Genomic DNA, 71,725 nt, shown 5'->3' with positions numbered 1-71,725 from the left:
GTCTGCATGATCACTTAGCAACTACCTGGATCTTCATTCATGAGAAATATCTCTGTGAGACAACCTGAGAGAGACATTAGAGAAGTGGAAGTTTCCAAACCAATAAATGTATGAAGAAGGCAGTAGAAAAAAGCCACGAGGCAGTAGAAACCACAAATGCTCAGAAGGTGCTGCAAGAGTATTGCATAGAGAGGTGCCATTCAGGAAGAGTGCAGGAGGAAGGAGCATGAGGACTGGGAGGCAGAGATGGAGAATGTGAGTCCTGGGGTGAATGGGTGGGAGGTGAAAATGAAGAGAGGTAGAGCAGGATCACTAGAAATAATGTTGAGCTACTAGAGCCACTGTCCTGTCCTGAATAGTGGGCCTTCCCAATGTAGACCTGAAGAGGGACTAAGAGCAAGACTAAGGGACTAAGAGCAGGCCATGAGCAGGCCACATATTTGTCTTCATGTTGAACTCTAGTGAGTCTGAGAGATGGTTTTTTTTTCTTCTTCTTCTCCTCTTATTCCTCTTTTCCCTCTTCCTCCTTCATCTTCTTTTTCAGATTGAATCTAGGGCTGTTTAACCACTGAGCCATATCCTCAGACCATTTTTCAATTTTGAGATAGGATCTTGCTATGTTGCTTAGGGTCTTGCTAAGTTGTTGAAGTTGTTCTCAAACTTACCATCTTCCTGCCTCAGCCTCCCTCCAAAATTGCTGGAATTATGGGCTTAAACCACTGCACCTGGCAACATGGTACTTCTTTGAGGTCAACAGTTCTTAAATACAGGCTCTTTTGCATACTTTGCAAGCCCCCTCCCACTGAGCCATGTCCCCAGCCCAAGAAGTTACTTCTTTTGAGGACAAGAGAGAAAAAAATGTGTGTGTGTGTGTGTGTGTGTATGGTCCACAAATACTCATTAAATTATTTTTATGCAACTCTGTATGGATGAAATAATGTGAATAATGTTTCAAGACATTATAGGAGTTCTGAAATTTTTTCTTCCAAACAAAGAGAGAGCATGTCACCCCAAAGACTAAGAGAGACAGATCTCTGAAGAAATATTTACTGTGGGATTTGGAAGAATTTTTCAGGAAGGTTTTCAGTGACATCACTAGGATTCTGCAAGTAAGAGCCAGAAAGAATGGCTGAGATGAAAAGCTGCTAGTAAACTAGCTGTGGTGGTGCATACTGTGTCCCACCTACTTGGGGGGCTGAGAGAGTAGGATCCCAATTGGAGTCCAGCCTGGACAATTTAGCAGACCTTGTCCCAAAATTAAACAAAAAGGGATGCGGGTGTGTGTAGCTCAATGGTGTGGTAGAGCACTGGCAGAACATGTGTGAGGCCCTGGGTTCAATAATCTCCAGTATTGAACATGAGTCAATAATGAAATTACCAAATAAAATGTGGTAACCATTAATTGAAATAATCCTTTACTTCTTTTACAATTGCCTATTCCACCCCTGGAGAGCACATCTACCTTGTTAACCACTGTATTTCCTGAGCAAGTTAGTAGCTCAGTACCTGTGACAAAAATAAGTGGGGAGTGAGGGCTCCAAACAGGGTCACAGAACACCAAGCTCAGAAGGCCCTCACACACTGCTGCTGTTTAGGGCATACTCTGAACAGGGAGGGTTGGGGTGGACTCCAAGCAGTTTATTCCAGGGAGGCAGGGAATGGGCCAGCCAGGTTTGGGTCCTGGAGCAAGCAGGAATGACCTGGCAGTAAGTGGAGGGAGGCTCAGTGAGCTGAGCCCTGCGGAAATGAGAAAGGGAGTGAGGATTTTGCCAGAAGCAAGCAGGTCGCTCAACAAGTCCACCTTATGCTGTGCCACCTCCTTTTTCCTCCAGTTGGCACAAATGAAACCAATAATGTAACCCAAAGATTGGTCTTTGTTTCCTATGCCAATTCATGCCAATTTAATAATGAGGACACAGTTTTGAGAAAAAGGAAAAGTCATTTTATTGTTTGCTAGGAAGGTGAAACACAGGGGATCCTGTCCCAGAGGCTGTGATTCTGCCCATCAGGGAAAACAGAGGACTTATAAAGAAGCTCTCCAAAATCTACTTTCCAGGTGTGCCTAAGAGGGGGTCTCAGGGCATCTGGATAGTGTGTTAGGATTCACTTGTTAATTTGGGAGTGGAAACTCTGGCAGACATCTCCCTCCTGTGGAGCACAGATAACTCAAGGCAATCTTTTTCCTTGTCTCCAGGTTAGGAGGGGGAGGACAAAGAGTGCCGCAGTCTGGCTGGGCACAATTCAGGAGCCACTTGTCAAAAGAAACGAACTTTATTTTTAGAACACACACACCACACCACACAGCTCCTCAGGAAAAACCCTCAGAGCCCAACTGCCACCACCAGCTTCCCACAAGCCTCTCCACCTCCCCCACTCCTCCTGCTCTTGAGGCCGATTGGCTGGGTCGCGTGGGGGGAGCCAAAAAAAGTCCCCCAATGAGCAGCTCCGTGGTCTGAAAGGGCAGGGAAACAGCCCAATGAGCATCACCACAGAGGAGCCAATCAGTTGGCAGCTAGAAGTTTGCTGGGACCTCTGTGAGCCAATCATCAGCTGGCAGCTGGAAGTTTGCTGGCTGCTGGAAGTTTGCTGGGGCCCCTTCGGCTGTGGCTCTCAACATCTCCCCCTCCCTGTTTAAACAACAAGCATGTGGCTTAGGGACCGTGCCTGCCTTAGGTTGTCCAATAGTACATATGGTTCTTACCCGTCATCGGTTGATCTGACCTCAAGGCATCAGCCTCCTGTCTTAGGTTGGTACCATTGCAATTGGATCTTACCCATCATTGACTACAGGTCCAGCATACAGCCACACCTGTGGATAGGTCTTTGTACCAACGGGGGGGGGTGAGTTTCTTTGCCTCACCTCTGTTGGCCCCCAAATTTTAGCTGAACGACCATGACAAGCAGAAGGGAGGAAGAAACACCAAGCCAATTGATGGCTCCTTTTGGAAAAATTGTACCACCGATGACACCATAATACCCCAACACTACCACAAGTCGCTGCACCAACAGATAGTTCATAATGCATACAAGTGAGTTCACAATGCATACAAGTGATACATAGTCCAGGCAAGTTCTGCAAGCAGTTCAGTGATGGCTATTGAGAAGTTGTAGATTGGTTTTATCTTTGTCTTCACCAGCACTGGGATAAAGTAGGAATTCTGGCAGTAATGGCTAAAGAAAAAAATTATGTAACATTCCAGAAGGCACTAAAAGAAAACAATTTTCTGAACAATTTACATTATCTTGAACAGAATTATTAAATATAATGAAAAGGAAAGGTGAAAGTAAACAAACAGATCTGATAACCTCCTTTTTTGTTCACATATTAAAACAATCCTCAACAGCTGTTTACCCAATTTAAATTAAACCATTTAAATCACGTGAATAAAAAAAAAATTTGGATCCATTTTTTTTCATGAGTGCTCATCATATATGATATATGGACATACGTACATACAAACATACAACATAAAACACAAGTGTGCACACATAATACATACAACACATAACATAATAGTAAAGGCCTTATAACTTTTTACAGGTGAAATCTCCATTGCAAAGTTTAAAAACTCTATAGTAAAAAAATAGAACTGATTAGCAAAACATTAACCTAGGTCTGTATGAGCTCAAAAAACAAAATAGAACTTCATGATGTGGGAAAGGGTAATAATAAAATAGATATTGAAAAAAGCATCCTGGTTCTGTAGCAGATGTAAGGATAGCCAAACTGGAATTTTGGATATTAGCTGTTATGGATTTGAGCCAAATCATCTTCTTTTTGGTCTGTAGAAATCGCTTTAGTTAATCTCTCTGGAGTCCAAATCGGCTGCTGTTCTCCCTGTGGAAACACACAAACAGACCCCTGACTCCAGACAATCACTGGGTCAGGACCTTTCCATTGTCCTGTTAGAATATCCTTCCAAAGTACCTTGGGCTTATGTACATTTATTGGACACATATGCCTTTCCGCAGCACTAAGTCCTGATGAATCCAAATTTAAAAGTTTGGAGTAAAAAGGGTTATTTTAAGTTTATCTTTGGGGGATATATACCCCTTCCCAATTCCCTCTTTTTGCTTTAATAAGTACATTTTAATAGTTTGATGAGCTCTTTTAACTATGCCTTGTCCCTGTAGATTGTATGGGATTCCTGTTATATGAGTAATGCCAAATGATGAGCAAAATTGTTTAAAAGAAGTAGAAGTATAACCAGGGGCATTATCTGTTTTTAACTGTTTTGGAACGCCCACAGTGGCAAAATTTTGTAAGCAATGAGCTATAATATCTTTAGTTTTTTCTCCGGCATGAAGGGAGCCCATCAAAAATCCAGAAGAAGTATCAACTGTAACATGCAAATATTTTAATTTTCCAAATTCTGGCAAGTGTGTGATGTCCATCTGCCAAATATGGTTAGGTATCAATCCTCTAGGATTGACTCCAAGATTAACTTGTGGTAAAAAGGTCACACAATTTTGACATTGTTTTATTATTTGTCTAGCTTGTTCCTTAGTTATTTTAAAATGCTTTTGTAAAGTATTAGCATCGACATGGAACTTTTTATGAAAATTTGTAGCTTCTTCTAGTGTAGAGAAAATATGTATGTCCTGTGTAGTTTTATCTGCTAAATCATTGCCCAAACTAAGGGCTCCAGGCAATCCTGTATGTGCCCTGATATGTCCTATAAAGAACGGATCTTTTCTGTCCCAGATTAGACTTTATATAGTGGAAAATAAAGAGAAAACAGTAGAGGAAGGGGAAATATTACCAGAATTAACTATATACTGACTATTGGAAAATAAATTAAATACAGAATCTTTAAATATCACAAAAGCTTGTAATACTGCATTAAGCTCTACCTTTTGAGCTGATTGTTTGGGTACTAAAAATGTAAAAGTTTGATCAGGTGTAATTATTGCTGCTGTACCATTATTTGACCCATCAGTGAATATATTTGGAGCATTCATGATAGGTGTTTTTTTTGTCATTTTTGGAAAAATTACAGGATGCCATGACCAAAAAGACAATAAAGGATTAGATGGTAAGTGGTTATCAAATGAAACATTAGATTTGCACATGATTATTGCCCAAGTATTTAACGCATTAGCTAACTCATCAATTTGATTCATAGTATATGGAGTAATAATTTTATTGGGAGAAATTCCAAACACTCCCTTTGCTGCTTTTATTCCTTTGAGTATTAATTGTCCCACAGCCTCAGGATACCTAGTAAGAATAGTGTTAGGAGAATAAGATAAATGTATCCATAATAATGGACCTTCTTGCCAAAATACTCCTGTAGGAATATTTTTTGTTGGTAGTACTATAAATAATAAAGGCAAACTTATATCAATTCTATCCAAATGCATATTTTCCATATATATTTCAATGATTTTTAATGCCTTTCTTGCTTCAGGCATTAACATTCGGGGTGAATTTGGATCTGATGGACCTTTTAGGATACCAAATAAAGGTCCCAACTCTCCTGTTGGTATACCTAGATAAGGCCTTATCCAATTTATGTCTCCTAATAACTTTTGAAAGTCATTAAGTGATTTGAGTTGATCTACTCGTATTTGAATTTTTGGTGGACAGACCATGGTTGAGGATAATAGAACTCCTAAATAATTAATTGGAAAATTTAATTGTACTTTATCTATTGCTATCTCTAGATTATAATTTTTAAATAAGTTTCTAAGTGTGGCATTACATTCTAGCAATGTGTTTTTATCTTTGTGTACTAATAATACATCATCCATATAGTGAAACATTTGTAGTTCAGGATTTTGATTTCTAACTGGCTGGATTACTTTGTTAACATAAATTTGACACATAATTGGGCTGTTAGCCATCCCTTGAGGGAGTACTTTCCATTCATACCTCTGATCAGGACCTTCATGATTCAGTGCAGGGATAGTAAATGCAAAACGTGGGCTATCCTCAGGATGAATTGGAATTGAAAAAAAACAATCTTTAATATCTATAACTAAAACATACCAGGTTTTTGGCAAAGCAGACAATTGAGGAATCCCCGATTGAGCAGGTCCCATAATAACCATCTCATTATTAATGGCTCTTAAATCTTGCAATAATCTCCATTTACCAGATTTTTTTTTTGATGACAAAAATGGGAGTATTATGGGGAGATACAGAAGGTTGTATATGTCCTTCCGCTAATTGTTGTTTGGCCAGGTCATGGGCTACTTGTATCTTTTCTTTAGTCAGGGGCCACTGAGGAACCCATACTGGTCTTTCTGATTTCCAAGTAATTTTTATTGTCTCAGTGGCCCTTTCTGAAAATCCAACCCATGTCTGTCCATTCCTTGATCTATTTGTATTGTTGCTGCTATACCTTGTTCTTGTTTTTCTAATCTTTTTCCTTTCCTAAAACCTTGTCTAGTCATAATAGTGGGTGTATTTTGGTTGATGTTATTTGTTAATGTCAAACCTAATTGATCTAGGACATCTCGTCCCCATAAATTTACGGGAAGATGATCCAATACATATGGCTGTATAGTTCCTTCACATCCTTCAGGATCCTTCCAATCTAATACCATTGCACTTCTATGGGGATTAGTCATCACTCCTAGGCCTCGAAGTATTTGAGTGGCTTGTTGTAATGGCCAATGTTTTGGCCATTCTTGATGAGAGATGATGCTAAGGTCTGCACCTGTATCCAGTAGCCCATTAAATTCATGTCCTTGAATATTTAGTTTTAGCATGGGGTGAGAATCTAAATTTAAAGAAAGCATAGCCCAATCTACACCTGTGGAGCCTAATCCCTTGGAACCTCTTTCTACAGTATGACTGGAAAATGTATCATGTAGGCTGGGTATTATTAGTAACTGTGCTATTCTATCTCCTGGTGAAATTACTGATATACCCTTTGGAGAACTGGCTATAATTTTTATTTCACCTTCATAATCGGGATCAATTACCCCAGGACTTATCATAAGTTCTTTTAGAGTAGAAGAGCTGCGCCCCAATAATAAGCCTACTGTTCCTTTGGGAAGAGGTCCTTTTACCCGTGGGAATGATTTGAACTCCCATCTCTGGAGTTAGTACTGCTCTGGCGGAGGCGCAGATGTCCAACCCTGCACTCCCTCTGGTTTGTCTGATGAGAGATCTAATGGACAATGTGTCCTGGGCACTACCCTGATGGGGTTGCTGGGTTCCTCCAGTGCTCCGTATATTTGTGGTCTTGGGCCCCGGAGCATTGGGCCCCCCTGTCCATTTTTTGGCAATGGAGCCCGATGCCTTTCTTCATGATATCGTGGATAAACACCTGGTCCTTGTCTGTTTTTTGATAATGGAGTACCCTCTATGGTGGTTTGAGAACGGCATTCATCAGCCCAATGTCTCCCTCTATGGCATCGTGGGCAAATACCCGGTATTCTACTCCTTTGATACCTAGTTTTGTTAAACCCTCCTCCTATGGGGCAATTCCTTTTAATATGTTCTGTTTGTTCACAATTGTAGCATGTTCTTGGCCTGGCATCTAAAACCTGTTGTACTGCAGCTGCCACGACTTGCCCTTGTTCATTAATGTCTCTACATAATTTAATATATATGATTAAATCTTCATGTTTCCATGGTCTAATGACTTTTCTGCACCAACAATTCGCTTGCTCTTAAGCCAGTTGTTTTATTAATGGCATTGCTTGTTCTGTATTCCCCAAAACTCTGGAAGCTGTTTGAATAAGCCTATCTACAAATTCAGCGTAAGGTTCATTAGCTCCTTGATTTACGTTAGATAATTGACCTTGTAAACCTCCATGTCCTTGTAAAGTCTTCCATCCCCTAACCGCATCTACAGCAATTCGTGCGTATACGCCAGGATCATATGCAATTTGTTGCTGCTGATGCTCATAAGGTCCCTTTCCTAACAACATATCTAGATTTCTCTGAGGATAACCAGCTGCTGCATTTCGCCTAACTGTCTCCTTGCAAAATTCCTCATTGGCAACCTTCCATAACAGGTATTGTCCTCCATTTAGCACAGCTTTGCACATATTAGCCCAATCTGCTGGCGTCATGTTCAAGTTGGTAATGGATTCGACCATGCTTACAGTGAAGGGTGCTTGAGGACCATAAGTTGTTACAGCCTCTTTTAGCTGCTTCACTGTTTTGAAATTTAAAGCATGGTGAATTCACTGCCCTCCTGCCTCAAATACAGGGCATGTTAATATTTGAGATCCTGTCTCAGGATCCCAACTATCAACTGCGGGGGTTGGGGGCCTGCCAGCATATGGAGGTGGCCTTGTTGGTTGGACACTTACGTCCTCTGGTGATAGAAAGGTGTTAGTAGCAGTCTCCTGTAGAGGTGGTGCTGTTGGTTGGACACTTACGCTCTCTGGTGGTAGAAAGGTGTTAGTAGCAATCTCCTGTTGTAACTTTCCCCCTGATGACTTTTTCTGCTCTAAACGTTCTTCCTCTTTCTGACTAGTTCGAGAGACCTTCTCTTTTACTTGAATTTTGTCCTCTGTCTGACTAGTTTGAGAGACCTTCTCTTTTACTTGAATATTTCTACTATAACTATAATACAATCCAACAAAATAACGCCAAACAAAACTGAAACAGAATGAAACAAAATTGGAACAACAGAAAATCATTAAAGCCTTTCTATCCTCCTGAAATGTTCATCTGTCCTTTCTCCCTATCTGTTCCTCAGATGTGAGCGGTTTTTCTTCCATCTCACTCATCTCCAGGGACAGGCAACTTAAAACAAAAGTGAAGCAAAACAAAAGAAGAATCTTAAAATGGCTACACATCCTCTCGCCCTGCCCTCAGGGGCGAGCAGTTTACCTTATCACTTACCCTCAGTCGTTCCCCGTGCGAGCCACCAAATGCCACAGTCTGGCTGGGCACAATTCAGGAGCCACTTGTCAAAAGAAACGAACTTTATTTTTAGAACACACACACCACACCACACAGCTCCTCAGGAAAAACCCTCAGAGCCCAACTGCCACCACCAGCTTCCCACAAGCCTCTCCACCTCCCCCACTCCTCCTGCTCTTGAGGCCGAATGGCTGGGTCTCGTGGGGGGAGCAAAAAAAAGTCCCCCAATGAGCAGCTCCGTGGTCTGAAAGGGCGGGGAAACAGCCCAATGAGCATCACCACAGAGGAGCCAATCAGTTGGCAGCTAGAAGTTTGCTCTGGCCGCTGTGAGCCAATCATCAGCTGGCAGCTGGAAGTTTGCTGGCAGCTGGAAGTTTGCTGGGGCCCCTTCCGCTGTAGCTCTCAACAAAAGAGAAAAAGAAAAACATGTCCCTTTTCAAAATAAGCCTCAGAGCAAGGAGGGCTATCATCTAATCCTGAAGTTCTCAAGCTTTAAATTAATAATGTTCACTAGGTGTACACCACACAGCACCATCTCCAGGCAGGAGGCAACGACCAGCAAGAAGAAGAGCGTCACATTCCAGGGAACCACTTTGAGTGGCTCCTTACACAAATTCCAGGAAGCATCATTCTTCAAATAAGCGCCTCTGTGGACAGGTAAGGTCCAGTGAGTGAAGGAGGTCAGGTGGTGCCCTACCCCCACCCACAGTCCCCTCCACTCACAGGATGAAAATTTCAAAGGTTAGTTAGACCTATGTGGAGGGAATTCTCCTGAGCTCAGTGACACCCAGGGTCCCGGTCCATGTGGGAAGAGCATGGGAGCCATGGGATGCAGAGAATGGGGGTCACTAATAGATGCTAAGCCTTACGCGGTTTCTTGGAAGTGATAGTCCCACTGGCCGTTTATGGAGCATTTGGGTCCAATTCTGAGGCCAACTCCTGACACAGAGAGGCAGTAGATGGCACCAAGCATTCCGAAGACTGAGCACCAGCAAGAACATGTAATCTGGACCAGGTGTGGAAGGTGGGCTGAATAGGGCTGCCCCCTCCCCATGGTGGCCCGACCACACCTAGCTCTGCTCCCCCACCCCCCAACATGGCCAAGTGACTCTGGAGCCAGGTTAAATAGAGATTCTCAGGGCTGGGGAAGCCCTCTGGAGACAGTGTGCTTGAAAATACATTTTCCTATAAACCCAGGGCTTAGACTACTTTAGGCAAAACTAAATTAGTCAGCGGGTTTCATGGCAGTTAGGTATTCTGTAGAGGCTTCTTTGGCTCTGGGAAAGACTAATTTAGAGACCGACTCCTCAATCTCAATATCTCTCTCTCTCTCTCTCTCTCTCTCTCTCTTTTTTTTTTTTTTTTGTGGAGTGGAGCCTCACTGGGGATTTAACCCCAGCAGTCTCTACCAGTGAGACTGATCCATAGCTACCTCTATTTAAAAAAATACATTTAGTAGTTGTTGATGGATCTGTATTTTATTTATTTATTTTCTTATTCATTTATTTGTGAAAACACACAGTCTCACACATGCCAGGCAAAGCCCTACCTGAACCACAGCCCCAGCCTCATCCACAGCCCTTTTGATTTCTTATTAATGAGAGAGGATCCTGCAAAATTGCTGAGGCTGGGTTTGAACTTGAGAAGCTCCTACCTCAACCTCTAGAGTCACTGGGATTGCAGGGGTATGCACTATGCCCTGCTGAATCTCTTTTTAATTTGGATCTCACCCAGTTGGGATGTTCAGTTGCTACCAGAACTGCTCCGATTCCTGGACACAGCACCTGTGAGACAAGAGTCGCTGTAATAGTGTGAATCTGGCACCAAACCCAGATTCTCAAGGTCTTTACCTCCTCTGAAAGTGGCCTATGATGTCCTCAGTCTTTTGGGCCTCTCCTGGAGCATGAATGGGCAATACCTTACTTTATCATTATTTATGTGCTTACCTTATCTCTGTCCATATTTTTAGCTTCCTTGAAGATTGGGTTCAATATTAAATATTGCCTATAAATTTTGGCTCATAGTATAGGTACCTTTCTGATTGGGAATCAGGAGAACTTGAGTTGAGGCCAGGGCCACATTACTTCACACTCAATGAATTAATTGGTTTCTCTGGGTCTCAGTTTGTCTTCGGTAAAATTGGTTTGTAAAACCTACCTCATACAGTTGTTCTTAGGATTTAATGGTAACTAGGGGGCCAGGTGTCAAGACTGCTTTTGAGTAAATGCTCCTTAGCTATAAATGCCTTCAGCAGTGGGAAGAGATAGTGGTGGTGGAAGGTCTGGTAAGCTAGGATATGGTTGAGTATGCTCACAAATGCTGTGATGTGGAGTATGGGATTTCCTAAGATCCAGCCCCTAATCGTTTTTTTTTTTACTGTGACTTTTCCCACAGGAATATCACTTCTCCCAGGAAATCAGCTATTCTACTGCCAATAGTTACCTGAACATGCCTAGAGAAACAAATCTAACTGCCTGAAGAAGATGTCCACTCAAAGTCTTGGTTTTAGCTCAGATTCAGCCTGTATCCAAAGTGACGTCATAATATTTTCCAAATTCATCTCCCTTTGATTTCCTCATCCTTTTAATTGAAAAATAGCATCCACCAGGTTACCTAGGCTAGAAAACTTTAATCCTTTTGCGCCTTGCCAAAGTCAAGTCTTCTTGACTTTTGCTTCAATGAATCTATCAGTACTTTTTCCTTCTTCTCTCATTCAATTCCTAATCATGTTCCATGAGGAAGATGTTCTTGGCTTCCTTACTAATTCCCGTTAGTTCTTACCCCATGCCACCCCACACTTCATTATACATGCCCCCACCAGATTAACCTTGGTGTTGCCAGGGTGGGATGGGGCACACCTGTGAGCCAGGAGATTGGGATGGGAGGATGCAAGTTCAAGGACAGCCTTGGCAACACATCTCAAAATAAAAAATAAAGGGCTAGAGCTGTAGCTCAGAGGGAAAATGTTGCTGGGTTCAATTGGGGGTGGGGGTGAGGGTGAGACAATTTTCTCTCTTTTTTTGCATTGCCTTGGTACTGGGTATTGAACCAAGAGTACTTAAACCCTGAGCCACATCTACAGCCCTTTTTTACATTTGTATTTAGACACAGGGTCTCAATGAGTTGCTTATGGCCTCCCTAAGTTGTTGAGGCTGGACTTGAACTTGTGATCCTTCTACCTAAGTCTCCGGAGCCACTGGCAATCCAGGTATGCCCCACAGAGCCTTCTGAAAGGAGGGTTTCCAAATCCCTTTGAGGCTCCTCACTCTGCCTCCAGCCTTGTCATTGTCTTCATAACCCAGGCCAGGTTCTTTGTTCATCTCCCATCCCTGGAATTCCACGGCCATTTTGATCTTTCCCTCCCTGTTGATCTTGTCTGGCTTATACTACACAAGGCAGGATTTTAGTCTTTTCTAGGGAAGGGGCTGAGAGTTCTAGTTCTGTTATATCATCCTCAACAACCGCAGAGAAACACCTGATGAGTGGAACCAAATTTGCACCAGCACTCTCCCTTTCCTCCTCCTGTGTCAGGGCAGATCGAGGGCCAGTGCTGACCCCATTACTTAGCTTGTCTGTTGAGGTCACTTACTGGGAGGATCCATGATCTATAGATATCTAGAATAGCCTTCTGGATTTACTAGTGTGTGTGTGTGTTGTGTTGGTGAAGATCTCATCCAGGGTCTTGCCATTCTAGGCAAGTGCTCTACCACTGAGTTACACCCCCAAACCACATTTACCAATTTCAAATGACCTGCTTCCTCAAGAATTTTACTTTTGGTCTAAGTATTACCTTCCTTCTGTGGTGAAAGCTTTTTGTCTTCTTTCCTACTATCTAATTGTCCTCATGAAAATAGAACTGTCATCTTAAATTCAGGAGACAATATTGTTTATATCTCAAATCTCCTCATTTTTCTCTATCACTATGGCCACTGGCTATTTCAAGATACTGTCTTCCCTTCATGACATTAATCTCATCTTTCTTCATTGATGGCTGACCTCCTACTATCCATTCTCCACACAAATGCTAGAGGATTCAATCCAGTGGGGTGAGGAGCATCTAGAACTCTCACACTGTGCTGATAGGAATGAATTGATACAAAAACTCCAGTAAACTATTTGCCAATATTAGCACTGAATATTTGCAAACCTGAAAAGTCAGCAGTGTTACTCCTCTCTAAGAGTAACAATGGAAATAATCACATATGTTCACCTAAGGCACCTACAGGAAGGATGATAGCAACATATTTTGCAATAAACCCAAACTGGGAACTATCCAAATGTCCACCAACAGTAGAATGTTTAAATTGAAGTATATTCACATGATGGAATGCATAAGAAATAAAAAAGTAGAGCTACACAAAGTAACATGGGTGGCTATCACAAATAGCCACACACACACACACACACACACACACAAATATTATGCTAAGGAAGTCAGACACAAAAGAACACATAGTGTATAATTTCAATTTATGTAGAATACTAAAGAGATCAAAGTAGGTTCTGGGGTTAGAAGATAGAATAATGGTAAACCTTGCTGTTTTGGGGTAGTACCTGGTGATGGGATGTCTGGGATTCTGGTAATATGATCTGTGTTTTTTTGTTCATTTGTTGTATGAATTGGGGTTTTGCTGTTTTATCCAGGTCAATTGGAACTCCTAGTGTCAGCCTCAAGATCCTCCTGCCTCTGCTTCCTGAGGAGCTGGGACTACAGGGGCACGAATGAATTGGTTTTGGAAGTGGGTGTTGGGTAGATGGGTATGTTCACTTTGTGAAACTACATTGAGCTGGGGCTAGGGATGTAGCTTAGTAGCAGGTCATGTGCTTAGCATTCACATGGCCCTGAGTTTAATCCCATGCAGACACACACACACACACACACACACACACACACACACACACACACAAAGCATAAAAGAAAAATCCCCAAGCTACTTGCCGTAGATGCTGTTCCTTCCTTCCTTCCTTCCTTCCTTCCTTCCTTCCTTCCTTCCTTCCTTCCTTTCTTTCTTTCTTTCTTTCTAGGGATTTAACAACCAACAGAGGGCACTCTGCCCCTGACTTACATCTTTAGCATGAACTCTCTTCCCCACCACCCCACATCTATAAATATGGTCTAATTTTCCCAGGTTGACCTCAATTAAACTCACAATTTTCTTATCTCTCTCTGTCTCTTTTGAAAGTACTGGCAATTGAACTCAGGGGTATTTTCTACCAAGCCATATCCTAGGCCTTTTAATTATTTATTGCCCAGGATTTTCTCAAATTTGTGATTCTCTTGTCTCAGCCTCCTGAATTCCTGGGATTACAGACATGCACTACCATGTCTGGCTGGCTTGTGCGCTCACTTTCTTTCTCTCTCTCTCTCTCTCTCTCTCTCTCTCTCTCTCTTGCTTGCAATAGTGCTGGGGATCAAACCCAACATCTCGCAAATTCTAGGTATGTGCCCTACCCATGAGCTCTTCCTCCAGCCCTATTTATTTTATTTTTGGTGATACCCACTCCTGTCTGAAATCATCCTTATTTATTTGGTGACTGTTAACCAACTTCCTGTTAGGTAAAGGCACTGGTCTAGGCACCAGGCACACCGCAACAAACAAAAACAGGCAGTCCTTGCTCTCATGGGGCTTCTAGTCTTGCTTCCTCATAATATTTACCTCCACAAAGGAACACAGGTTTCCAGGGGAGCAGGAACCTTGTTGTGTCTCTGTGGCTTAATGTGGCATTTTCTGAGAGTGACTCAAGTTGTGGAGGAGAAGGAAGATAGCTGTGAGTGAGAATATTGGGAGCATAGGCTTGGGGATCCCCAGTGAAGAAGACTAGTTAGACTGGGTGAAGGAGAGGGGCATAGTTTAAGCTGGAGAAGGGACATGATGTGACACTGGGGAGTGTGTTCGTGTGGGAGGAGTGTGACATCTCAGAGAGAGTTGAGATCAGAGAGATGGAGTAGAGTTCAACAGCCATGAATCTTTGTAAAAGATGGGAAGTAGAAGGCAAGAAGGAGTTGTTGTTAAAGGAGAGGTATCCCCATTTATCTAATAGAGATGTGACCTGGAAGAGGGACGTGTGAGACCTCTTCTAGAGAATATTTTGTCAGCTGTCCTGAAAAGAGGGGAACTCTGCTGGGTAGATCTCTCAACTTTGCCCCACAAAAATATTACACTAGTTGACCATCTAAAACTTCCCCTAAATGTGGAAAGAGAGGAGGAGATCAGGAAATCTGTGTCCCCTCTTTCTCCACTACTCCCAGCAGATCCTCATGTCCAGGAAACCTTGGGGGCAACTTCTCTGCCCTACTGACCTGCTTCTGAGTTTGTCCTTAGCACAAAGCACAGAGTGGGCATCCAGAATGTGGGCTGAGAGTGAGTAGATGTGGAGGAGAGAAGGGCAACTCTAAGCTGAGAGGTAGCGTGACTGATGGGTGACATCACTGCCTGGCTCCAGGCCTTTTTGATGCACCCCACCCGATGCTTATCATTCCTTTTTTCCTGATAACCACCCACACAACCAGGTTCTCCTTTTGCTTGAACCTTGTAGTGAGGGGTCCCCAACATCTGCTTAGCTGGGGAGGAACGGAGGGTCAGGTAGGACATATTTTGACCCACAATAAAAGCTCTTTAGAAACTTGAGCCTCCCTTCCCTGCCTTCCCCTTCCCTTCAAACATTCAGCTCAGGTCACTGGGGGCTCCTCCAGGGCTGTCTACAGAGTGTGTAGGGGGAGGATTGGCACATTCCTTGTCCCCACCAAGCACTTGCCGCCCTTCTTGAGCTCCATCTTTTTCCCTCTCCCCTCCCTTTACATCCAGAACCCCTGATGTTGTGTCCACACCCCTGGTCACTGGCCTGTGCTCTAGACTCCTCACCATCAATCCCCCGCCGATGAAGCCAGGCATGAGCAAGACAGGCACGCTGAGTTGGTCAATGCTCCAGGCCTTCCCATCAGGTACCAGTAGGAAGGCATTGGTCACGATGCAGACTAGGGAAAGGGTAATTAGGAAGAGTCCCACACAGCAGGCACGGTTCCATGGTTTCATGGTGAGGCAGTGAATGAAAGTGAGCCTGAGGTTCCTGGGTCCAGAGGAAAACAGGCTGGAGCATGAGTAAAGGTTGGAGAAAAGATGTGGCAGAAACTGGCAGAATCACGGTGATAAGGGAGAGAGGCCCTATCACCAGCTGCAGCTTGTGAGGAGTAGGGGTGGATGCTGATGGAGCAGTTGGTGGAGTTAGTCATACACTGCAAGCTGCCTGGTGTCCATGTCTTCTTTTTCTGAACCCAGGTGTTTATAGTCTTTCTTTGATTCCTTACCTATTTGAACATATCACCAAGCCATTATATGTCTCTAAGTCACAATTGCCTCATCTCTATAAAGGGTAGAGGGGTACCATTTGCCTCCTGAGCTGGTTGTAAGGATTCCTTAGTACAGGAGAATATTTGGTAATCTAGGCAGCTCAAAAATTGTGTACAGTGATCTCATAATTTCCTTTGTCACATGGAGAGCGTTCCTCCCAGAAAGAAATAAAAAAGATGATTGTAGGCTTCATATATATATGAATGGCTAGGTATTGAACCCAGGAGCACTTAACCACTGAATATCTCCAGTCTTTTTTGTATTTTATTTAACACAGGGTCTTACTGAGTTACTTAGGGCATCACTAAGTTGCTGAGGCTGGCTTTGAACTCATGATCCTCTTGCCTCAGACTCACAAGATCTGGGATTACAAGCATGTGCCACCATACCTGGCTTCATTTTATATTCTTAATATTTGTTTATTGATCTTCTTTCCTTTAGAGTATACTACTTGTTTCTCAGAGTAGACTGGAGACTGAGGCCTGATTTGTTAGAACATTGCATTATTTGGCCTCAACCTTTGATTTAGTGATGACTGTACAATCCAAGGCAGTTCCATGAAGAATTCATTTTTAAATTTATTTATTTGTGTTCTTTTTTTTTGTTCACCATCTGGAGATGAAAGAAATTCTTTTTTTTTTTTTTTTTTGAACCAGGGATTGAACTCAGGGGCACTCAACCACTGAGGCATATCCCAAGCCCCCCGCCGCCTTTTTTAAAAAAATAATTTTTAGTTGTAAATGGGTCTTTTTATTTTAATTAATTAATTAATTAATTAATATGGATTAATTAATTAATTAATTAATATGAGGTGCTGAGATTAAATCCTGGGCCTCACACATGCCAGGCAAGTGCTCTACTACCGAGGCACCACTCCAGCCCTTCCCCAGCCCTATTTTGTGTTTTAATTGGAGACAGGTTCTCACTGAATTGCTTAGCACCTCCATAAATTGCTGAGGCTGGCTTTAAATTCACAATCCTCCTGTCAGCCTCCTGAGCCCAGTTAACTAGCCTATCTTTATGGGGGGTAAAAGATAAAAGTTGCCAATCACAAGGAATGGGGCAATAGATACTATGAAATAAAATTATAACCTTGGGACAAAATAGTTTCCCCCTTTTAAAGATCTCACTGGATGCTCTATTTGGCCAGAGAACATTTATGGTTGCAGCTCTACCTATTGCCCCAAAATCTAAAATACATGAATTTAAGCACCTATGTCCTGGCTCTGCTGATTTCTGCAGAGAGAGGTCCCTAAGAATCTTTGTATGGGTAATGTGACCTTTTATTGGACAGAATGCCACAGGTACATACACATAAAATGACAGAATCTCTGGGTACAGTTCACAGTGAGGAACTCACTTAAAGTTGTTGACATTATGATGATGACAATAGAAACTGGTCAAATAACAATAACCTGTATTCCTATCCCTTGAGCTCAAACTGGAAGGGAAAAAGATTTAAGGCACAATTTTTTAAAAATATGCCAGACTGTCTGATTTCTCTCTTGGAATAAAATCAATGATCAATGTTATTTTAACCAAGATTTTTTTTTTTAGGAGGAAATAACTTGCCCCCAGGGGGAGAGGATAACCCCTTAACATAGAGACATTAATGGGGATTCTGGGAATCCATTCTCTTCTGGCCAGTTGTTTAAAATATGAACCGAGTAAGCTTTTCCAGATCTCCTACTCTGCCTATTCTGCCTGTTAAAAAAAATCTCACTCTGACGAATAAAAATTTGTGCAAGTCTTGAGAGTTATAAAAAACTGTGATGTCCATTACCTTTAAGTTTTTTTTATTGTTAGAGAAACAGATAACTTAAAATTTGACCAGGCTTGATTTTTCATGAATAACCTGAATATATGTGACAGAAATAAATACATCTGAAACTAAATATGTTTGTCTGAATCTTATTTAAATGTTCTGTAAAATTTTATAAAATGAAAGTTCATATAGGTTTGACCAATAAGTGCTCTCTTATATATTGCATCTGGCATAATAGGGCCATGCTGCCATTTGAGAAACTGGCTTGTATCTGTCTGCTTTAAACAGTTCTGATCATTAACACTGTTCCCTAAATATATAAGAGATTTAAGGCTATTCTTTTGATTTTTTTGCTAGTACTGCTAAACTCTGCAAACCTGTAATGATCCATGAATTCTGAATTTTACTGTGAAAAATTAAACCTAATTAATACAAAGGACATCTGTGTAATGGTGATGCTAACTATTAGTTCTTTATATATTAAGTATACTCATTTCTTCTAGTATAGAAATTTTAAAATATAAAGCTTGGAAAAGCACTTTACCAAGCTTATGTTCCCCAAACTAAAATTGTCTAAAATGGTAACTTACCTGAGATAAGGCTCTGCCTCCCACCTTATTCCACGTTAGAATGGCGCCAAAATAGGCTAGACTTCAGCTCATTTAAAATTGTGTTCAAAAGATTGATTTTTGTTGTAAAGATTACTGTGATCTCAAAGAGGGACTATATTATATAACTAAGTAAAGGTTCAAGATTATAAAAGTCATTTTTCATGGTTCATAGCTATTGCACAAACTGAATATGTTTTTGCTCTGTTAATTTCATTTTGTATTTTCCTTGTAAACTTCATAAAGGTTGCTCTTTAATGTTTTGCAGAGACACTGCTTCTAAAAGAAGAAGAAGAAAAAAACAACAATAAAAAATTTGGGTTATTTTGAGAGAATAAGCCATCACCTACAGGGCAAATAATATATAATGCTGACTTCCAATACAAATGTTAACCCAATAAAATGAAAGGGTAACTGTAAAATTGCAGATATTAAAGTTATAACCTGTTACTCTCTCTTTAAGACTGGTGAAACTGGCTTGCTGGGTGTTTAAAATCAGAAACTTGGAGACCAAAGTCAAGGAAGTGAAAGGGCCAGGAAAAAATCAGCCAATATTTGGCCCTTGCCCTCCAAGTTCAGCCAGCACCCAGAGAATGATGGAATCCCTCTGAAATTCTGGTGAGTCACCTGACCTGCCAATCAGAAAGATTGAAGGGACCCTAGAGAACAGAAAGCCAACTGGTGGTGCATATTGTGCAAAGAGGAGGGTCACTGGAGAGTGAAATGCCTAAAACTTCCAAAAGAAGTCACATGTGTGGTCATCAAGACCCTGATCTGACCCATCCTGGCACATGGCACCACTGATAGAGGAAACCTAAAGGAGCCAGGAGGCTTCACACATGTCCCCAAGAGTCATCTCTGAGGAGTCTCGGCTGACTCTTCAGACTAGATAGGAACAAGGTCAGTTTTGATCAACTTGGTCTTAAACACCTGGCAGGAGAGGACAGCCTGAGCACAGTCCTACATGGACATTTAAAAAGAAAACCATTTTTTTTTTTAATGTAACTTAAGATGTACACTTGTGTCAGCCCTAACTAAAGTAAGTAAAGCTGGAGGCTGTAAAGAAAGGGTACTTAATGAGAGTGCCTAATATTTAACTATCACAAAGGACTTCTAGAGACACAAGCTTGTCCTGCATTCCAGACACTGGCAAATAAATTGTTTTCATATTAATTGTTTACCAAAAAAGTAATGCTTTGCTCTCTTGTTTATTGTTGTCCTAGCATAAACCTTGTCTAGTCACTTGTCAACTGCTACCATGGACCTTTGGACTGCTGTAGTTCATGCCTCATCTGACAGAAAATAAGGATTTGAGGTCACTTCCCCCCAACATCATCCTCAGCATGAAGTACCTTGGAGATGTCACTGCCCACTTTTCCATAGAAATGGAAGGTAGAAATTGACAGTGGGAAATTTAACAGTGGTCCCTTCACCTTCTGAATGTAGCCCTTATTGCTCTAAGACATTATTATTATTAGTATTAGTAGTAGTAGTAGTAGTAGTAGTAGTAGTAGTAGTAGTAGCAGTAGTAGTAGTAGTCCTGGGATTGAACCCAGGGCCTTATGCATGCAAGGCAAGCACTCTACCAACTAAGCCATATCCCCAGCCCCCAAGGCTTATTTTTTAAATATTTTTTTCTCTCTTCTTCCCTCTCCCCCTCCCTAACAAAATTGGGGAGACAGTGTTACTTTTTCTTCCTCTAGTTAACTGCACTTGAACACATTCACTACAAGAGGGAGATGCCTGCTAAGCTTCTGGGAAGTGAATATCTCCCAAATTAGCAAAGGAATCCTAATATGCCATCCTTGGCCCTGGAATGTAATCCTTGAAGTTCCTTTAAAAGCCACCTGTTCCTCTCGATCAGGAGAGTCACAATCTTTGGGACAGGAGCTCCTGTGTTTCTCCTTTTCTAGCAAAGCAGTAAAACTTATTTTTCCTTTTTCTCAAAACTGTGTCCTCATTATTAAATTGGTATTAATTGATATTGGGGATAGGGACCAAACTTTCAGTTACAAGAGTGGCCAAACTGAGAAATGTATGAATGAAAGCAGTAAAAAAAAAAGTGCCACGAAGCAATAGAAATCACAAATAATCAGAAGGTGCAGCAAGAGATATGAGTAGAGAACAGTCATTCAGAAACTGGCACATGGCATCAGGAGGAAGGAGCCTGAGGACAGGGAAGCAGAGATGGAGAATCTGGGTCCTGAGGGGTGGGGGTGGGAGGTAAAAATGATGAGAGGTTGAGCAGAATCACTAGCAATAATGTTGAACTACTAGAGCAACCTGTCATGTCCTGATAGTAGGATTTCCCAATGTAGACCTGAAGAGGGGATTCAGCCCTTGGTCCTAGTGAACTATGAAGCAGGTCAAGAGCAGGTCACTTATGTCTTTAAGTTGATCACTATTGTGAAAGGGTAAAGTTTCTAAGCTGCAAAGCCTGAGTTAAAATGTAAAGGACCAAGCATTGTAAACCTGCTTCTAAACTGCAAAGCATGGGTTAAATTCCTGAGGCAGTTAGGACAAGGCCCTACTGGCCATTTAGTTGAATTATGGCCTGGGGTCCTGTGCAACTCCTCACGTAAGCATTTAAGACCCTGTGCAGCTTGTCACGTAGATATTCAGGGTCCAAACCAATCAGTTTAAATGTAACCTCCTCCTTAGGCAAGACCTATCACTCCAGCTAGCCCTGTTCCCACCAATGAATGTACTAATCAAGTCTAAGAATTATTGTTTGATTTTCCCGCGGTGTATGGTGATTTGTTAAAGGAGACTATGATGTATGCAAAGCCCCCGCCCTCCCCAAAAGGTGTACTTAAGCATTGTTCAACCCCTGCTCTGGGCTCTGGGCTGCTCTTGCTTCTTGAGTAGGCCTAGAGTCTCAGCGCGCTGAATCGGGATCCTCAATAAAATCCCCGTCTGCTTATTGCATGAAGCCAGTCTCTTGTGGTCTCTTCCTCCGACGTTTCGCCGGTCCCTTACAGTGAATGTGAAAGATGGTTCCCTCCTCCTCCTCCTCCTCCTCCTCTTCTTCTTCTTCTGAGCTGAGCATTGAACCTAGGGCTATTTAACCTCCGAGCCATATCCTCAGACCATTTTTTATGTGACAGGGTCTTGCTAAGTTGCTTAGCATCTCACCAAGTTGCCGAGGCTGGTTTCAAACTTGCAATCCTCCTGCCTCGGCCTCCCTCCCAAGTTGCAGGAATTATAGGCACACACCACTGCACCTGGCAACGTGGTACTTCTTTGAGGACAAAAGTCCTTAAATACAGGGTCTTTTGGCAAGCCCCCTCCCACTGAGCCATGTCCCCAGCCCAAGAAATTACTTCTTTTGAGAACAAGAGAGAAAAAATTGTGTATGGAGGTGGTCCACAAGTACTCATTAAATTATTTTTATGCAACTCTGTATGGATGAAATAATGTTAATAATGTTTGAAAACATTATAGGTGTTCTGAAATTTTTCTTCAAAGCAAGAGAAGAGCATGTCATCCCAAAGACTGAAAGAAAGAGAATCTCTGAAAAAATATTTACTGTAATATTTACTGTGGGATTTGGAAGAATTTTTCAGGAAGGTTTTCAGTGACATCACTAGGATTCTACAAGTAAGAGATGAAAAGGTGCTAGTAAAGTAGGCATGGTGGTGTACACTGCATACCAGTTACTTGGGAGGCTGTGGTAGGAAGATCATCAGTTGAATGCCAGTCTTGGCAATTTAGTGAGACTTTGCCTCAAAATTAAACAAAACTCGATGGGGGTGTAGTAGTTCAATGGTGCTGTAGAGCACTTACAGAGCCTTTGTGAAGCCCTGGCTTCAATAATTTCAAATATTGAGCATACAACAATAATTAATGAATACATTAAAATGTGTTAACCACCAATTGTAATAAGCCCTTGCTTCTTTTAAATTGCCTTTTCCACTCATGGAATGTTCAGTTTTTGAGAGCACATCTACCTTGTTAACCACTGTATTTCCTGGGCAAGTTAGTAGCTCAGTACCTGTGACAAAAATAACAAGTGGGGTGTGAGGGCTCCAAACAGAGACACAGAACACCAAGCTCAGTGCTAAGAGCCATAGTGGAGTAGGAATGATGCATGGCATTTTCGGTTGAAAGGTGATGCCAGCAAGCCATTGAGATGATAATGATTATGTTAAGATGTGCATTCAATTGGATATTAGACCCCTGCTGTCTGCCTTGGCCTGCTACTTTGGAACTCTTGAGGGGACTCCTGGAGAGTTCCCATTGGTTGGGGAAGTGCGGTAGGAGGGATTTCCTGTTGGTGTGGTGTGTCCCGGGAGAAGTCCGTGTGCGTGGCATTCGCGGGAGTTTTGGAAATAAAGTTTGTTCCTGCTTGAGTGGCTCGTGATTTTGTGCCCAGCCAGACTGCGGCAGCTCAGGAGGCCCTCACACACTGCTGCTGTTTAGAGTATCCTCCGCTCAGAGAAGGGTAGGGTGGACTCCAAGCTGTTTATTCCAGGGAGGCAGGGATTGGGCAGGCCAGGCTGGGGTCCTGGTCATTCCTTCAAATGACCTGGCAGTCAGTGAAGTCTCAGTGAGCTGAGCCCTGTGGAAATGAGAAAGGGAGTGAGGACTTCACCAAAAGCAAGCAGATCCCTCAACAAGTCCACCTTATGCTGTCACACTTCCTTTTTCTTCCAGTTGTCACTAATAATGTAACTCAAAGCTTGATCCATGTCCCCTATGTCAATTCATGCCAATTTAATAATAAGGACACTGTTTTGAGAAAAAAGGAAAACTAATTTTATTGTTTTGCCAGCAAAGGAGAAACATAGGGGAGTCCTGTCCCAGAGGCTGTGATTTTACCCATCAGGGCAAACGGGGCTTTTAAAGAATGTCTTCAAAATCTACATTCTAGGTGTGCCCTGAGAGGGGGGTCTCAGGGCATCTGGATAGTGTGTTTAGGATTCACTTGTTAATTTGGGAGATAGTCTCTTCCTGGAAACTCTGGCAGACATCTCCCTCCTGTGGAGCACAGATAACTCAAGGTAATCTTATTACTTGCCCCTAGGTTGGAAGGGGGAGGAAGGAGAGAAAGAGAAAATCATGTCTCTTTTCAAAAATAAGACTCAGAGCAAAGAGGGCCATATTCTAATCCTGGAGTTCTCAAGTTCTAAATTAATAGGTCTTTACCTCCTCTGGAAGTTGCCTAAGATGTCCTCAGTCTTTTGGATCTCTCCTGGATCATGAATGGGCTCTACCACCAGGTGTAAGCCACACAGCACTATCTCCAGGCAGGAGGCAACGACCAGCAAGAAGAAAAGCGTCACATTCCAGGGCACCACTTTGAGTGGCTCCTCACACAAATTCCAGGAAGTATCATTCTTCAAGTAAGCGCCTCTGTGGACAGGTAGGGTCCAGTGAGTGAAGGAGGTCACACGACACCCTACCCTCACCCCCAGTCCCCTCCACTCACAGAGTGGGATTTTTCAAAGGGTTAGTTAGACCCACATGGAGGGAATTCTCCTGAAGCTCAGTGGCACCCACGTGGGAAGAGCATGGCAGCCGTGGGATGCAGAGACTGGGCGGGGGGTGGGGGGTGGGGGGTGGGTCACTAACAGATGCTAAGCCTTACGCGGTTTCTTGGAAGTGATAGTCCCACTGGCCGTTTATGGAGCATTTGGGTCCAATTCTGAGGCCGACTCCTGACACAGATAGGCAGTAGATGGCACCAAGCATTCCGAAGACTGAGCACCAGCAGGAACATGGAATCTGGACCCGGTGAGCAAGGTGAGCTGAATAGGGCCGCCAGGTCCCCACTCATGGCCTGACCGCGCCTAGCTCTGAGCCCCCCACCACCCCCAGCCCCCTGCCACATGGCCAAGTGACTCTGGAGCCAGGTTAAATAGAGATTCTGGGGGCTAGGGAAGCCATCCTGAAATAGTGTGCTTGAAAATACATTTTCCTATAAACCCAGGGCTTAGAGTTAAGCAAAATTAGGGCCAATAGATACTCATTGCGGTGAGGAATTCTGTGGAGCCTGCTGTGGCTCAGGGAGAGACTAATTCAGAAGCCGAATCCTCAATCTCTCTCTCTCTCTCTGTTTGTGGAGTGTTAGGCTCACTGGGGATATAACCCAGGAGTGCTCTACCATTGAGATTGATCCACAGCACCCCCCCCACTTTAAAAAATATTTTTATTAGTTGTTATGGATCTGTATTTTATTTATTTATTTGTGAGAACCCACTGTCTCACACATGCCAGACAAGTGCGCTACCAGCTGAGCCCCAGCCCCAGCCCCAGCCCAAGCCACATATCCAGCCTCGTCCACACCTCCCTCCCTCCCCCCGCCTCTTTCTTTCTTTCTTTCAACATTACTTATAGATGAACACAATACCTTTATATAATTTATTTATTTCTATGTAGTGCTGGGGATTGAACCCAGTGCCTCACAATATGCTAGGTGAGTGCTCTATCACTGAACCCCAACCCCAGCCCTGCCTTTTTATTTCTTATTATTAATGAGAGAGGATCCTGCAAAATTGCCCTGGGCTGGCCTCAAACTTGAGAAGCTCCTGCCTCAACCTCCAGAGCCACTGGGATTACAGGGGTATGCACTATGCCCTGCTGAATCTCCTTTTAATTTGGATCTCACCCAGTTGGGATGTTCAACTGCTGCCAGAACCATTCTGAATCCTGGACACAGCACCTGTGAAACAACAGTCAGTGTAATAGTATGAATCTGGCACCAAACCCAGATTCTCAAGGTCTTTACCTCCTCTGGAGGTGGCCTAACATGTCCTCAGTCTTTTGGACCTCTCCTGGAGCATGAATGGTCTCTAACTTACTTTATCATTATTTATTTTCCTACTTATTTCTGTCCATATTTTAGCTTCCTTGAAGGTTGGGTTCAATATTAAACATTGCCCATACATTTTGGCACATGGAGGTGCCTTTCTGAATGGAAATCAGGAGGACCTGAATTGAAGGCAAGGGCCACACTACTTCACACTCAAATGAGTTGATTCATTTCTCTGGGTCTCAGTTTGTCCTATGTAAAATTGGTTTGTAAAATCTGTGTCATGAGTTGCTTTGGGGATTTAATGGTAACTGATGGGCCTGCTGTCAAGATTGCTTTAGAGTAAATGCTTCCTTAGCTATAAATGCTTTCAGTAGTGGGAAGAGGTAGTGGTATTGGGAGGTCTGGTGAGCTAGGATATGCTCGAGTATGCTCACAAATGCTGTGATGTGAATTGTGGGATTTCCAAAGATCCAGCCCCTGAACTTTTTTTCTTCCTGTGACTTTTCCCACAGGAAGATCACTCCTGCCAGGAAATCAGCTATTCCCCTGCCAGTAGTTACCTGTACATGCCTAGAGAACCAAATCTAACTGCCCGAAGGATGTGTTCACTCAAATGTCTTGGTTATAGCTCTAATTCAGCCTGTACCAGAAGTGACCTGATAATACTTCCCAAATTCATCTCCCTTTGATTTCTATATCCTTTTAGTTGAAAAATGTCATCCACAAGGTCACCTAGGCTGGAAAACTTTAATCCTTTTGCACCTTGCCAAACTCAAGTCTTCTTGACTTTTGCTTCAATGGCTCCTGAATCTATCAGTCCTTTCTCATTCTTCTCCCATTCAATTCCTAATCACGTTCCATGAGGAAGATGTTCTTAGCCTCCCTACTCAGTCTCCTTAGCTCTTGCCCCATGCCACCCCACACTTCACCATTCATGCCCCCACCAAATTAACCTTGATGTTGCCAGGGTGGGATGGGACACACCTGTGAACCCAGAGATCCAGGAGATTGAGGCAGGAGGATGCAAGTTCAAGAGCAGCCTTGGCAACACAAAGAGAGCTTATCTCAACATAAAAAAAATAAAGGGCTGGGGTTGTAGCTCAGTGGGAAAATGTGGCTGAGTTCAATTGGGGGTGGGGGGCAGGGGGGGAGGATTTTGTTTTCTTTTTTTCTTTTTTTGTATTGTTTTGGTACTGGGTATTGAACCCAAGAGCACTTAACCACTGAGCCATATCCATAGGACATTATTAATTTGTATTTAGATATAGGATCTCAATGAGTTGATGAGGGCCTTTTAAAGTTGCTGAGGCTGGATTTGAAATTATCATCCTCCTACCTAAGCCTCCTAAGCCACTGGGAATACAGATGTGAGCCACAGAGCCTTCTGCAAGGAGGGTTTCTTAATCCTTTGAGGCTCCTCACTCTGCCTCCAGCCTTGTCATTGTCTTCATAGCCCAGGCCAGGTTCTTTGTTCATCTCCCATCCCTGGAATTCCACAGCTGTTTTGATCCTTCCTTCCCTGTTGGTCTTGTCTGCATACACCATACAAGGCAGCATTTTGTTCTTTTCCAGGGAAGGGGCTGAGAGTTTTAGTTCTGTTATATCATCCCAAGCAACCTAAGAGAAGCACCTGATGAGTGGAACCAAATTTCTACCAGCACTCTCCCTTTCCTTCTCCTGTGTCAGGGCAGATTCAGGGCCAATGCTGACCCCACTGTTTACCCTCTCTGGTGAGGTCACTTACTGGGAGGATTTAGGATCCACAAATACCTAGAATTGCCTTCTGGATTTACTTGTGTATGTGTGGGTTGTTTTGGTGGAGATCTAATCCAGGGTCTTTCCATGCTAGGCAAGGGCTCTAACACTGAGCTGCACCCCCAAATCACATTTACCAATTTCGAATCACCCACCTCCTTGAGAATTTTACTTTTGGCCAAATTATTAGCTTCCTTTTGTGGTGTAAACTTCTTTGTCTTCTTCCCTGCCATCTAACTATCTTCATGAAAAGAGAAGAGTCACCATAAATTCAGGAGGCAACACTCTTATAGCTCAAATCTCCTCACTTTTCTCCATCACCATGGCCACTGGGCTATTTGAAGGTACTGTCTTCCCTCCATGATATTAGTCTCATCTCTGTGCATCTATGGCTGACCAGGTCCTACTATCCATTCTCCACACAAGATCCAGAGGGATATACTTCAATTCAGTGGGGTCTGGAGCAACTAGAACTCTCACACTGTGCTGATAGGAATTAAGGGATAAAAAAAAAACTTCAGAAAAATACTTGCCAGTATTAGCACTGAATATTTGCAAATGTTAAGAGTCAGCAGTGTTACTCCTGTCTAAGAGCAACAGTGGAAATAATCACATATGTTCACCTAAGGCACCTACAGGAAGGATGATAGCAACATTATTTGCAAAAAAAAAAAAAAAAAAAACCAAACTGGGAACTATCCAAATGTCCACCAGCAGTAGAATGTTTAAGTTGAAGTGTATTCACATGATAGAATGCATAAGAAATAAAAAAGTAGAGCTACACAAAATAACATGGATGGTTCTCACAAATATGATATTATGCTAAGGAAGCCAGACACAAAAGAACACAAAGTGTACAATTTCATATTATATAGACTACTAAAGAGACAAAAGTAGTTTCTGGGGTTAGAAGACAGAATAATGGTTAACCTTGTGAGTTTTGGATAGTACCTGGTGATAGGATATCTGGGATTCTGGTAATATAATCTGTGGGTTTTTTGTTCATTTGTTGTAAGAATTGGGGTTTTTCCATTTTACCGGGTCAACCTAGAATTCCTAGTGTCAGCCTCAAGATCCTCCTGCCTCTGCTTCCTGAGGAGCCGGGACTACAGGTGCACGAATGAATTGGTTTTGGAAGTGGGTGTTGGGTAGATGGGTATGTTCACTTTATAAAACTACATTGAGCTTGGGCTAGGGATGCAGCTTAGTAGCAGGACAGTGCTTAGCATTCAAATGACCCTGAGTTTAATTCCTAGCATGTGTGCACGCGCGCAAACACACACACACACACACACACACACACACACACACACACAACCAAAAACAAAAACAAAAACAAAAATCCCCCAAACTTCTTGCCCTAAATGCTGTTTATGATAGCTTTATTTATTTATTTATTAGAGTACCAGAAATTGAATAACATAGGGCACTCTGCCACTGAGTTACATCCTTAGCATGAACTCTTTTTCTTCTCCCCCCATCTCCCCATATTATATGGTCTAATTTTCCCAGGTTGATCTCAATCAAACTCATGATTTTCTTATCTCTCTCTCTCTCTGTCTGTTTGCATTACTGGCAATTGAACTCAGGGTATTTTTCACCAAGCCCTATCTCAGTCCTTTTCATTATTTATTGCCCAGGTTGTTCTCAAATTTGTGATTCTCCTTGTCTCAGCCTCCTGAGTTCCTGGGATTACAGACATGTGTTACCATGCCTGCCTGGCTTGTTCTCTCTCTCTCTCTCTCTCTCTCTCTCTCTCTCTCTCTCTCTCGTACAGGGGATCAAACCCAACATCTCATAAATTCTAGGTACATGCCCTACCAATGAGCTCTACCTCCAGCCCTATTCATTTTATTTTTGGTGATACCCACTCCTGTCTGAAATCATCTTCATTCATTTGGTGACTATTAACCTATTTCCTGTTAGGTGAAGGCACTATTCTAGGCACCAGGCACACAGCAACCAACAAAACAGGCAGTCCTTGCTCTCATGGGGCTTCTAGTCTTGCTTCCTCGTAATATTTACCTCCACAAAGGAACACAAGCTTCCAGAGGAGCAGGGACCTTGTGTCTCTGTGGCTTAATGTGGTATTTCCTGAGAGTGACTCAAGTTGTGGAGGAGGAGGAAAATACCTGTCAGAATATTGGGAGTGCATCCTTGGAGATTGCCAGTGAAGAAGAGTATCTAGACTGGGTGGAGGAGTGCGGGGGATAATTTAAGCTGAGGAAGGGACATGATGTGACACTGGAGAGTGTGTAGGTGTGGGAGGAGTGTTTCATCACAGAGAGAGTTGAGGTCAGAGAGATGGAATAGTATCCAACAGCCCTGACTCTGTGTAAGAGATGGGGAGTAGAAGACAAGAAGGAGTTGCTAGTTAAAGGAGAGGTATCCTCATTTATCTAATAGAGATGTAGCCTGGAATAGGGGCATGGTGAGACCTCTTCTAGAGAACGTTCTGTCATCTGTCCTGAAAAGAGGGAAACTCTGCTGGGTGGATCTCTCAACTTTGCCCCACACAAATATGACACTAGGTTGACCATCTAAAACTTCCCCTAAACGGGGAAAGAGAGGAGGAGGAGGTCCAGGAAATCTGTGTCCCTTCTTCCTCCACTTTTCCCAGCAGGTCCTCATGTCCAGGAATCCTTGGGGGCAACTTCTCTGCCCTACTGACCTGCTTCTGAGTTTACCCTTAGCACCCAGCACAGAGTGTGCATCCAGAATGTGGGCTGAGAGTGAGTGGATGAGGAGGAGGGAAGGACAGAACTGAGCTGATAGAGTGACTGATGGGTGACATCACTGCCTGGCTCCAGACATTTTTGCTGCTTATTATTACCCTGCCCTGATAACCTCCTACACAACCAGCTGCTCCTTTTACTTGACCTTTGTAGTGAGGGGTCCCCAACATCTGCTCAGCTGGAGAGGCAGGGAGGGGCAGGTAGGACCTGTTTGACCCAGAAGGGAAGCTTTTTAGAGACTTGAGCCTCCCCTCCCTGCCTTCCCCTTCCCTAGACATTCATCTCAGGTCCTTGGGGGCTCCTCCAGGGCTGTCTACAGAGTGCTGAGTGTGTAGGGGAGGATTGGGCACATCCCTTTTCCCCATCAAGCACTTGCCATCCCCTCTGGAGCTCTGTCCGTTTCCCTCCCCTCTCCCTTCCCATCCAGAACCCCTTATGGTTGTGTCCACACCCCTAGTCACTGGCCTGTGCTCTAGACTCCTCACCATCAATCCCCCGCCGATGAAGCCAGGCATGAGCAAGACATGCAAGCTGAGTTGGTCACTGCTCCAGGTCTTCCCATCAGGAACCAGTAGGAAGGCATTGGCCACGATGCAGACTAGAGAAAGAGTAGTTAGAAAGAGTCCCACACAGCAAGCACGGTTCCATGGTTTCATGGTGAGGCCGTGAATGAAAGTGAGCCTGAGGTCCCTGGGTCCAGAGGAAAACAGGCTGGAGCATGAGTAAAGGTTGGAGAAAAGATGTGGTAGAAACTGGCAGAATCACGATGATAAGGGAGAGAGGCCCTTATCACCAGCTGCAGCTTGTGAGGAGTAGGGGTGGATGCTGATGGAGCAGTTGCTGGAGTTAGTCACACACTGCAAGCTGCCTGGTGTCCATGTCTTCTTTTTCTGTACCCAGGTGTTTGTAGTCTTTCTTTGATTCCTTACCTGTTTGAACATATCTCCAAGCCATCTCATGTTTCTAAGTCACAATTGCCTCATCTGTATAAAGGGTAGAGTGGTACCACTTGCCTCCTGAGCTGATTGTAAGAATTGCTTAGGACAGGAGAATATTTGGTAAACTAGGCAGCTCAAAAATTATATACAGTGGCCTCATAATTTCCCTTTGTCACATGGAGAGTGTTCCTTCAAGAAATAAAAAAGATGACAGCAGGCTTCAGTTGTCAGTTTATTTCATATATATATTTAACTAGGTATTGAACCCAGGAGCACTTAACCACTGAATATCTCCAGCCCTTTTTTGTATTTTATTTAAGACAGGGTCTTACTGAGTTACTTAGGGCATCACTAAGTTGCTGAAGCTGGCTTTGAATTCATGATCTTCCTACCTCAGACTCCCAAGGTCTGGTATTACAGGCATGTGCCACCATGCCTGGCTTCATTTTATATTCTTAATATTTGTTTATTGATCCTCTCTCCTTTAGAGACCTGTTTCTCAGAGTAGACTTGAGACTGAGGCCTGATTTGTTAGAACATTGCATTATTTGGCCTCAACCTTTGATTTAGTGATGACTGTACAATTCAAGGCAGTTCCATGAAGAATTCATTTTTAAATTTATTTATTTGTGTTCTTGCTTTTGTTCACCATTTGGAGGTGAAAGAAATTCTTTTTTTTTTTTTTTTTTTTGATACCAGGGAATGAACTCAGGGGCACTCAACCACTGAGGCACATGACAAGCCCCCACCCCCCCTCTTTTTAAAAAATAATTTTTAGTTGTAAATGAGTCTTTTTATTTTAATTAATTAATTTATTTATTTATATGAGGTGCTGAGGATTGAACCCAGAGCCTCACACATGCCAGGCAAGTGCTTTACTACTGAGTCACCACTCCAGCCTTCCCCAGCTCTATTTTGTATTTTAATTTGAGACAGGGTCTCACTGAATTGATTAGCACCTCCCTAAATTACTGAGACTGGCTTTAAATTCACAATCCTCCTATCAGCCTCCTGAGCCACTAGGATTACAGGAGTGCACCACTGTGCCCAGTTAACCAGCCTATCTTAATGGGGGGTAAAAGATAAAAGTTGCCAATCACAAGGAATGGGGCAATAGGTTACAGTTCTATGAAATAAAATTATAACCTTGGGACAAAATAGTTTCCCCTTTTAAAGATCTCACTGGATGCTCTATTTGGCCAGAGAACATTTCTGGGTGCAGCCCTACCTATAGCCCCCAAAATCTAAAATACATGAATTCAAGCACCTATGTCTTAGCTCTGCTGATTTCTGCAGAGACCCCTAAGAATCTTTGTATGGGCAATGTGACCTTTATTGGACAGAATGCCCCAGATACATACACATCTAATGACAGAATCTCTGGGTACAGTTGACAGTGGGGAACTCACTTAAAGTTGATGACATTATGATGATAACAATAGAAACTGGTCAAATAACAATAACCTGTGTTCCTACCCCTTGAGCTCAAACTGTAAGGAAAAAGATTTAAGGCACAGTTTTTAAAAAAATATGCCAGACTGTCTGATTTCTCTCTTGGGATAAAAATCAATGATCAATGTTATTTTAATCAAGATTTTGTTTTAGGAGGAAATAACTTGCCCCCAGGGGGAGAGGATAACCCCTTAACATAGAGACATTAATGGGGATTCTGGGAATCCATTCTCTTCTGGCCAGTTGTTTAAAATATGAATTGAGTCAGCTTTTCCAGATCTCCTACTCTGCCTATCCTGCCTGTTAAAAAAAAAAAAAAAAATCTCACTCTGATGAGTAAAATTTGTACAAGTCTTGAGAGTTATAAAAAACTGTGATGTCCATTACCTTTAGGTTTTTTCATTGTTAGAGAAACAGATAACTTAAAATTTTGACCAGGCTTGATTTTTCATGAATAACCTGAATATATGTGATAGAAATATAAAAACATCTGAAACTAAATATGTTTGTCTGAATCTTATTTAAATGTTCTGTAAAACTTTATAAAATGAAAGTTCATATAGGTTTGACCAATAAGTGCTCTCTTATATATTGCATCTGACATAAAAAGGGCCACATTGCCATTTGAGAAACTGGCTTGTATCTGTCTGCTTTAACTAGTTCTGATCATTAACACTGTTCCCTAAATATATAAGAGATTTAAGGCTATTCTTTTGATTTTTTGCTAGTACTGCTAAAATCTGCAAGCCTGTAATGATCCATGAATTCTGAATTTTACTGTAAAAAATTAAACCTAATTAATACAAAGGACATCTGTGTAATGGTGATGCTAACTATTAGTTCTTTGTGTATTAAGTATACTCATTTCTTCTAGTATAGAAATTTTAAAATATAAAGCTTGGAAAAGCACTTTACCAAGCTTATGTTCCCCAAACTAAAATTGTCTAAAATGGTAATTTTAAACTTTAAACAATAACAAATTTAATTGGAGATTTATTTATGTCATTTAATGTTCTGTAACTGGATCAGTTATCAATAAGATGTATGTGAAATTTTATATTACTTTTTACACTGGGGTAGAAATTTAAAATGTATTTTTAAAAGAGAATGAGAGCCTGATCTTTAGTGGACATTGTAAAACATGAAAACATCTTGGCACTTTCCCACAGAAAAGGGTTAAAATCTCTAAGCTTTTCGTTGATTAATATTTCAGTTGTTATGATGTATTATGTTATTTGTGAAGAGTCCCCTTACCTGAAATAAGGCTCTGCCTCCCACCTTATTCCATGTTAGAGTGGCTCCAAAATAGGCTAGACTTCAGCTCATTTAAAATTGGTGTTCAAAAGATTGATTTTTGTTGTAAAGATTACTGTGATCTCAAAGAGGGAATATAATATATAACTAAGTAAAGGTTCAAGATTATAAAAGTCATTTTTCGTGGTTCAAAGCTATTGCACAAACTGAGTATGTTTTTGCTCTGTTAATTTCATTTTGTATTTTCCTTGTAAACTTTATATAAAGTTTGCTCGTTAATGTTTTGCAGAGACACTGCTTCTAAAAGAAAAAAAAAAAATTGGGTTAATTTGAGAGAATAAGCCATCACCTACAGGACAAAGAGTATATAATGCTGACTTCCAGTACAGATGCTAATCCAATTAAATGAAAGGGTAACTGTAAAATTGCAGATATCAAAGTAATAACCCGTTACTCCCTCTATAAGCTGATAAAACTGGATTGCTGGGTGTTTAAAATCAGAAACTTGGAGACCAAAGTCAAGGAATTGAAAGGGCCAAGAAAAGATCAGCCAATATTTGGCCCTTGCCCTCCAAGTTCAGCCAGCACCCAGAGAATGATGGAATCCCTCTGAAATTCTGGTGAGTCACCTGACCTGCCAATCAGAAAGATTGAAGGGACCCTAGAGAACAGAAATCCAACTGGTGGTGCATATTGTACAAAGAGGAGGGTCACTGGAGAGTGAAATGCCTAAAACTTCCAAAAGAAGTCACATGTGTGGTCATCAAGACCCTGATCTGACCCATCCTGGCACATGGCACCACTGATAGAGGAAACCTAAAGGAGCCAGGAGGCTTCACACATGTCCCCAAGAGTCATCTCTGAGGAGTCTCGGCTGACTCTTCAGACTAGATAGGAACAAGGTCAGTTTTGATCAACTTGGTCTTAAACACCTGGCAGGAGAGGACAGCCTGAGCACAGTCCTACATGGACATTTAAAAAGAAAACCATTTTTTTTTTTTAATGTAACTGAAGATGTACACTTGTGTCAGCCCTAACTAAAGTAAGTAAAGCTGGAGGCAAATAAATTGTTTTCACATTAATTGTTTATCAAAAAAGTAATGCTTTGCTCTCTTGTTTACTGTTGTCCTAGCATAAACCTTGTCTAGTCACTTGTCAACTGCTACCATGGACCTTTGGACTGCTGTAGTTCATGCCTCATCTGACAGAAAACAAAGATTTTGGGTCACTTCCCCCCAACATCACCCTCAGCATGAAGTAACTTGGAGATGTCCCTGCCCACTTTTCCATAGAAATGGAAGGTAGAAATTGACAGTGGGAAATTTAACAGTGGTCCCTTCACCTTCTGAATGTAGCCCTTATTGCTCTAAGACATTATTATTATTAGTATTAGTAGTAGTAGTAGTAGTAGTAGTAGTAGTAGTAGTAGCAGTAGTAGTAGTAGTCCTGGTATTGAACCCAGGGCCTTGTGCATGCAAACCAAGCACTCTACCAACTGAGCCATATCCCCAGCCCCCAAGGCTTATTTTTTTAATATTTTTTTTCTCTCTTCTTCCCTCTCCCCCTCCCTAACAAAATTGGGGAGACAGTATTACTTTTTCTTCCTCTAGTTAACTGCGCTAGAACACACTCATCACAAGAGGGAGATGCCTGCTAAGCATCTGGGAAGTGAATATCTCCCAAATTAGCAAGTGAATCCTAATATGCCATCCTGGGCCCTGGAATGTAACCCTTGAAGTTCCTTTAAAAGCCCCTTGTTCCTCTCGATTGGGAGAATCACAGTCTTTGGGACAGGAGCCCCTGTATTTCTCCTCTGCTAGCAAAGCAGTAAACATTATTTTAACTTTTTCTCAAAACTGTATCCTCATCATTGTATTGGTATTAATTGCTATTGGGGATAGGGACTAAACTTTCAGTTATAAGAGTGCCCAAACTGAGAAATGTATGAATGACAGCAGTAAAAAAAAAAAAAAAAAAAAAAAAAATGCTGTGAGGCAATAGAAACCACAAATAATCAGAAGGTGCAGCAAGAGATATGAGTAGAGAGCAGTCATTCAGAAACTGGCACATGGCATCAGGAGGAAGGAACCTGAGGACAGGGAAGCAGAGATGGAGAATCTGGGTCCTGAGGGGTGGGGGTGGGAGGTAAAAATGATAAGAGGTAGAGCAGAATCACTAGCAATAATGTTGAACTACTAGAGTAACTGTCATGTCCTGACAGTGGGACTTTCCAATGTAGACCTGAAGAGGGGATTCAGCCCTTGGTCTTAGTGAACTCTCCTCCTCCTCCTCCTCCTCCTCCTCCTCCTCCTCCTCCTCCTCCTCCTCCTCCTCCTCTTCCTCCTCCTCCTCTTCCTTGTTCTTCGCTGAGCATTGAACCTAGGACTATTTAACTACTGAGCCACATCCTCAGACCTTTTTTTATTTTTGTGACAGGGTCTTGCTAAGTTGCTTAGCATCTCACCAAGTTGCCAAGGCTGGTTTCAAACTTGCAATCCTCCTGCCTCAGCCTCCCTCCCAAGTTGCAGGAATTATAGGCACACACCACTGCACCTGGCAACGTGGTACTTCTTTGAGGACAAAAGTCCTTAAATACAGGGTCTTTTGCATACTTGGCAAGCCCCCTCCCACTGAGCCATGTCCCCAGCCCAAGAAGTTACTTCTTTTGAGAATAAGAGAGAAAAAATTGTGTATGGGGGTGGTCCACAAGTACTCATTAAATTATTTTTATGCAACTCTGTATGGATGAAATAATGTTAATAATGTTTGAAAACATTATAGGTGTTCTGAAATTTTTCTTCAAAGCAAGAGACGAATACGTCATCCCAAACACTGAAAGAAAGAGAGAGATCTCTGAAGAAATATTTACTGTGGGATTTGGAAGAATTTTTCAGGAAGGTTTTCAGTGAAATCACTAGGATTCTACAAGTAAGAGCCAGAAAGAATGGCTGAGATGAAAAGGTGCTAGTAAAGTAGGCATGGTGGTGTACACTGCATACCAGTTACTTGGGAGGCTGTGGTAGGAAGATCATCAGTTGAATGCCAGTCTTGGCAATCTAGCAAGACTTTGCCTCAAAATTAAACAAAACTGAATGGGGGTGTAGTAGTTCAATGGTGCTGTAGAGCACTTACAGAGTCCGTGTGAAGCTCTGGCTTCAATAATTTCAAATATTGAGCATAAATCAATAATAAATGAATAAATTAAAATGTGTTAACCACCAATTGTAATAATCCCTTGCTTCTTTAAAATTGCCTTTTCTGCCCATGGAATATTCGGTTTTTTGAGAGCACATCTACCTTGTTAACCACTGTATTTCCTGTGCAAGTTAGTAGCTCAATACCTGTGACAAAAATAACAAGTGGGGTGTGAGGGCTCCAAACAGGGTCACAGAACACCAAGCTCAGGAGGCCCTCACACTCTGCGGCTGTTTAGGGCATACTCTGAACAGGGAGGGTTGGGGTGGACTCCAAGCAGTTTATTCCAGGGAGGCAGGGAATGGGCCAGCCAGGCTGGGGTCCTGGAGCAAGCAGGAATGACCTGGCCGTCAGTGGAGGGAGGCTCAGTGAGCTGAGCCCTGCGGAAATGAGAAAGGGAGTGAGGACTTTGCCAGAAGCAAGCAGGTCCCTCAACAAGTCCACCTTATGCTGTCCCACCTCCTTTTTCCTCCAGTTGTCACAAATGAAACTAATAATGTAGCCCAAAGATTGGTCCTTGTCCCTGATGCCAATTCATGGCAATTTAATAATGCAGACGCAGTTTTGAGAAAAAAAGATTATTTTATGGCTTTGGTAGCAAAGGAGAAACACAGGGGACTCTTGTCTCAGAGTCTGTGTATCACCATCTCTCCCAGCTGGTGACCTATGCTGGGTTCACAAATCTTACTATTCCAATAACTAAAGAAAATGACAAAGGAAGAATAAAAACCCACGGAAGTACTCTTTCAAAATCCAGGGACAGCCTTCCGACCTTACAGGTCTGTGGGAAGAGACAGCCACTGGAATTCTTTATTCTTATATAGGGGAAACACAAGGGGAGTTTCCATGGAACATTCTATCCCCTAAAGAGCAAAGGGGTAGAATTACAAAGGAACAGGTGAATGTAACTCATCTTCAGTGGGTGATGCCCACTCCTGGAGCCACGCCTTGTTATCCAAGCTGGGGTAAGGATCTGGCACTACTGTGCCAGACTGAATCCAATAATTGTTCAGAACCCCGTGCATCAGGACTTAAAGGTGTCTGCATCCAGGGCAGCTCCTGACAGCTATGATTCTGCCTACTTCCAGGTGTGCCCTGACAGGGGATCCCAGGGTACCCTGATAGTGTGTTAGGATTCACTTGTTTAATTTGGGAGATATTCTCTTTCTAGAAACTCTGGCAGACATCTCCTTCCTGTGGAGCACAGAAATCTCCAGTCCCCAGGTTAGTGGGGGATAGAGGGAGAAGAGGAAAAGAAAAATATGTCCCCTTCAAAAATAATCCTAGAGCTACCAGGGATATATATTGAAAGGTGAAATGGACATGGAAGTATATGGTTACCTACCTGTGCTCCTGCCCTATTCCAAACTCCTCCTAATACCTGGCCCTAAAATGGCCCACCAAAAGTAACTCCTCCCATGTATGATCTGGCTTGGCTAAACCCTATAAAACCCAGACCCTCGAGATCCGCCCGCTGCTTCCCTGTGCATCGCTTCTTCAGGACACAGAGCCTGCTGTTCTCTCTTCCCTGAGCTGCCTGTTTGGGGGCATGGAACTGCCAACAAAGCCTGATGTCTTTGAGCACATGGAGCCCTAGCTCAAAGGAGAGTCGAGAGGCTTGGTCACACCGCAAGGGTGTTGGCAAGCAACTGCCTGAGTACAAGCCAGTGGTGGTGGGTGCAAGTGGCGTGGGCAAGTGTGCATTGACCATCCAGATGACCCACCAGCGCTTTGTGGAAGACCACGACCCCACCATCCAAGATTCCTTCTGGAAGGAGGTGGCCCTGGGCCGTGGGGGGCTATATTCTGAATGTACTAGACACTGCAGGGCAGGAAACTCACAGGGCCCTGCGTGACCAGTGCTTGGCTGTTGGTGACGGTGTGCTAGGTGTCTTTGCTCTCAATGATCCTTCATCTCTGACCCAGCTGCAGCAGATATGGGCCACCTGGAGTCCTCGCCACCCCCAGCCCCTAGTCCTGCTGGGCAACAAGTGTGACCTTGTGACCACCACTGGAGATGCTCATGCTGCTGCTGTAGCCCTGGCCCAAAGCTGGGGGGCCCCATTCGTGGAGACCTTAGCCAAGACCCGGCAAGGTGTGGAGGGCCATGGAAGGTCTGGAAGGCCATGGCAAAAGGGTCTGGAAGGCCATGGCAGTGTCACGTGAGGAGAAGTCCCGGCACCAGAAGGCCATGTGCAGTTGTGGCTGCACTGTGACCTGAAGATATAGGTCTGGAAAGATGGTTTCTCCCACAGGCCAGGATGATGATTCCTTTGATATGAGACACCCCCCTATCAACTAGTATCATGGACACTGTTGGTGTAATGGGCATAGATGAACACACTTTTATTAACTTTCATTTGGTGAGGGTTTTTTTTTTTTTTTTTGGCAACACGGGGGTTTCTAATGTTGGCTATGTTATGTCAAATTGAGAGATTTTTGTGCAAAATTAAAATGTTCTCAAGTTTCAAAAAAAAAAACAAAAAAACACCCAGACCCTCATGATGACCTGCCTCTGCCATTTTGCCCCCAAAGATGTGCCTCTCCAGTGTTGAATAAAGCATCACTGGACTATAATAGAGATTTGTTTATATTTGAAACAAGACATCAGCTGATGGTCTTCAGGAGATTTACAGGCTTTAGAGATGGAATTAAAAGTCTTAGACCTAGCAAACAGGATTTCCCAGCTCCTGGGACTTCTTTGTCTACAGATAACCTAACACACTAAATATAGGGAGAAAGGTTAAGGGTGGAACAAAGTCACACCCCATCTGTAGCTCGGGAAAGTCAGAGAGACAGACTTAGGGCAGAACCAAAGCATGCTTAATTCATAGCAAAATGGAGTGAGGGAAACAGTCTGTGGGCACAGCCAGAGCAATTCATGGCTCATGGCACAAAAAAGGCACGGGGGGAGGCTAAGGCTCACAGCCTCAAACACGGCTGCCACAAACCTGTCTCCATTGTAACGTAGCCTCAGAATTGCATTGCAGGAGGGAAAAGATATCTCCGAATTTAAATTATTTCCAACTTTGAGCAGTTAGATGAGCAAAACCAATGTGGACGAGTTCATACTTCCATTTCTTTTAAAACATTAAAGAATTAAAATTCGCTTGCCCCACATATGGCCTGAACTCACCTTTTGTTCAAAGCCTGATAGAATCAGTGTGTAAGGAGGCTTAGCCACCTCATGGCTGGGTAACACTAGTGAAAGCATGCCTTTTGGGAGGCGGATGAACAGCTGTGGAACTTTAACTGGATGGATTTCTGCTCTAAGCAGGCAGAAACTAATAGAAGGCATGGAAATAATATTACAGTAGACATGTTGACTGGGATGGGACCATTTACTGATTTGAAACAACAGTTAAATTGTGGTTTACAAGATTATAATCAGATTAGTGCATGTGTCAGATGGTATGGAGAGAATTAACCACTAAGGGAGAAAAAAACTATAAATTTTAGTCAGATCTGGCAGGGACCAGAAAAGTTTTTTAGATTTTAGTGCGTTTAAACCAAGCTGTGAAGCACTTAGTCAGAGACCCAAATGCCTCTGAGATGTTAGTTAAACAGCTAGTTTTTGAAAATGCTAACGAAGTTTTCCAGGAGGTAATTCAATTACATCATAAAAAGGGATCCATTTCAGATTATATTCACTTTTGCGCAGATGTAGGACAGGTCTAATCTCAAGGTTTAACCATGCCTGCTGCATTAAAACAGGTTCTATGAGCCCCATTAGAGGAAACCATTACCAAAGGTAGTGTTTTAATTGTGGAAAAGTAAGGCACATGGTGAGAGACTGCAGTCATAAGCTTTAAAAAGTCCTGTATTGCCATCCTTATCTCCCCATTGAAGGTATATGAACACTCTGAACTGGCTGAGAGAAACCCATAGCACTGGGTTTCTGCCTTTGCCATGGTGTGGGAATGCTGTGAACAGCATGTCATAAACGGGATGCCTCCATTTATGCAGCAGGGAAACTGGAGTCGGGGCCAGCCTTGGCCTCTCCCCCCAAAACAATGGGGGCATTACAACTCACTTCAGAAGGGTAACAGCTATTGGCTTCAGGTCATCAATCATTCACTCTAGTCCATCCTCCTTATGCACAGGCTCAGTCTCATGATACATTGGGACATTTTCCGCTCAGGAACAGGGAACTTGGAGCTCTGTCGGGCCTCAGAATTCATACTGACTCCAGAGATGGGTCCACAGCTAGTTCCTACAGGAACTTATGAACCACTGCCACCAGATACAGTAGGTTTAATATTGAGAAGAAGCCATATAACTCAAAAGGGGATGACTGGGTGTTCCAAATGTAAATTTTAATGGGGAAATTAAGATTACTGTTCAAACAAGTTCCATTATTCAGCTTTCTCCAAAAGATGCAATTGTATAAATAATTTTCTTGCCTTGCTATTCTTCAAGGAAAGATTTAGACACAGAGAAATTCAGACTTCCAGGTCCCCATACAGAACTTATTGGGCTCAATTAGTTAAGCAAGAGCACCTTCTATTGGACCCTAAAAGTAACTATAAAATTTTCAAGGGCATAATAGATACAGGAACAGATAAATCAGTCATATCTAGCAGATTTTGGCCCCCAAATTGGTCTTTGCATACTGCACCTTCCAGTCTAGAAGGGATTGGACAGATCCCTCAGCCAGTTCAGGGTGCTCATATACCTCCAATGGGGAGATACGAATGGCAATACAGGATTTTTAAAACCTTATGTCCTTGACACTTTGCCAGTAAATTTACAGGGGTGAGATATTTTGAGTAGTCTAGGAGTATTAATAACTCCTAATTCCATGGTGTCATCTCAAGTGCTTAATCGAGAATCTATTTTCACTAATGGATTAAAAGGAAATCAACAAGGCTGGGTGTGGTGGCACCTGTCTGTAATCCCAGTAGCTCAGGAGGCTGAGACAGGAGAATCAGGAATTCAAAGCTAGTCTTAGCAAAAGCGAGGCACTAGGTGACTCAGTGAGACCCTGTCTCTCTAAAAAAGAGTATAAAATAGGACTGGGGATGAGGCTCCATGGTCCAGTGCCTCTGAGTTTAATCCCTAGTACCAAAAAAAAAGGGGGGGGGGAATCAACAAAAAGGCTATTTACCTATGACTCAGTCTTCTCAATAAAGACAATTTAAATTATCTAGTTCATCCAATCAAAAATTTTACTGGAGGCATTGGTTTCTTTTCTGGCCCAGAAAACAGCAGAGAAAATTAATTGGCTGTCAGATTATATTTTCTGGGTTGACCAAAGGGCCCCTTACAGAGGAAAAACTCCAAATAGACAATATCCTATTCCAAAAACATCTTCAAGCTGGTCATATCAAATGTACTCTTAGTCCTTGGAATACTTCAATTTTTATGGTAAAGAAAACATCTGGCTAAAAGAGATTGTTACAAGATCTCAGAGCTATTAACTGTACTACAGAACCAATGGGAGGCCTTACAGTCTGGGTTTCCTTCTTCTACACCTATCTCTCTTGAATATCAATTAATAGTAATAGATTTAAAAGATTGCTTTTTCACTATACCATTGCATCCAGATGATCATAATAGACTTGCTTTTAGCATCCCAGCTATTAATTTCAAAGAGCCAGTTAAAAGATTTTGCTGGAAGGTATTGCCCCAAAGAATGACCAACCAATAGCCTAACATTAGGTCAAAACTTTGTAGCACAAGCTATAGCTCCAACACAAGAACAATTCCCTGATGCATATGTAATCCATTACATGGATGATATTCTTTTGGCTCATGCTAGTTCAGATGTACTTTTAAAAAGTTTTTTCTCAATTAGAAACTTCACTTACTGCAATGAGTTTATGCATAGCACCTGAAAAGTTACAAAAGCTTCTCCTTTTCAATATTTAGGCAATTTAACCCAAGGACACATGATTTGTCCACAAATCTACAAATAAGAGTTGATGGTTTACATACTCCTAATGACTTTCAAAATTACTAGGTGATATTAATTGGCTATTGCAGCCAGATTTAAAGATAGGTAATTAGTGTAGTTAGTTAAATTGGGTCCACTATCTAGTACAATAAGGAAAATGGAGACCACATCAAGAATGGAGTCTGGGAAACTAGAACAACACCTGGGGAAATTAAAATGTTAATGTCCCCAAGGCCCAGAACCTATCCTAAAGAACTGTTAATGAAGTAGCTCCCAGCAAACAGGAGGTGCTAATCAAATCACCCAGGCCCTTCATGCCCAGATTACTCCTCCCCACCCCATCAGCCTACCTATCTCCCACCTTTTGACCTTCCCACCTGCTTTCTATCACTGAAGGATAGAGGGAAACAAAGGACAGGAATGTGGGAAGACAAAAAGAAGACCTTAGATATAAAAAAGGAAAGACCTCCCCTTTCCATGGATTTTGCCTTTAGGGTCCTCTTCATCTTCCAGGAGGAAGTCTTTTCTGCTGTCCTTTAATAAAGCCTTCCACTTTCCACTCTACACTTGCCTCAGCATGCTTCTCTGGTGTTGTACTTCAGCATAAGGGGAAGCAAGGACCTGTCACCGATAAACAGTGGTAACACTATAACCACGTTTAAAACTAACCACTGCAGATTTGAGTCCTTTATTTTAAATTTTACAGGGAGATCTTTTCCAACTTCTCATCAACTTGTGGCAAAAGCAAGGACTTCCTTGACAAAAGTTGAATCTGCCATGAAGACTTCTCAGCCTTCTAGAATTAATCCACAAGAGCCTATATATTTATTAACATTTCCCACTGTTCATACCCTTACAGGAGCAATATGGCAGTCATTGAAAATTATTGAATGACTTCCCCTAACTCATTCTCCTCAAAAGTTGTTGGCTCCATTCCATGATTTTATTGCTCAGTTATTAAAGGAAGAACATTAGTTTTACAATTGGTTGAGTCAGAGCCTAATATTGTTACTTCTTTTTCTACTCAACTGCATGGTTGGCTCTGGCAATCTTCCAATATTTGGCAAATAGCTTTTGCTAATTTCCTTGGTCAAATAGTAAGCCATTACTCTCGTGATAAGGTTATTCAGTTTGCTTTTGTAACTACACTTATTTTTCCCAAAATCATATATGCTCAATGAATAGTTGGAGCAATAACAGTATTTACTGATGGCTCAAGTGGGTTTCTTTAGTCACGCTCATATAGAGATAATATAGACATCATATACTTCTGCACAATGAGCAGAACTTCAAGCTCTCGTCTGTGTTTTACTTCATTTTACTAATGAGACAGTCAATGTTTATAGTGATAGTGCATATGCAGTTGGAATTACAAAATTGAGACATCAACTATTGGAAATACAGCATCATAAGAGTTATTTTATTTGTTTCATACTTTACAAAAGACAATTCAAATGCATCAACATCCTTGTTTCATTGGTCATATCAGAGCACATTTTGATCATCCAGGCCCTTTAGCATCAGGTAATGATAAGATTGATAGACTTGTTTCTGTCTGTCAACAAATGTCTTTATATGGTTGTGCACAAGCCTTGCATTCTTTGCATCCTCAGAAATCTTCTAGTTTACATAAAAAATTTAATATTACTAGGGAACAAGCTCTTCAAATTGTTTGCCAGTGTCCACAATGTGTTACACATATTCTGTCTTCACCAACTGCAGTTAATCCCCGTGGTTTATAACAAAATCAGTTATGGCAAATGGATGCAACCCACTTCCCTCAGTTTGGTAAACATTGTTACATTCATATTATTCTTGATACTTTAGATCTATATTTGCCACTGCCCATGTAAAAGAAAATACTCAACATATTAAAACTGATAATGCTCTAGCTTATACTAGTCCTTCTTTCCAGCAGTTTTGCCATCAATTTTATATTGGTAATAAAACAGGTATTTATTATAAGTCTCAAGGCCAAGCCATTGTAGAACAAGCTTATTTATCTATTAAGCTACAATTACAAAAAACAAAAAGGAGGAAATAAGATCCCACAAAATAATCTTAACCTTGCTTTGTTTTAAATTTTTAAGATTGTGACTCTGAAGGTCACACTGCTGCTGAGAGATACATATCTTCCACTGCAACAGGTCCCTTGGGCCTAGTTTTGTGGAAAGATTTACAAACATGACAATGGAAAGGACCAGATCCAGTGATAATGTGGGGTAGAGGGAATGCTTGTGTTTTCCCAGAGGGTGCCTTTTGTTCTATTTGGGTACTTTAACATGCCATCTGACATGGAGGATCTAGATCCAGGCTTCAAATGACTGAAGATTGATCAAGAGATGTCAGTCATAAACCCCAGCAGAAAGAGGAAGGTAGAAGGGAGGAGAAAGATGAAGAAGTCCCAGAGAGACCGAATGTCCAAACTACCATTGCAAAAACAACTGAAGAATCTGATGCAACAGGCTGAACAGATAGTTCAACAAAAAGGAGAAACTAAGTCTCCAGCCACAATGTTTGTGGCCATGATAACTCTATTGAGCTGTCTGGTAAGTGAGGTCCAGGGAGAAACCTATTGAATATATTTTCCAGATCCACCTTTAGTACACCCAGCGATGTGGACTGAGAATCCATCCCAGTATATACTAATGATACACATATGATGGGTGGTTTTACAGACACTCATATTATACCCATCCATGTGACTGGATTTAATTATACTGGTTAGAGTGAACAACTACCTATATATTGGTCCCATGATAAGCATGCTGGCTGGCTCAGGGTATCTTTTGAGAAAAGACAACATGGCGGGGGGGCGTGTTACACTAGCCAATTGTACTGGCCCTTAGGACTCAAGGCCGTATGTCCAAACAGTTATTAAAATGGGACTTTCTCACATCAAGCCAGTCATTTCTGTAGAATGTTCACCAATACCTTACTGTCCTAATTATTCTGTAATAGAATATTATACATTTCCTAAATGGATGGAATATGCAAATGTCTTGTCAGCACAACACAAAGTTTCTAGACATAGTAGGTATATCTTAGACTGGTCTCCAAGAATTGATAAAAGACAATTATGTAAGGATGCCATGATACCTGGTAATATTATAACCTTCAGTGAGGCAGTATCCATAAAGATCTTTGGTGCTTAATTATAGCCTCAGACTCCCTACATTATACTGATGGCCCTATGCCTGACTTTGTAGGCAGGAATTGCAAAGAGGGTTCCTGCTATGGCCTATGAGCCTGTGTTCATTCTCCTAGAAATGTAAAATTTAAGAAGAAGGATGATAAATATCTTGTAGCCTATAAAAAATGCAATCTAATTTAACTTCATCACTAGATTTAACAGAGGGAAAGAAACATTAATTATTCACCAACTCTCCTTTGTCTTACTACCAGCCAACATTTCAGAACCATGGTATGCTGATGCTCATGTTCAAGTTTTCAGATCAACAGATGCATGCTCAGTTAACAGACCCAAGTGAACTCTTTGTCTCATAATTCTTGAAGTGGCTGCTTTAATTTCATTCATCACTTCTACAATCACAGCTTAAACTAGTCCTTCTTTCATGGGACCAAAATATTTAATATGCAAATTTTCTTAATAATTTGGCTCAGAATAATTCCAAAGTCCTCCATAATCAGGTAGATATTGATGAAAAGATTGAAACTAAGTTGAATACCTTAGAAGCTATTGTCATAAATATTGGTAATGAACTTTCCATTCTCGAGTTTAAGGAAAGGCTTAAATGTGATGCTGACTATAAATATGTCTGTGTCACTGCAGCCAAATATAATGCTTCCCAGTAGAATTGGAAAAGGTTAAAAGGCATCTAATGCATATATGGCATATCAATAATAATAGCCTGGATCTTATGGCATTACATCATCACATCCAGGATATTTAAAAAAGCAAAATTGATCTTATGGATCCTACATCTCTAGATGATCAAATACTTCAAGTAAAGAATGGCTTTAATCCTGGAAACATGCTGAAATATTCTGCATGGTATATTATTGGAATGATATGTTTGCTACTAATTCTCTTTTGTATTGTAATAATAGATTGTTGTACCCTCAGAACAAGGATCTGGGAGCCGAAACAACAGCTCATAATTTAAATTTGCAAAGTAAAAAAGGGGAGTATGCGGGAAGCCATCTGTGAAATACATGAGGGCTTCTCTTGGCATGGAAGACAGGGAGGGAATAGGTCTAGCATTGGGATCTTCCCGTGGCTCTCCCATCATGACAGACCACCCAATGCATGTGACCTTCCCCTCCACTCTGCTAGAAAGTTCCCCCATATTTGCATCAGAGATGAGTGTAACTCCTTAGGAACTGAGCAGCCTGCCTGCTCTCACTTATAACCTGTTTTGGTGAAGAACATTCTATAGAATTTTTTTGATGTCTTCTGATTAAATAAAACAGACATGTGTTCCTTTGTGTATTAGAAGCTAGATCCGTCTGGTCAGCTTGCCTATCCTGCCTGTGCTTTGAAACTACTTTCTGTGTTCTGTGGTTATTTCACCATTTTATTTCTCTTAGTCTTTATTTCCCAGCCAGCCCATTCCACCAGAGGGAACCCCCTTTCCACAGCCTGTGCAGGACATGGGAGGTAACCAAGCATTCCAAGGGCTGAGGAGAACACAGAATGCAGCACCTGGACCGGGTGTGGAAGGTGGGCTGAATAGGGTGGCCCCTCCCCACTTGTAGGCTGACTTTGAAAAGCTCCTCTGCAGCCAGGTTAAAAATACATTTCTGGAACTGGGGACACAGTCCTGTAGCAAAGTGCCTGAGACTACATTTAAAAATAAATAAACAAACCTGGGCCTTGAAGTTAGGCAAAACCAAGAGCCAGTGGAGATTCATGTTGGTTAGAAATTCTGTAGAGGGCGCTATGGCTGTGTGAGAGACTGGTTCAGAGATCCAATTCTCAATTTCTCTCTCCTTTTTTGTGGGGGTGGGCTACAGGGGTGCACTGGGGGTTGAACCCATTTAATATACCATTGAGGTAAATCCACAGCCCTTTTTATTTCTGATAAATGAGAGAAGATCCTGCTGAATTGCTGAGGCTGGCCTCGAATTTGAGATCCTCCTGCTTCAACCTCCCAAGTCACTGGAATTACATGTGAGCACACCATGCCTGGCTGAATCTCCTCTTAATTTGGATCTCACCCAGGAAAGATGTCCAGCTGCTGCCAGAATCGTTACAATCCCTGGGATCAGCACCTGTGGGTCAAGAGTCAGTTGATAGTGTGAACCCTCCACCCCAGCCCATATCCTCAAGGTCTTCACCTCCTATGGAAGCTGCCTATGGTGTCCTCAGCCCTTTGGACTATAGGAAGACCTTATATCTACCTATCCTGGAGCATTGTTGGGTTCTCCCTCGATTTATCATTATTTATATGCCTACCTTATTTCGGACCATAATGTAGGTCCCTTGAGGATTGGGTTCACTATTAAATATTCCCCATAAACTTTGACATATGGTAGGTGCCTTTCTGAATAGGAATCAGGAGGCCCTGGGTTGAAGGCTAGGGCCACACTACTTCACACTCAATGAACTGATTGCTTTCTCTGGGTCTCAGTTTTGCCCTGTGTAAAATGGGTTTGTAAAATCTGCCTCAGAGAGTGGTTCTTAAGATTTACAGCAAATAGTCCTTAGTTATAAATGCCTTCAGAAGTGGGAAGAGGAGTGGTGTTGGAAGGTCTGGTGAGCTAGGACATGGTGGAGTGTGAAAGAATATGTTCACAAATGCTGTGATGTGGATTGTGAGATTTCCTTAGATCCAACCCCTGATTTTTTTTTTCTTCCTGTGACTTTTCCCAAAGGAAGTCTGCCCTCCCAGGAACTATTGCCTCTATAGACACTGGGTACATGCCTAGAGATCCAAATCCAACTACCTGAAGGATATGCTTACTCAAATATCTCAGTTGTAACTCAGATTCAGCCTACATCACATGACCTCATAATATTTACCAAATTTATCTCCTTTAGATTTCCTCATCCTTGTAGTTGAAAAATGTCACCTACCAGGTCACCTAGGATGAAAAACTTTAGTCCTTCTGCACCGAACCAGACCTCAAGTCTTCTTGAGTTTTCCTTCAATGGCTCCTGAATCTATCAGTCCTTTCTCTTTCTTCTTCCATTTAATTTCTAATTACATTCCATGTGGAAGATGTTCTCAGCCTCCCTACTAATTTCTTGTAGCTCTTTCCCTATGCTACTTCACACTTTATGCTACATGCCACCACCAGATTAAACTTATTCTTGCCAGGGTGCAATGGAGCATACCTGTGAACACAGCGGATCAGGAGGCTGAGGCAGCAGGACTCGAGTTCAAGGCCAGGCTTGGCAACACAGGGAGACCTTATCTCAAAATAAAAAATAAAGGGCTGGGGATGTAGCTCAGTAGTAGGGCATGTGGTTGGCATTCACAAGGCCCTGAGTCAATCCCAGTACACACACACACACACACACACACACACACACAGAACCAAAAAACAAAAACAAAAATCCCCAAATATCCTGCCCTAAGAACTCTTTATGATTGAGTGATTGATTGATTGATTGATTATGGTACTAGGTATTGAATAATCCAGGGCACTCTGCCACTGAGCTACATCATTAGTGTGAGTGTTTCTCTGTTTCTCTCTCTCTCTCTCTCTCTCCACATATATATTCTAATATATATAAATTATAGGTATTCTAATTTTCCCAAGTTGATCTCAATCAATGTTATGATTTTCTTGCCTCTCTCTCTCTCTCTCTCTTTTTTCCAGTACTAGCAACCCGGGGATTTTCTCCACTAAGGCATACTTCAGCCCTTTTAATTTTTTATTGCTCAGGTTGTTCTCAAACTTGTGATTCTCATGTCTCAGTCTCCTGAGTTTCTAGAATTACAAGCATGTACTACCATGCTTACCTGGCTTTTTTCTTTCTTTTTTTGCAGTAGTGCTGGGGATCAAACCCAGTGTCTCACGCATGCTAGGTAAGTGTTCTACCTCTGAGCTATACCTCCAGCCCTATGTATTTTTATATTTTATGGCACCCATTTCTGTCTGATCACCTTGCAGACTACTTCATTCTCTCAATGACTATTAATGCAGTTCCTGTTAGGTGAAGGCACTGGTCTAGGCAGCAGGCACACAGCAACCAACAGAACAGGCAGTCCTGGCTCTCATGGGGCTTCGGGTCTTGCTTTTTTCATACCAGTTGACCCACAAAGGAACAGAAGCTTCAAGGGGAGTAGGGATCTTGTCTGTGTCCCTGTGGCATCATGTGGTACTTCTTGGGAGTGACTCAAGGTGTGGAGGGGGAGGAAGATAGCTATGAATGAGAATATTGAAAGCAAATCCTTGAAGATCACCCCTGAAGAAGAGTAGTTAGGCTGGGTGGAGAAGTGGAGGGTGGTTTAGGTGGAGAAGGGACATGATGTGACACTGAGCAAGTGTGTAGTCTTGGGGGAGTGTGACATCTCAGAGAGAGTTCAGGCCAGAGAGCTGGAGTAGAGTCCAACAGCCATAAATCCATGCAACAGATGGGGAGTAGAAGAGACCTCAGAAGGTAAGAGGGAGTTGCTAGGTAAAGGAGAGGTATCCCACTTAGCTAATGGAGGTGTGACCTGGAAAAGGGATGAGGTGAGACCCCTTCTAGAGAATGATGTCTGTCAGCAGTCCTGGAAAGAGGAAACCTATGCTGGGTAGATCTCTCATCTTTACCCCAAAAAATATGACACTAGTTGACCATCTAAAACTTCCCCTAAATGAGGAAAGACTTAGAGGAGTAGATCCAGGAAGCAGGTGTCCCCTCTTCTTCCATTTCTCCCAGCAGATCCTCATCTCCAGGAAGCTTTGGGGGAAACTTCTTTGTCCTACTGACCTGCTTCTGAGTTTGTCCTTAGCACCCAACACAGAGTGGGCATCCAGAATGTGGGCTGAGAGTGAGTGGATGTGGTATTGTGACTGATGGGTGACATCACTGCCTGGCTCCAGACCTTTTTGCTGTACCCCTCATGCCTATTATTACCCTGCCCTGATAACCTCCCACACAACCAGCTGCTCCCTCTGCTTGGACCCTTGTAGTGAGAGGTCCCCAACATCTGCTCAGCCGCAGAGGCAGGGAGGGTCAGGTAGGACATGCTTTGACCCAGAAGGGAAGCTCTTTAGAGACTTGAGCCTCCCCTCCCTGCCTTCCCCTTCCCTTCAGGCATTTAGCTCAGGTCTTTAGGGGCTCCTGCAGGGCTGCCTCCAGAGTTCTGAGTGTGTAGGGGGAGGATTGGTTACTCTCCTAGTCCCCACCAAGCACTTGCCATTTCCTCTGGAGGGCTACTTTTCTCTCTCCCCTCCCTTCCCATTCAGAACCCCTTACAGTGGTGCCCACACCCCTGGTCACTGGCCTGTGCTCTTGACTCCTCACCATCAATCCCCCGCCAATGAAACCAGGCATGAGCAAGACATGCACGCTGAGTTGGTCACTGCTCCAGGTCTTCTCATCAGGCACCCATAGGAGGACATTTTCTACAATGCAGACTAAGGAAAGAGGTATTAGGGAGAGCCCCACACAGTGGGCACACTCACACAAGTCAGTGAGTGAAAGTGAGTTTGAGGTTTTTGGGTCCAGAAAAAAACAAGTTGGAGCATGAGTAAAGGTCAGAGAAGAGGTGTGGTAGAAACTGGCAGGATCAAGGTGATAAGGGAGAGAGGCCCTGCGGAGGTGGTGGAGGCTTTGGGACTGCAGCTGGTGAGGTGACGGGGGGGGGGGGGGGGGGGGTGGGGGGTGGGGGGGGTGGGGGGTGGTGATGGAAAAGGTAGGGGCGCTAGTCACACACTGCAAGTTGCCTGGTATCAGGTCTTTATCCTCTTTTCTGAACACACTCTCCATAGTCCCCCTTTTATTCTTTATCTGTTTAAAGACTTGACCAAGCCATTTCATGTCTCTCAGTCTCAATTGCCTCATCTCTATAAAGGGTAGAGTTCCTCCTGAGCTGGTTGTAAGGCTTCCATAGGACAAGGAGAGTATTCTGTAAACTAGGCAGCACAGAGGAGATGCACAGCGGCCCCATCATTTCCATCTGTCACACAGAGAGAGTTCCTCCCAGAAAGAAATGAAAAAGGTGACAGCAGGCTTCAGTTCTCTTTTTATTTTATATTCTTTTTTTTTTTTTTTTTTTTTTGTAACAGGGATTGAACTCAGGGGCACTTAGCCACTGGGGCACATCCCCAGCCCTTTTTTTTTTTTTTTTGTATATATATATATTTTTTTATAGATAAGGTCTCACTGAGTTGCTTAGGGCCTTGCTAAGTTGCTGAGGCTGATTCTTAACTCATGATCCACCTGCCTCACCTCCCCAAGTGCTGGGATTACAGGTATGCACCATAGTGCCTGGTTTCATATCATATTCTTAACATTTGTTTGTTGATCCCTTCTTTTCTGTTTCTCAGGGTAGACGTGAGACTGAGGCCTGTTTTGTTAGAACATTGTATCCTCTGGCTTAATGTTTGACTCAGTGGTACACTCCAAGCCAGTTTCATGAAGAATACATTTTTAAAATTTATTTATTTGTGTTGCTGTTGTTGTTCAGCATTCTGAGGTCAAGGAAATTCTGGGATTTTTTCCCCGCAAGGTGCTGAGGTGCCGGTGGCCTGTTTTCACCATGAGGTAGGACCTGCCTGCTTGAGCAGAAAGTCAATCCAGAGGAAAGAACAGTTGAGAGACAGAGTGAGGTGTGATGATATCATTTGAATCTGCAGATCACTCTTTGTAACTTTTTTTTTTTTTTTGGTATTAGGGATTGAACCCAAAAGATCTTAACCACTAAGTCACATCTCTTCTCCTTTTTTGTGTTTTATTTACACGTAAGGTCTTGCTGAATTGATTAGGGGCTCCATAAATTTCTTAGACTGACCTTAAACTCACAATCTTCCTGCCTCATCATCTTGAGTTGCTGGGAATCTAGACATGTGCCATATACTCCTTGGAACCTTTTTTTTTTTTTTTAAATTTTATATTTGTTCTTTTTAGTTACACATGACAGTACAGGGTAATTTGACATATTGTATATACATGGAGTATAACCTCCCAATTTTGTGGTTCTAATGATGTAGAGTTACACTGGTCATGTATTTATTTATAAACCTTTTGGAATCTTTTGATGATGTGAATTGGTTTGAATTTTGTTTCTGTCAGCTACAGGGTAAAGAACAGTTTTTGATACAGAGATTAATTCATTAAACCCTGGCTTCATTAGTGTCTATGGTAGAGTTACAAGGATTCAAGTTTAGGACAGAGACCCAGCTTAGTGTCAGGCACAAACAGGAGTTTTCAGCCCCCTGCAGAATTAGCTTACACCCAAGTAGGATGTGGTAGTGCCCAAGGAAGAGATGAGGGTGGCAGTAAAGATTGCTGGACTTCACAGTCAAGCAACTAAAATTGGTACTACACGGAAGGTAGTAGCCAGTCAGGGAACTCTAATATAGCTTCTCTCAAAAGCCTACTCAAATCACTAGAGATGTGGATAAGGGAGAAAACTTACTAAAACCGAATGCCAGAATCTGAGGGGAATCCTTGCTGTTTATGAGACAGAGAAGCGGGATGGAGGAAAAGCTATGAAGAATTGACCTCTTGGGTGAGAAGGGACCTGAAAAAAGAAAATACTTAGAACTTTGCCCAATGGGTTGCTTCTGACTCACAGGCAATCACTGTGAAAACTGATACTTGGGTTTTCATTCTGTTGGCTTGTTTAATGCTTTTACAGTATTTCCATGCTGCTTATGATATCTTCTGTACTTTTTCTTTAAAGTTTTTACATTCTTCTATGTATAATAAATCTGAATAGCAGTTATTATTATTATTATTATTATGTGTGTGTGTGTGTGTGTGTTGCTAGGTATTGAACACAGGGCCAGGTAAGTGCTCTACTACTGAGCTATATCCCCAGCCCCGGTGGTTACTTTTAAATATTGCAAACAGTATCCTTTAACTTGCCTCTCCCTGAGAAACTTCAGACTCTCATTCCACAGCCTCCTTTGAGGGGTTCTATACAGATGTTTCACCATGCCTAGAGTCATATGACCATGTGATCTGTAGTAAAAATGGAACTGTTCATTGTAAGTCTTTAAACCTCCCTGTATCCATGTCCTTTGCTTTGCTATTTAATTGTCCCCCTGACCACTGTCAACTCAGAAAGAGGTAGAATACAACTCCCGCTATGTGGGCAGAACGTAAAGTGGGCATACTCAACAAGATACTGGTTCTGAGACTAGGCCCGAAGAGATATTGTGTACTGCCACTTGCCACTATCACAGCCATGAGAAGAAATGCCTGAGTTAACTCATTGATTTAAAAAAAAAGGTACGATATACAATGAAGAGGTCCAGTTTGGATCCCAGCCAAGATCAACCCACCTCCAACCAATCCATACACGGACAAGTGAAATAAATGCTTATGTTTGATTGTTACTAAGACTGTATGGGAGTTTTCCTTACACAGCAATAGCTGCCTAGCATAGACCCTATTATGCAGGCCACAGCTGACTGAGTCACAAACTAGTAGCTGATCTGCAGGCAGGCAAGCATGTTGCCAGAGACTTGGGAGATTGCTGAAGGTGAGAGCCCTGCTGAACAGAAGTAACTATCTGCATGATCACTCAGCAATTAATATGTCAATGAGGCAACCTGAGAGAGACATTAGAGAAGGAGTCCCCAAATGTATGAAGGAAGACAGTGAGAAAAAGCCACAAGGCAGTAGAATCACAAATGATCAGAAAGTGCAACAGGAGAATTGAATAGAGAGGTGCCATTCAGGAAGAGCACAGGAGGAAGGAGCATGTGGACTGGGAGGCAGAGATGAAGAATCTGGGTCCTGGGGTGTGTAGGTGGGAGGTGAAAATGATGAGAGGTAGAGCAGGGTCACCAGAACTAATGTTGAACTACAAGAGCAACTGTCCTATCCTGAATAGTGGGCCTTCCCAATGTAGAACTGAAGAGGGGTCCTGATGGACTAAGAGTAGGCCCTGAGCAGGTCACACATTTGTCTTCAAGTTGATCACTAGTGAGTGTAAAAGATGAAACTTCTCTTTTTTTGGATTTGAGGCTTGAACCTAGGGCCACTTAACCACTGAGCCATATTCCCAGAACTTTTTAACTGAAATGGGATCTTGTTAAGTTGCTTAGGACCTCATTAAGTTGCTGAGTTTGGTCTCAATCTTGCAATCTTCTGTTTCAGCCTCTCTCTGAAGTTTCTGGCATCACAGGCATATGTCTCTGCACCTGGCAAGATGGTACTTTGAGGACAAGGGTCCTCAGACAAAGGTCTCACTCATACTAGGCAAACACTCTACCACTGAGTCACATCCCCAGCCCAAGATGGTACCCCTTTTGAGGACAAGTAAAGAGAGAAAAGTTATTTGTGTGTGGGGATGGTGGTCCACAGGTACTCATTATTTTTATGCAACTCAGTGTGAATGAAATGTTAATAATGTTTCAAAACATTATAGGAGTTCTGAATTTTTTTTCAAAAAAAGGGGAGAACACATCATCCCAAAGACTAAAAGAAAGAGACAGATCTCTGAAGAAATATTTACTGTGGGATTTGGAAGAATTTTTCAGGAAGGTTTTCAGCGACATTACTAGGATTCTGCAAGTAAGAGCCAGAAAGAATGGCTGAGATGAAAAGGTGCTGGTAAAGTAGGTGTGGTGATTGATGCATACTGTGTCCCAGCAACTTGGAGGCTGAGGTAGGAGGATCACCAGTTTGAGCCAGCCTGGCAATTTAGTGAGTCCTTGTCTCAAAATTAAACAAAAAGGGATGGAGGGTGTATGTAGCTCAATAGTGTGGTAAAGCACTTGCACGGCATGTGTGAGGCCCTGGGTTCAATAATCTCTAGTAGTGAAAATAAATCAATAATAAAATTAACAAATAAAACGTAGCAACCATGCAATGGAAATAATCCTTTTCTTTTAAAAATTTCATTTTCCACCCCTGGAATGTCAAGTTTTTTGAGAGCACAGAAATCATCGGCCTTCTTTACCACTGTATTTCCTGCACAACTTAATAGCTCAGTAACTGAAAAAAAAAATAACAGGTTTGTGTGTGGGTGGGGGGTGGGGCTGCAAACAGGGTCAGGAGAACACCATCCTCAGGAGACTCTCACACACTCCTGCTGGCTTAGGGCATTATCTGAGCGGGGAGGATTGGGGGTGGACTCAAAACCATTTATTCTAGGCAAGCCAGGGACTGTGGGGGCCAGGCAGGGGTCCAGGAGCACGTAAGTATAACCGGGCGGCCAGTGGAGTCTCAGTGAGCTGAGCTCTGCGGAAAAGAGAAAGTGAGTGAGGACGTAGCCAGGAGCAAGCCGGTCCCTCCACAACTCCATCTCACGCTGTCCCACCTTTTTCCTGCAATCGCCACAAATGACACCAACAGTAGCGTTCACCAGCTGTATACCACACAGCACGATCTCCAGACACGAGACAACCACCAGCAACGAGAAGAGCGACAAATTCCAGAGAACCACGTTGGGTGGCTCCTCGCACAAATACCATTGAGTGCGGTTGAACAAGTAAGCGCCTCTGTGGACAGGTAGGGTCAAGCGAGTAAAGAAGATAACGTGGCGCCCCCTCCTTCCCCCTCCCCCACCCCCATCCCCGTACACGCGCCCATTGGGATTTGCAAAGGGTTAGTTAGACCCACGTGGAGGGAAATCAGAAGCTCGGTGGCACCCAGGTTTCCCCGCCCACCTGGGGAGGGCATGGGAACGGCGAAATGCAGAGACTGGGGGTCACGAACACAGGCTAAGCCTTACGCGGTTTCTCGGAAATGGTAGTCCCACTTGTCATCCACTAAGCATTTGGGTCCAGTTTGGAGGCCGGCTCCTGACACGCCAAGGCAGTAGATGGCACCAAGCGTTCCAATGGCCGAGGAGAAGATAGAACGCAGCATCTGGACCGGGTGTGGAAGGTGGGCTGAATAGGGCCACCCCGTCCCCACTCGTGGCCCCACCGTGCCTAGCTCTGTCACCCCCCCTCCCATGGCCAAACTCCTCTGGAGCCAGGTTAAGAAGAGATTCCCAGAGCTGGGGATGCAGTCCTGTAAAAGAATGCTTGAAAATACATTTTCCTATAAACCCAGGACTTGGAGTTAGGCAAAACTAAGTGCCAGCAGAAATTCATAAGGGTAAGGAATTCTACAGAGGATGCTGTGGCCCTGTGAGAGAGAACTAATCCTAAATCCTTTTTTCTTGCGGGGAGAAGGGGTACTGGGGATTGAACCCAGGAGTACTCTACCACTGAGCTACATCCCCAGCCCTTCTTATTTCTTATTGAAGAGACAGAATCCAGCTAAATTGCTGAGACTGTCCTCAAACTTGAGATCCTCCTGCCTCATTCTCCAGAGTCACTGGGATTACAGATGTGCACCACCACACACGGCCCAATTCTCTTTTTAAGTTAGATCTCACCCTGCAGCGATTCCCACAGCAGCCTGTTCCACAACAGCCCTTGCCCCCTGCCCGAACCGCAGCGATTCCTGGACACAGCACCTGTGGGACAAGGATCAGTGTGATAGTGTGAACCCTCCACCCCAGCCCAGATCCTCAAGGTCTTCACCTCCTATGGAAGCTGCCTATGGTGTCCTCAACCCTTTGGACTATAGGAAGATCTTATCTCTACCTGTCCTGGAGTGTGCCTATCTTAACAAAACTTTATTTATATGCCTATCCTAACTCTGTCCATATTGTAGCTTCCTTGAAGGTTGGGTTCAATATTAAACAGTTCCCATAAATCTTGCCACATAGTAGTTGCCTTTCTTAATGGGAATCAGGAGGCCCTGGGTTGAGGGCCAGGCGCACATTATCTCACACTCGTGAACTGATTAGTTTCTTTGGGTCTCAATTTTGTCCAATGTAAAATGGGTTTGTAAAGCCTACCCCACTCACAGTGTTGTGCTTAGGATTGAATGAGATAACTGGTGGGCCTGGTGTCAAGGCTGCTTTAGAGGAAATGCTCCTTAGCTATAAATGCCTTCAGTAATGGGAAGAGGTAGTAGTGTTGGAAGGTCTGGTGAGCTAGGATATGGTAGAGTATGTTCACAAATGCTGTGATGTGGGTTGTGGGATTTCCTAAGATCCAGCCCCTAATCTTTTTTCTTCCTGTGACTTTTCTCACAAAGTCCATCCCCTCCCAGGAAATCAGCTACTCCCTCTGCCAATAGTCACCTCCACATGCCTGGAGATCCAAACCCAACTGCCTGAGGAAGGTGTTCACTCAAATATCTTGGTTTTAGCTCAGATTCAGTCTCACAGGTGACCTCAAAATATTTTCCAAATAAATCTTCCTTTGATTTCCTCATCCTCATGATTGAAAAATATCATCCATCAGGTCACCTATGATGGAAAACTTTAATCCTTCTGCATCCAGCCAGACCTCACGTCTTCTTGAGTTTTCCTTCGATGGCTCCTGAATCTATCAGTCCTTTGTCTTTCTCCCCCATTCAGTTCCTAATCAGGTTCCATGAGGAAGATGTCCTCGGACTCCCTACTAAATTCCCATAGCTCTTGCCCCATGCCATTGCACACTTCATCCTCCATGCCACCACCAGATTAAACTTGGTCTTGCCAGGGTGGGGTGGTGCACACTTGTGGCAGGTGGATGCAAATTCAAGGCCAGCCTTGGCAACTTATGGAGACCTTATCTCAATATAGAAAATAAAGGGCTGGGGTTGTAGCTCAGTGGGAAAGGGCTCCTGGGTTTGATCACCGGGAGCAGGGACTTCTTCAGTTGGTTTTCTTTCTGCTGAAGTCCTTCACAGAGGATCCTCTCAATACTGAATCCTGACAAGTCCTTTGAGGCTCCTCACTCTGCCTTTAGCCTTGTCATTGTCTTCATAGCCCAGGCCAGGTTCTTTGTTCATCTCCCATCCCTGGAATTCATCGGCTGTTTTGATCCTTCCTTCCTGTTGGTTTTGTTTGGCATACACCATACAAGGCAGCGTTTTGTTCTTTTGCAGGGAAGGGACTGAGAGTTTTAGTTCTGTTTTATCATCCCCAGCAACCGCAGAGAAGCACCAATGCATTGATTATTTGCAATAATGAGTAGAACCAAATTTCCACCAGCACTCTCACTCCCCTCCTCCTATGTCCTGGCAGATCCAGGGTCAGTGCTGACCCCCATTTCTTACCCTCTCTGGTGAGGTCAATTACTGGGAGTTTCCAGGATCCAAAGAAAACTAGAATTGTCTCTGGTTTTACTAATATGTGTGTGTGTGTGTGTGTGTGTGTGTGTGTTTTTCTGGAAATCGAATCCAGGGCATTGCCATGTTAGGCAAATGCTCTACCACTGAGTTACAGCCCCAACCCAGATTTACCCATTTCAAATGACCCCACCTGTTTGAGAATATTACTTTTGGTCAAAGTATTTGCTTCCTTTGGTGGTCTAAACTTCCCTCACTTGTAAACATCTCTGCCATCTAATTGTCTTCATAAAAAGAGAACTGTCATCATAAATTCAGGAGGCAACACTGTTTATAGCTCAAATCTGCTCACTTTTCTCTATTACCCTGGCCACTGGCCTATTTCAAGATACTGTCATCCCTCCATGACATTAGTCTCATCTTTCTGCATCTATGGCTAAGCTCCTGCTATCAATTCTCCACACTAATGCCAGAGGGATCTACTTCAGTCCAGTGATTGAAGCACATCACACTGTGCTGATAGGAATGAATTGATACAAAAACTCCAGCAAACTATTTGCCAGTGTTAGCACTGACTATTTGCAAACCTTAAGAGTCAGCAGTGTTACTTCTAAGAGTAACAATGGAAATAAACACATATGTTCACCTAAGGCACTTACCGGAAGGATGATGTCAGAATTATTTGCAAAAAACCCAAACTGGGAACTGCCCAAATGTAGAGTGTAATTTAAATTGAACCAACAATAGAGTGTAATTTAAATTGAAGTATGTTCACATGACAGAATGCATAAGAAATTAAAAACTTGAGCTACACAAAGTAACATAGATGGCTCTCACAAACATTATGCTAAAGAAGCCAGGCACAAAAGAACACATAGTGTATGATTTCATTTCAAATATATTACTGAAGAGGTCAAAGTAGTTTCTGGGGTTAGAAGACAGAATAATGGTTACCCTTGTTGGTGGGGGTAGTACCTGGTGAGAGGCATGTGAAGGATTCTGGTAATAATGACCTGTATATTTTTTTACTCACTTGTTTTATGAGATGGGGTTTTGCCATTTTATCCAAGTTGACTTGAAACTCCTAGTCTCAGCCTCAAGATCCTCCTGCTTTAGCCTCCTGGGTAGCTGGGACTATAGGTGCGTGAATTAACAGTTTTTTGATCTGGGTGCTGGGTATGTGGATATGTCCACTTAGTAAAAATTCACTGAGCTGGGGTTGGGGATGTAGGGCATGTACTTAGCATTCACAACCCCTGAGTTCAATCCCCAGTGATTGTGGGTCCCCCACAAACAACTGCCCCCCCCAAAAAAAAACCCCAAACAAAAATCTCCAACTTATTCCCTAGGAGCTCTTAATGATAACTTGCTTTTTTCTTCATGATAACTTGCTTTTTCTTCCTTCCTTCCTTCCTTCCTTCCTTCCTTCCTTCCTTCCTTCCTTCCTTCCTTCGTTCCTTCCAACAACCCAGGGCATTGTGCCACCGAGCTACATCCACAGCACGGCATGCACTGTGTGCTCTCTCTCTCTCTCTCTCTCTCTCTCTCTCTCTCTCTCTCTCTCTCTCTCTCCTTGTGGTACTGGCAATTGTACCCAATGACACTCTCCACTGAGGCCTATCCCAGTCCTTTTTAAATTTTTTTATTTCCCAGGCTGGTCTCAAACTTGGATCCTCCTGCCTCAGCCTCCTGAGTATCTGGGATTACAGGTATGTGTCACTGCACCTGGCATTACCTTCCTTCTGAGTAAGTGGTATTGTAGGCATGTCTACCATGCCTGGTTAGCTTGTTGTCTCCTCCTCTCTGTTTCTTTCTCTGTGTGTGTGTGTGTATTCTCTCTCCCTCCCTGACTCCCTCCCTTTGTCTTGCTCTCTCTTCTTTGCAGTAGTGCTGGCGATCAAACCCAGTGTCTCACACATGCTAAGTAAGTGCTCTACCTCTGAGCTATACCTCCAGCCCTATATATTTTTATTTTTGATGGCACCCACTCCTGTCTGAAATCATCTTGCAGACTACTTCCTTCATTCAGTGACTATTAACACAGTTCCTGTTGGGTGAAGGCACTGGTCTAGGCACCAGGCACACAGCAATCAACAGAACAGCAGTCCTTGCTCTCATGGGGCTTCTGGTCTTGCTTCCTTGATACCATTTGACCCACAAAGGAACAGAAGCTTCAAGGGGAGTAGAGATCTTGTCTATGTCCCTATGGCATCATGTGGTACTTCCTGGGAGTAACTTATTCCCAGTGCATGCTCCCCCACCCCCGCCCCCCAAAAAAGAAAAGCAAAACATAGAAATCCCCAACTTCTTCCCTAGGAACTCTTTGTGATAGCTTGCTTTTCCACGCTTCCTTCCTTCCTTCCTTCCTTCCTTCCTTCCTTCCTTCCTTCCTTCCAACAACCTAGGGCAGCTTTGAATGAGACTATTGGAAGCACATCCTTGGAGATCACCCCTGAAGAAGAGTAGTTAGGCTGGGTGGAGAAGTGGAGGGTAGTTTAGGTGGAGAAGGGACATGATGTGACACTGAGCAAGTGTGTAGACCTGGGGGACTGTGACATCTCAGAGAGAGAGTTCAGATCAGAGAGCTGGAGTAGAGTCCAACAGCCATAAATCCATGCAACAGATGGGGAGTAGAAGGGACCTCAGAAGGTAAGAGGGAGTTGCTAGGTAAAGGAGAGGTATCCCACTTAGCTAATAGAGGTGTGACCTGGAAAAGGGATGAGGTGAGACCCCTTCTAGAGAATGATGTCTGTCAGCAGTCCTGGAAAGAGGAAACCTATGCTGGGTAGATCTCTCATCTTTACCCCAAAAAATATGACACTAGTTGACCATCTAAAACTTCCCCTAAATGAGGAAAGACTTAGAGGAGTAGATCCAGGAAGCCGGTGTCCCCTCTTCCTCCACTTCTCCCAGCAGGTCCTCATCTCCAGGAAGCCTTGGGGGCAACTTCTCTGCCCTACTGACCTGCTTCTGAGTTGATCCTTAGCACCCAGCACAGAGTGAGCATCCAGAATGTGGGCTGAGAGTGAGTGGATGTGGAGGAGGGAAGGACAGCACTGAGCTGAGAGGTATTGTGACTGATGGGTGACATCGCTGCCTGACTCCAGACCTTTTGGCTGTACCCCTCATACCTATTATTACCCTGTCCTGATAACCTCCCACACAACTAGCTGCTCCTTCTTGTTCTACCCTTGTGGTGAGGGGTCTCCAACATCTGCTCAGCTGCAGAGGCAGGAAGGGTCAGGTGGGACATGCTTTGACCCAGAAGGGAAGCTCTTTAGAGACTTGAGCCTCCCCTCCCTTCCTTCCCCTTCCCTTCAGGCATTCAGCTCAGGTCTTTGGGGGCTCCTCTAGGGCTATCTACAGAGTGCTGAGTGTGTAGGGGGAGGATTGGGTGCATTCCTTGTCCCCACCAAGCACTTGCCATCCCCTCTGGAGCACCATCCTTTTCCCTCTCCCCTTGATTCCCACTCAGAACCCCTTACAGGGATGCCCAGGCCCCTGACCACTGGCTTATGCTTTATTCTCACCATCAATCCCCCGCCGATGAAGCCAGCCATGAGCAAGACTTGCAAGCTGAGTTGGTTAGTGCTCCAGGTCTTCCCATCAGGCACCAATAGGAGAGCATTGGCCACAATACAGACTAGGGAAAGAGATATTAGAGAGAGCCCCACACAGCGGGAACATTTCCCCGTGCACATGGCGGGCAGTGAGTGAAAGTGAGCCGGAGGTTCCTGGGTCCAAAGGAAAACAGGCTGGAGCGTGAGCAAAGGTCAGAGAAGAGGTGTGGTAGAAACTGGCAGGATTAGGATGATAAGGGAGAGAGGCCCTGAGGAGGTGGAGGCTTTGGGGCTGCAGCTGGTGAGGTGACGGAGAGAAGGTAATGATGGAGCAGTTGGGGGAAGCAGTCACACCTTTGGAAGTTGCCTGGCATCAGTTTCTTCTATTTCTGAGCACACCTCTCTGTAGTCCTTTGATTCCTTAACCTGTTTGAAGACTTGACCAAGCCATCTCATGTCTTTAAGTCACAATTGCCTCATCTCTATAAAGGGTAGAGTGATATACCACTTTTCTCCTGAGCAGGCTGTAAGGATTCCTTAGGACAAGGGAGGTATTTTGTAAAGTAGGCAGCACAAGGAGGTGTACAGTGGCCTCATCATTTCCATCTGTCACACAGTCAGTGTTCCTCCTAGAAAGAAATGAAAAAGATGATAGGCTTCAGTTGTCTTTTTATTTCATACTTTTTACATTTGTTTTTTGATCCCGTCTCCTTTTGCAACTACTACCTATTTCTCAGGTGAACTTGAGATTGAGGCCTGATTTGTTAGTGTTGCAGGAAACAGACTGATGGAGAAGCAGCAAGCAGCACTGGGAGTCAAGGAGAACTCCAAACTTTATTTTTACGCCAGTGCACCCAGAGGAAAACAAATTCTGAGCCCTGGTCCACAGGTTTTTTTTTTTTTTTTTTTTTTTTTTTTTTTTTTTTTTAAACAAGGCCTCCAACTTCCCGGTATCCATGTCCTTTGCTAAGAAATTTAACTGATTGTGGTTATTTGGTTATTGTGGTTATATTATTGTGGTTATTTGGCATCATTTTAAATCCCTCTTATCTTTGGGACTTTTTTCCTCTTTTAAAAAAACATTCCTTGGGGCTAGGGATGTGGCTCAAGCTGTAATGCACTTGCCTGGCATGCACGGGGCGCTGGGTTTGATCCTCAGCACCACATTAAAAATAAAATAAAGATGTTGTGTCCACTGAAAACTAAAAAAATAAGTATTAAAAACTCTCTCTCTCTCTCAAAAAAAAAAAAAAAAAATTCCTAATCTATGTGGCTGAAGGCTGTGTGCAGGGTCTCTAACATCAAGCATGGTTACAGAAACAGATTAGAAGAAATGGCTCTTTTCACAGGCATCTGTTATATTTCAAGAGGAAGTAGTAGGACTTCCAGGGCAGTTATTTACAATCCAAAAGGTATTGACCCCTGGTTAATTAGGCTTCCTGGAGAAATGCTGAGAGAGGGGAGAGGAACTGACCCTTTCCCCAGGCATTGGTTTCTGACCGTAATGTTTTCATAATCTCATTTCTCAGCCAGGTCTGGTTTTGCCATCACATTAGAACATTCCATCCTCTGGCCTCAACGTTTGACTCAATGATTGCTGTACAATCCAAGCCAGTTCTGTGAAGAATCCATCTTTAAATTCATTTGTGGTGTTGTTCAAAGAAAAAAAAATTTTTTTTGAGGCACTGAGGTTGCTGGTGGCCTGTTTTCACCATGAGGAAGGAAGGGCCTGTTTGTTTGCACAGGAAGTCAATCCAGAGGAAAGAACAATTGAGAGGTAGAGTGAGGTGTAATCACTTCATTTGAATCTGCAGACCAGCCATGTCTGAAGCCTGATTACTCTTGAAACCATTTTTTTTTTATTTTTTTGTACTGGGGATTGAACTAAGGGGTGCTTAACCACTGAACCACATCTCTAGTCTTTTTTTTTTTTTTTTTAGTTATACATGTGTAGAGAATCAGATGTGACTGTGTTACTATTACTGTCCTTGATGGAGTCTGCCTGCAAACGGGATATTCTGTCAAGGTATAGATAGGTAACAGCGGACATGCTTGAAAACGAGGTGTCTGCTGTCCTTGGGAGGACTTGCCTGCAAACGGGATGTTCTGCCAAGTGGGCTAGGAGAGCGCTGAGAAAAATTTTATTATCTGTTCTTAACAAAGAGCAGAGCTCAACATACTCCGGGCCGAAAGTAGATTCGCCATGAGAAGCGGGTCACTTCTGATTAGAAAGTAAAACTTCTGTATGCTATGTTTAATTAGCTGAAAGACCTGATTTATTGATGTTGGAAGGCTGCCTTCTTTGTTCACAATACTATAAAAAGATTGCTTGTACACAATAAAGGACTTTTTTTTTCTGCTGCTGCTTCGCTTTCTATGCTTCTTCTTCTTCTTTCTTTTCCCATGCTGACCTGCAAGTGAATTACTACAACATACATGGACACAATATCTTTATTTTGTTTATTTATTTTTATGTGGTGCTGAGGATAGAACCCAGGGTCTCACACTTGCAAAATGAGTGCTCTACCGCTGAGCCACAACCCCAGCCCCCATTTTTTTGTATTTTATTTAGAGATAGGGACTTCCGAGTTGCTTATGGCCTAGCTAAGTTGCAAAGACTGACTTTGAACTCACCATCCTCATGCCTGAGCTACTGGAATTATAGGCGTGAGCCACTGTGCCTGGTAGTCCTTGGAACCTTTTGATGATGTGAACTGGTTTGGGTTGTGTTTAGGTCAGCTACAATGTAAAAAATAGTTTTTGATACAGAGATTTAATTCATCAAACCTTGGATTCATTCAAGCCTGTGGTAGAGATATGGGGATTCTCAGTTTAGGACCAAGACCCAGCTTAGTCTCAGACACAAATAAGAATGTGCAGCCCCCGACAGAAGTAGCCTACACCTAAGTAGGAAATGGTAGTGCCCATGGCAAAAATGAGGGTAGCACTAAGCACCACAGAACTTCACAGGGCATGCATTAAAAAGCGGTACCACAAGGAAAGTGGGAGCCAGTTGGGGACTTTTGATATAGCATCTCCCAAAGGCCCACTCAAAACACTAGAGAGACATGAATGGTGGAGAAAAGTTACTGCTAACCTGAATGCCAGAATCTGAGGGGAATCTTTGCTGTTTGTTAAGACAGAGAAGCTGGGTGGAAAAAAAGCTATGAAGAATTGTCCTCTTGAATGACAGGATGCCTGAAAAAAGAAAATACTTTGAACTTTCCCCAACAGGTTGCCTCTGACTCATAGGCAATTATTGTGGTAACTGATATTTGGATTTGCTTATGTTGGCTTGTTTAATGCTTTCAAAATATTTCCATGCTGCTTCTGATATCTTCTATTCTATTTCTTTAAAGTTTTTACTTTCTCCTGTGTTTTAGAAAACCTATTTAAAATCTGAATAGCAGTTATTTTTATTTATTATTATTATCACTTGTGAGTGGTGTGTGTGTGTGTGTGTGTGTGTGTGTGTGTGTGTGAATGTGTTTCTGAGGATTGAACCCAGGGCTAGGTAAGTGCTCTACTACAGAGCTATATCCCCAGCCCCAGTGGTTACTTTTAAATATTGAAATAGTATCCTTTAACTTGTGTCTCCCTGAGAAACTTCAGACTCTCATTCCACAGCCTCCTTTGAAGGGTTCTATACAGATGTTTCATCATCCCTGGAGCCATATGACCATGTGATCTGTAGTAAAAATGGAACTGTTCATTGCAAGTCCTCCAACTTCCCTGAATCCATGTCCTTTGCTAAAAAATTTAGTTGTTCCCCTGCCCACTGTCAACTCAGAAAGAGGTAGAATATACCTCCCACTATATGGACAGAAAGTAGAGTAGGCATAATCAACAAGATACTGGTTTTGAGCCTAGGCCTGAAGAGGTATTATGAGTTGCCACTTGCCACTATCATGGCCATGAGAAGAACATACCTGAGTTAACCCACTGATAAAAACAAAGTGCAAGATTCAAGGAAAAGGTCCAGGTTGGATCCCAGCCAAGATCAACCCACCTCCAACCAATCCATGCACGGATAAGTGAAATAAATGCCTATGTTTGTATGCTACTAAGACCTGGTAGTTTTCCTTTTATGGCAATAGCTGCCTAGCACAAACCTGATTATACAGGCCATAGCTGACTGTGTCACAAACTAGTAGCTGATCCACAGGCAGGCAAGCATGTAGCCAGAGACTTAGGAGATGGATGAAGGTGAGAGCCCTGCTGAACAGAGGTACCCTGTGTGCATGATCCTATAAAAATAATATAATGAGACCATGTGGACCATCCTGCCAAACACAATTAATTTTTTCTCTCATTACTTGTCCTCAAACAGACCCTATTATGGTCTAAATAACTAAACGGATCTTCACTCATGGGAAATATGTCTTTGAGACAATCTGAGAGAGACAGAGAAGAGGGAGTCCCCCAAACTGAAAAATGTATGAAGGAAGGCAGTGAGAAGAAGCCATGAGGAAACAAAAACCACAAATGATCAGAAGGTACAGCAAGAGAATTGAGTAGAGAGGTGCCATTCAGGAAGACTGCGGGAGGAAGGAGCCTGAGGACCGGGAGGAGGCAGAGATGGAGAATCTGGGTCTGGGGCAGCGGGTGGTAGTGATGATGTTGAAGGTAGAGCAGGGTCACCAGAACTAATGTCGAACTACTAGAAAAACTGTCCTGTCCTGAATAGTGGGCTTTCCCAATATAGACCTGAAAAGGGAATTTGGCCTTTGGACCTGATGGACTAAGAGCAGGCCATGAGCAGGCAACTTATTTGCAATCAACACACAAGTTGATCACTAATGAGTCTGAGAGAGGTACATTTTTTTTTTTTGAGTTGATGATTGAAGTAGGACCATTTAACCACTGAGCTTTTTGTTTTTCCCCCCAGAACTTTAAAAAAAAAAATTTTTTTTGAGATCAAGGTCTTCTAAAGTTGCTTAAAGCCTCACTAAGTTGCTGAGGTCTCAAACTTGCAATCTCCTGTCTCAGCCTCCTTCCCAAGTTGCTGGGATTTCAGATGTGCATCACCATACCTGGCAATATGGTAGGACACGGGTCTTTAAAGTCAGGGTCTCATACATATTAGGCAAGCCCTCTACCACTGAGCCATATCCCCCAGCCCAAGTTGGTACTTCTTTTGAGGACAAGTAATGAGAGAAAAAAAATTAATTTTGTTTGGCAGGATGGTCCACACGTACTCATTGTATTATTTTTATGCAACTCTGGATGGATGAAATAATGTGAATAATGTTTTAAGACATTTTATAGGAGGTCTGAAATTTTTTCTTCAAAACAAGGGGAGAGCACATCATCCCAAAGACTGAAAGGAAGAGACAGATCAACTGAAAAAATATTTACTGTGGCATTTGGAAGAATTTTCAGGAAGGTTTTCAGTGACATCACTAGGATTCTTCCAGTAAGAGCCAGAAAGAATGACTAAGATGAAAAGGTGCTACTAAACTAGATGTGGTGGTGCACACTTGTAGTCCAGCTACTTGGGAATCTGAGGCAGGAGGTTTATAAATTTGAGGCCAGCCTCAACAATTTAGCAAGACCCTGCCTCAATATAAAAAATAAAATGGACCAGAGGACATAGCTCAGTGTTAGAGCACTTGCCAAGCATACATGAGGCCCTGGGTTTGATCTTCAGTACCACAAAATAAATTAATAAATAAAAATTTTAAAATAAATAAAAAGGCTAGGGATTATAACTCAGTAGTAGAGTACCCCTAGTTTCAATCTTCAGTACAATAAAAACAACAACAAGAAAAGATAAAAGTTGATCTGACCAGAGACTTCTCTGTAATGCCAAATGTCACAAGACCAAGGAGTGTTATCTATAGCTATGTCAAAAACAAAAAAGTCATGACTCAATTAGTATGTACATGTCCAAATTTATGCCTAGCGTCGTACGATCATGTGGCTCTTTGCGTAAAGGACAACAGAACTGCATTTCTGAGAATGTCTGGATTTGGAAATATCACTGTATCTCCTTCTCCTTTTGTGGGAAATTATTTTAACTCACCAGGAGATGAAGTAAAATCAAAACTCCCAAATGGGGAAGTCTAAACCATTTATATAAATCTGGTTGCAGACTTGGATATAAGTTTCCCTCAAAAAGTTCTTTTAAAGACAGAATATATAATCTCAATTCTAAAAATGATATTAAGAGTGTCCAGATGTCAATCTTTTCTTGCCTGCCATGACCTGAGTCTATTTTAAGGAACTATCAGGTAACAGGAAACCCATCTCTCTGCTGGGTTGGGTGGTAAAGTGCTTTCCTAGCATGTGAGAAGCCCCAGAGGGATTCAGTTCAGTCCTAAAAACAAACAAACAAAAGACAAACAACCCCACACTGAAACAAAAGGGGAACTTACTGGGTTTGGGTAATCAAAACATCTAAAGGTAGATCTAACATGATTGCAGTGTGATTCAGAAATTAAAGGTGTCATCACATTACACCACCAGCAGCCAGGGAATTTCTTCTTGGCTTTCTCTAAAGACAAAGGGAGTTTTTTCTGTTGCCCAGAAAACTTCTCCTTTGCTTGGTTCAGATTCAGTGCCTGTCTCTGACCCAGCACTGTGAACAGGTAACATGCTGAAGTCAACATGCTAATTGACATAAGTCACTCAGGGACCACTCTACAGCAGGAGGAGTTCTTCACCACTAAGATAGGAAATTAGGGGAACTATTAGGAAGGAAGAAGTATGGAATGGATGGTGGGGAGGCACAATAAATGTGTCTTCCCAGGGAATCTGTCTAAAATTCATGATCCTATATCCCTGGCTACAGCTGAGTAGACCACATACCTGCCCCAGTATATGACAGAGGTGGTGAGTCAGCACCATTCTTATGTTTCTTTGTTTCGAGATGGGGTCTGGCTGTGTTGCCCAGTCTGACCTTGAACTCCTCCTGAGCTCTAGGGACGCCCCTGCCCCAGCCTCCCAGTAGTTGGGTCTACAAGTGCATGCCACCACACCCAGCTCCATTCTTTTGTTTTTATGTAGTGATATAGACTTTTTAGCTAGGCACATGACTGTTTGGCTAAAGATTATATTTGCCAGATTCCCATGCAGCTAACTGGAGCTTTATGACCACAGTTATGGTCTACAAGAAGGGGTAGAAATGGTGTGTTCGACTTTGATGCTGCACTCTAGGAATTAAGCAGGCCTTCACATTTTCCTTCTTCTTGGCTAGAATACAGGTGTGAAGTTGAGCCCTTTGAACCATGTGGATGAAGGGAGCCTCTGGAGATGGTGAAAGAACACCATCCAAGAAGCCTGGATACCTGAACGACCTTGAGGAACACAAGCATTGTTACTACTGTGGTCCACTTGCCTCTTTACTGTTTTGTGAGCAAGAAATAAACTTCTATCTTGTTTGAGATGTTGTTAATTTGGGTATCTGTTATAAGCAGCCAAAGTTACATCCTAACTAATGTACAGAGGCCAGCAATCCATAAAGTGTGGCAGGTTGAAAGACACAATTAGATTTGCTTTCATATAGGATGTAAACTGACAATAAAAAAATGGGAAATGTGGTAGTTATTTTGGACCTACAGTTGGTTACAAGGATGCCATCAGATTGAGTCAGTGCCAGTATTGATTCCTTAAATGTTAAACCATATCAAGCATTTTTGTACATTTTAACACCTCTGACATGAGGATATATCATACAATGGATTGGGTCTTGTAAACATTGTATATTTTACCTACATTTGTGAGAAGTTGATCATAGTTTGTTTGTATTGTTATCAATGTAACTGAATTATGTATCCTATTGATTTTGTACTTCTTGAGTTAAGATGCTGTTTGAAATGTCTTCAAGAGGCACAATACCATTTACATTAGCTCTGCTGTTAAAAAATTAAGTGTATGTATATATTTTTGTTTTGTTTTGTTTTGAAATGGGGTCTTGCTACATTGCATAAGCTGGCCTTGAACTGCTGGCCTCAAGTGTTCCTCCTGCCTCGGCCTCCTGAGTAGCTGGGACTATAGCCTTATACCACCATGGCTCTAACTAAATGTGTATGTGTGTGTGTGTGTGTACATTCCTAGCACATTAGACATGTGAAATACAATCACATGTCACTTAAACATGGGCTATGTTCTAATAAATGCATTGTTAAACGATTTTGTCATTGGAAGAACAGCATAGGATGTATTTTTTGCACAAACTAAAATGACTGTGACATCACTAGGCAATAAAATCTTATGGGACCACCATCATAGATGCTATCTATCATTGACTAAAACATTGTTATGTGTTATTTGACTGTAATTAAATATAAATCTGATCTAACAAAATATGTATAATATCTATAAGAAGAAGCCTCCAGAACTCCAAAGAAAGAAATAGAAGAACTTTTCTTTTTTTCTTTTGGTACCAGGGATTGAACCCAGGGGTGCTTAACCATTGAGCCACATCCCCAGTTCTTTTTTATTTTTTTATTTTGAGTCAGGGTCTCATTAAATTGCTTAGAGCCTCACTATGTTGCTGAAGATGGCTTTGAATTTGCAATCCTCCTGCCTCAGCCTTCTGAGCTGCTGGGATAACAGGTGTGTGCCACTGTGCCCAGCAGAAATCGAAGATCTAAGTAAACAGAAATATTTCAGGTTCATGGATAGGAGGGCTCAATCTTATTGAAATAACAGTTCTTTTAACTTAATCTATGTATTCAATACAATCCCAATCAAAACTCAACAAGTTTTTTGTGGGTACTGACAAACTGATTCTAGTTTATGGAGAGGCAAAAGACCTAGAATAAACAGCACAAGACTGAAAAAGAAGAACAAACTGACTTCAAAACTTATTGTAGAGGGTTGGGGATGTAGCTGAGTGGTAGAGTGCTTGCCTAGCATGTGTGAGGACCTGGGTTCAATTCCCAGTACTGGGGGGAAGAAAAGAAATGAACCATAAAGCCATGAAAAGACATGGAGGGACCTTCAATACTGAGTGAAAGAAGTCAATCTGAAAAGGCTGCATACTGTATGTCTCTAACTATATGATCTTCCAGAAGATACAAAACTATGGAGGAAGTGAAAATGTCAGTATTGCTAGGGATTATGGGGGGATGGGATGAAAGAATAGACGGAACACAGAGGATTATTTTAGGGAACTGAAATTACTCTATATGACATTATAATGGTGGATTCGTCATATATTTGTCCAATTCATAAAATGTACAACTCCCAAGAATGAACTCTAATGCGAACTATGGACTTTGGCTGATAATGATGTTATTATAGGTCCACTGATTGTAACAAATGTTCCACTGTGGTATAGTATGTTGATAATGGAGAAGGTTGTGCATGCGTGAGGGCATAATATATGTGGGAACTCTGTACTTTCCGCAATTTTCCCTTTGAACTTAAAACTGCTCTAAAAAGGGAAGTATATACATATTTTGTTTTGTTTTTGAGATGGAGTCTC

General features: G+C 42.6%; 3 protein-coding genes across 3 annotated transcripts; 1 reads left to right on the top strand and 2 right to left on the bottom strand.

Moving 5' to 3' along the window:
- Positions 1-23,699: 23,699 nt before the first annotated feature.
- LOC143410514 (transmembrane 4 L6 family member 5-like) lies at positions 23,700-51,427 on the bottom strand. The gene is made up of 6 exons (XM_076871385.1): positions 51,375-51,427; positions 50,963-51,218; positions 25,184-25,219; positions 24,665-24,691; positions 24,146-24,300; positions 23,700-23,910 (listed from the first exon to the last, which is right to left on the bottom strand). Exons 1-6 carry the CDS (start codon positions 51,425-51,427, stop codon positions 23,700-23,702), a joined length of 738 nt encoding a protein of 245 aa, XP_076727500.1.
- LOC143409843 (GTPase ERas) lies at positions 37,710-38,862 on the top strand. The gene is given in 4 exon segments (XM_076870402.1): positions 37,710-37,729; positions 38,209-38,434; positions 38,436-38,743; positions 38,745-38,862. Coding segments are annotated over 4 exon segments (672 nt in total).
- A 4,373-nt stretch (positions 51,428-55,800) lies between the features above and the next one.
- LOC143410402 (transmembrane 4 L6 family member 5-like) lies at positions 55,801-62,433 on the bottom strand. Its single transcript, XM_076871253.1, has 5 exons — positions 62,263-62,433; positions 57,003-57,083; positions 56,349-56,485; positions 55,935-56,115; positions 55,801-55,855 (listed from the first exon to the last, which is right to left on the bottom strand). The coding sequence occupies exons 1-5, from the start codon at positions 62,431-62,433 to the stop codon at positions 55,841-55,843; spliced, it is 585 nt and encodes a 194-aa protein (XP_076727368.1). The 3' UTR covers positions 55,801-55,840.
- Between the last annotated feature and the right edge of the window lie 9,292 nt (positions 62,434-71,725).

The sequence above is a fragment of the Callospermophilus lateralis genome, chromosome 11 (genome assembly GCF_048772815.1).
Source record: "Callospermophilus lateralis isolate mCalLat2 chromosome 11, mCalLat2.hap1, whole genome shotgun sequence".
NCBI classification, from domain to species: Eukaryota; Metazoa; Chordata; class Mammalia; order Rodentia; family Sciuridae; genus Callospermophilus; species Callospermophilus lateralis.
This window is presented reverse-complemented; position numbering and strand designations above follow the sequence as displayed.

What these genes read in the sequence shown, in the direction of transcription:
- LOC143410514 (XM_076871385.1), bottom strand. Translation starts at nt 51,427, where the DNA reads ATGGAGAGTGTGTTCAGAAAAGAGGATAAAGACCTGATACCAGGCAAC. An exon ending in CTGATACCAGGCAACTTGCA is followed by an intron (nt 51,219 to 51,374) that starts GTGTGTGACTAG and finishes TGATCCTGCCAG; the next exon opens with TTTCTACCACACCTCTTCTC. An exon ending in GGTGCTGTGGATCAATCTCA is followed by an intron (nt 24,301 to 24,664) that starts ATGGTAGAGCAC and finishes TATTCAGCTCAC; the next exon opens with CTTGCTCACCGGGTCCAGAT.
- LOC143410402 (XM_076871253.1), bottom strand. Translation starts at nt 62,433, where the DNA reads ATGTGCACGGGGAAATGTTCCCGCTGTGTGGGGCTCTCTCTAATATCT. An exon ending in GCTGTGGGAATCGCTGCAGG is followed by an intron (nt 56,486 to 57,002) that starts GTGAGATCTAAC and finishes CACCCGGTCCAG; the next exon opens with ATGCTGCGTTCTATCTTCTC. An exon ending in TACCATTTCCGAGAAACCGC is followed by an intron (nt 56,116 to 56,348) that starts GTAAGGCTTAGC and finishes ACCTGTCCACAG; the next exon opens with AGGCGCTTACTTGTTCAACC.